Source organism: Cuculus canorus, chromosome 1, assembly GCF_017976375.1.
Source record: "Cuculus canorus isolate bCucCan1 chromosome 1, bCucCan1.pri, whole genome shotgun sequence".
Classification (NCBI taxonomy): domain Eukaryota; kingdom Metazoa; phylum Chordata; class Aves; order Cuculiformes; family Cuculidae; genus Cuculus; species Cuculus canorus.
In genome coordinates, this window is record NC_071401.1 from 88,598,253 (window position 1) to 88,661,935 (window position 63,683).

At 41.1% G+C, this 63,683-nt stretch overlaps 1 protein-coding gene across 1 annotated transcript; it reads left to right on the plus strand.

Annotated features, from left to right (window-relative positions):
• Window positions 1-291: 291 nt before the first annotated feature.
• OTC (ornithine transcarbamylase) lies at window positions 292-30,360 on the plus strand. Its single transcript, XM_009558612.2, has 10 exons — window positions 292-368; window positions 4,417-4,555; window positions 5,134-5,215; window positions 12,208-12,295; window positions 18,858-19,011; window positions 26,494-26,616; window positions 27,342-27,395; window positions 27,505-27,654; window positions 28,710-28,847; window positions 29,761-30,360. Exons 1-10 carry the CDS (start codon window positions 292-294, stop codon window positions 29,818-29,820), a joined length of 1,065 nt encoding a protein of 354 aa, XP_009556907.2. The 3' UTR covers window positions 29,821-30,360.
• Window positions 30,361-63,683: the final 33,323 nt, after the last annotated feature.

A 63,683-nucleotide genomic window follows, 5' to 3' on the forward strand; every position in this document is an offset into this window, starting at 1 on the left:
TACAGGATGGTATTGACACAAGTATAATGTGATGGACCCACAGAGAAGAGCACACACCATGAGTGGTGCAATGGGCCCTGAGAGAAATCTCTATCCGTAGAGTTTGACCAAGGAAAAGATTCCGTGTCACCCCCCTCCAGGCCCAGCCCCGGGTGGGACAAGGAAAGTAAAGACTTTGGTTCTTGGTTTTCCCTCATTTGCACAGCAGCGCAGCTCGCTACCTGCTTCATATACCTTTGTTTCTCTTAACTTTCTTTGTTGGGACTAAGAGAAGTATATCAGGAACAGAAGATGCTGTTTAACGTGAGGAACATCTTCAGTATTGCAAAACCAACAAGGACCAGCAAGGAGATGCTGCGACAGTTTTGGTAAGCTTATCCATTGGTTTTGTCTGCCATTCAGTGACATTAACAGAAAACTGGAGACGAAAGCAGCTGAATCCTGTGGAGGAGTGAGCGTTTCAGAGAAAGGAGTGCTTTTTTAAAAAATTTTTAATGCCTTTTTGCCTTCCAAGGCAGCAAGGTCTGCATCTTTGGGGACCTGAGGATTTTCCCTTTTAATGTTTGTGAAATAGTGTTAATACTTTATGTGGGATTTAGCTACAAAGTCAAGAAAGATTGTTTTTTCTTGAGGTCAGTATATACTGCAGGTACTGTAATCAATAAATAGCTGTCTGAATAAAGTACAGGAAACACATTTAGAAAATTATCATGGCCAATACCAGGGGAGAAATTCTCTCCTTGAAACTGCAAGGTGGAACTCTGCCTTGCTAGTTTTTTATCTCTGTATACACCGGAGGTTTGAAGGAAAAGTATGATATGATGCAAGGTTCAGCGTTAACCAGGTAAACCTGGCTGTGTGACCCAGCTTTAGTTTTTTTCTTCAACCACATAGATGTGCCTGCCCCTGTACCTTCAGAAAAGTACCTGTGTGATAGTGTTTCAGTAAGAAGCTTCTCATGCTTGTCACATATCCAGAATCAAGTTAAAGACTTGAAACTTAATTCCACACCTTCCTAGGTTTTCGTGTTGATGTCAATAAGAAAAGCAGAATAGCATTAACAGCATTTTGTAACAAATGATCAGTGCTGGAAAACAATGCATGGGAATTTTACATTCTCAGAAATCCTAATATGCAATAATTCATTTTTATTTGTCATTTCTACATTGCATCAGATGAAAGCACAAATGTTTTCCAAGTTCTCTAATTTATTTTCTGTGGTTTTAAAGTGGTCCTAAAGCCTGAGTGATAATGTTTTTTATGAATTGTGAATTTTCACTGCTGGCAATCAGCGAGAACTTGCTCTGGTTAACTAAGATGATAGACAAGCAATTTTGGAAAACAACTGCAGTAAAGCTGGCTTTCCAATAAAGTAATCCAATTTGTTAAGCTCCCCTTATAATGTTGTTTGTTATTTTTAGGTTTTTTAACATTATATCATAACATATGGCAGAAGATATCTTCACTGTCTGTGAGCATTACAAGTTAAACACACTATGGTTAATACTGCAGAGTAATCTAATATCTCATCAGTCTGTTCTAACAGTCCGAAGTAATTGCTGTCCCTCCTCAGAAAGGAATGAGCCAACTGCTTGACCTTGCAATTCTGCCTGTTACACTTTAACTTTGGCATGTTGTCTTATGCTCCTTCTCTGGAATTTATTTGCCCACTTCTGCCTTTCTTTCAAAGGATGTGGACAACTGGAAAGGGAATGCATTTCTTGAAGGTCATAGGAATAAAACAGAATCATTATGGGAATGTAAAGGTCAGGAACAGACCTCTAGTCCGGCTTTCTGCTTGTAGCCTGACAACAACATATGAGGTCAGCCATGTCTTTGTTTTGCCATATCTCAAAGATCTCCATGCATGGTAATTCCAAATCCTCTCTGGTAATCAATTTTAGTGCTTTGCTACCTACCAGTGCAGAAATTAGTGGTGGATATTTCTTAGTTCACTTCTCAGTCATGCCAAATGGTAAAACAAAACCAATGAACAGAAGTTCTCTAACTTCCTTGAAGGAATTTTAGGCTGCAATTAGAAACTCAGAATGCAGCACTAAAGCTGCTCTGGAAACAATGCAACAAAGGAGATTTTAAAACAAGACAAGTATTTTTTTTGTTTCCCCAAAGTGGATAGGGTAGCAAATTCCTGTTCTGAAAAACAATAATAATTAAAAACTGACAGCTATGAAACTGTTTTCCTTCAGAGCTTACACATTGAAGTTAAAGCAAATTCCTTGAATATTAACTAAGAGCCTTGGTATTCAAGGCTGGATATCAGTAGCTTACATTGGTAGGCTGTGTTTCATGCTATAGTGGAAGCTGCCTGACCCATCCCTTTCTTATACTGTCAGGTATATTCTATTCTGCAGCTATTGACTATAGAAATATAGGAAATTATTTTGATAGCTTTGTAATACCCTCTTCAAATTTAAAAAAACAGGGCATTGGGATGCTTCCTAACGGTTTCTAGGCTGTTTACCTCAGGTTGGAGACAAGCATACGGACAAAAGGAAAACACATAGCAAAATATGTAACTTTATTTCACTTGTTATTGTGAGGCTGTGAAGATTAGTCTTTATGGCTTGGAAACATGCATTATTATTTTAAATGGTGCTGCCAGAAATATGTAGTTTAAATTGTATTGCACTTAAGAATCAATTTTCAGAGACTCTCTAAGAAAATACATGGAAAATGTTACTCTAAATTTAGAAAACAAGAAATCAGCTCCTGTATCTGCATGGTGCTGTGGAAAAGCCTGGCCCTCCTGCAGTCTGGGCATCTGTGCAGAGACTGGACTCTTCATGGTGTGCATTAATGCGAATCTTTGTGGTGGATCCACTGGCAGTCTGCATGATTTCTGGAGCACATTGCCATGATACATGACAGTGAGTTCCAGCAATACTATTCTGCAGGGCATCTATATGGTCTGGTTCTTCATATATCTCTGTTTCTGCTACACATAATCCTTTTCATTGTGAAAAAAGTAATCTTAGTAACGGTGGTGGTATAATGTGTATCTAAAGTACATTTAAGGTGTCTAGAAGGAAAACACACAGTGTTTAGATATCTTCACTTAAAGAAAAAAATTCTGCTGTATAGTTTGATAGTCATGCAGTTTGTGCTGTGATGTCAAATGAACAGTAACAATGTGTGGTACCAGGCCCTTAAAAGCTTCCTCCAGTTTCAGTTGGAGCCTGTGCCACAAAATTCTGCAGAAAAAGTCTTTCCCTCCAGTTTTAACTAATACAACACCAAAATCTTTAGATGCCATAATAGGCCTGTCTACTACCACAGCTTTTATTTATTGGAATAAACAGAAGTATGAACAGAAATTCTATGGTTTTTCCCTTGAATTTTCCTAGCTGTGGGCTGCAGGACTTGGCAATTTTCAGGTACTGTAGCTGAGCTTAGCCTCAAAGGTGAGAGATAAAGGAAAGCCTACCTGGAAATATAAAAGCAGCAATGTCAAATCTGTCCATTTGTTTGCATTGCTTTGATCTTCATTCCAACAGATCAGTCTAAAAATGCTGCCTTTAATTAAAAAGACACATTTAGCCTCTCCCCTTCCAAATCTTAGCAAGAGTGTAGTATGGGCTGTGTTATGCTAAGGAGGGCTGTGGTTACAGTGCCAGAGAGGGCTAAGCTGCCACTCTCCACTATTAATCTTTAGCCCGTGGAAGCACAGGCTTAGGAGTGACTTTCGTTAAGACACCTAGTTTAAGCTAGAGGAAATTTGATCATGTGACTTCTGTGTGTGATTATAAACATCCAATTTCATGTGATTCTAAAGTCGTAAATCTGGCTGGATGTCAGAATACACTGAATAAATGCACTGCACATGCCTAGAATGTCTCCTGTGTGGTAGAAGAAGAACCAGAGCACATGAATGTTTTATTGGACTTTTTTCACATCTTCCTCGGTATAATCAAGATATTTCAGACACATTTATGGAAATGTCACCACTTGTATTGGTGGATGTGGAACATGGCAAGCGTATACTCATCCAGAAAGTGTGAAGGAGGGAGAAAGATCCATTCCTCGTATTCAGTGCAGTCTATGTGTAAGCTATTCCACCACGCCCTGAATGATTTTATGCATTTGCTTTAATAGGTTAGCCTGTATACAGTCAAATCTTGTTCATATCAGAAGCAAAATAAACTACATCTAATGTACGGTTTATAGTACAGTTTGAGATACTGTTAGGGTGGGGATCGATATAGTGCATAGTGGTGTGTTGTGTCTATCTGACAGTAAAAGTTATTTAGACTAATAAACACAATTCATCAAGATGATCCAGCTGGGTCAAATAAGGGGATTGGGAGGAATTTCAACTGTTTGATCACTGGCTTTAGCACAAGTACAATTTTTTGTCAAATGACAAAAGTTGTGTTATTTTTTGCTCTTTTGACACAGGTATGGGCAACCAGCTCAAATGAATGTTCACCTGAAAGGACGTGACCTCCTTACTTTACACAACTACACAGCAGATGAGCTGAAGTATTTGCTGTGGATGGCCTCAGATTTGAAACAAAGGATAAAACACAAAGGAGAGGTAAAATGCTTTAATTGTTATTAAAGTCACTCAGATGCTGAAATAAGTATTGTTCTGAAAAATATTACGAATGAGCCATTCAGCTGTCCTGTTCTAAACAACATCACCTGAGCTCCTAAATACTTTAAATTATGTGCTACAAATCAAAAAGCCTTCTTGTAAAGTGTTCAGAGATATTCTTTAAATACTTCAGAGGACTTCACAAGTAAAAAGGTTTTCTCAGCTAATTCCTTGTTGTTGGCTAACCCCATCCATTGACACGTGGTGTACACACAGCACTAAATGTAGGAAACTGAAGATGCTTCCATCCATGGGATTAAATTAGTATCAGAGTTCTCCTTAATGCTAGCTCAAATTGAGCGCCAAAACACAGTTGCTTTTTGCTCCTAGAATTACTTCTTCCCCTTTACCCTTTCCATTGCTAATAAATTCCTTGAAGGGCAGGAGAACAAAGCTACAGTTAAAAAAGAACCCTATGTAAATTTTCTAATGCTGAATTAAAATGTGAAAGAAGTATTTCACACTGTAAAATGTACGTTGACTATAAAATTGAAATGCCTTCAATTTTCATGTTCCAGTATTTGCCTTTGATGCAAGGAAAATCTTTGGCCATGATTTTTGAGAAGAGAAGCACAAGAACAAGATTATCTGCAGAAACAGGTAGGTTTGAACAATGCACAGTCAGATTCCATATGAAATAGTATACTGTCGGTAGATACTGCATAATTTTGTATTTAGCAGTTTCTACTCAAGAGAAACAAGATTTGAAAGCAAACATAGGAAAAGAAAGGCAGCTAGTTGTGTTTCATCTTGCATATTAATCTCACAAGCACATCACTTTTGTCACTGAAACTTCACCAGATCACTTCAAAACACGATCTATCAGAGTAAAATAACAGGCAGAAGTAAGCATTTCTAGTGTAACCTCCTAGTTGTACAGGCAAGATGCACATTTCTTAACATCTATTACAGTAAACATCACGAATTTAATCCTGTGCAAGCTTTAATAAATATTTTACTAATTATTATGCTTTGTCATTGTCACATTTCAGAGTATGTGTTTAGGCTAGGAATCATAGTAAAGCCTTGATATAAATCAGGGAAAAAAACTAATATGATTACCTACGGGGAACGATAACTTGCTGGAGACTCCAAGACATTAGCCTAATAAGATATTAGCCTAATAAGAGCATTATTCTTTTAGGATGAGGTCCTGCAAACACTGTAACACATACATATCTTTATCTACATGTCAGATGTTACGAAGTCAATGGGACTGCTGAAATAAGTCATTCATGTGCTTGCATGTTAGCAAGGAATAACTATGAATTAGCGATGCATCAAGGAAGGAGAAACTTGCCCGTCTCACATTTAAGTTGACCCGCTGTCCTTTAGACCTTTTCTCCCCAGTGAACAGACAGGGAACTTGTTGAGTGTTCACATTTCTTTACAAGGTGTAAGGGAGTAGGTAAAAATATGGAAGGAAAAGCCGATATGTTAACTGCAAGCATTTCTGAATTTGCCTTTGTATCCTCTAGCACAGCTGCCTGCTGATCCTACTCTTTATGTAGACTTGCCGCTGCTTTCTGTTTTCTCCAGATAAGCAAGATTTATGAATGGACTTTTATGCATTCCTTCCCTGTGAAGACCACCCACCTTTAATACTGAAGTTTTTAGTCCAGTTTCTAATTGACTGCTGTACTCCTACATGGGCATTGTGAATTCTCTGAATCTGTTTATCCTTCATGCTTATGCATTAAGAGGGAAGCACTATTTAGTCCATGACTTTTGCAGGCTTATGGAAAGGGGAAGCTCAGGAAAGTTCAAATGAATTCACTTAAGTATGGTAGTCAATGAATGCAAACTCATCCAAGAGCTGTTAAGCTCTGATGAAATAAAAGCAAGTTATTTCTGAGTGAGGGCTTCCACGAGGGAGTTTATGCAGTTTAACTTCTGTGCATTAACTTTACACCTTCAGTTAATTGGTCTTAAATCCCCTAAGCCTAAAGCTTTGTTTCAAAGGCAGATGCAAGGTTTTTTCTGTCCATGGAAACTCTATACATTTCAGCTGCCTTTTAACACATACAAATTCTCCCTTGGAATTTCTAACTGAAAACAAAGTGAGATTATGTATTCCTTTTAGCTAAATAAACTAATTTAATACTAATTTTCTAATGTCCAGTGAAAGTGGGCATTTGAGTGGATAGCAGTGTTTATTTATAACATATCTGAGTCATCTCAAATAGCATTTCCCAGGAGTTTCACCTTCAGTATCTTGAAAGAAGTCACTTATGAGACAGGTTCTAGTGATGAGATTAACCTAAATGACCTTTGCAACTCTCAGGAACAAATAGATGAACATCAATGGGTTTCATTATTAACAAATAGAGACTTGGAAAGCAGTCAAAATCTGCTCTGTGTAGTATCTAGGAGATTGTTGCCATATATTAACACCATGGAAGTCTTAAGAACTCCTGCTGTTCCTATGCCCATAAAGAATACCATTACTGAAAAAGAAATGGTTGACATTGGAAGGAACCTCTGGTGGTCATCTGGTCCAGGGTCATCTAGAGCCAGTTGCCCAGGACCATGTCCAAAAGGTTTTTTAATAGCTCCAAGGGTGGAGACTGCACAACCTTCTGGGGCAACTTATGAGAGTGCTCAATCACCCTTGCTTTTCCTGATGTTCAGAGGGAGCCTCCTGTGTTTCAGTTCATGCCTGCTATGGCACTGAGAATTACCTGGCTCCATCCTCCTTGCACCCAGCCTTCAGGTATTTATATCAGTCAATAAGGTTCCTTCTGAGCCTACTCTTCTCTTGACTACGCAGTCCCAGAGAGCTCTCTCAGCTTTTCCTCATATGAAAGAGATTCCAATTCCTTAGGCATCTTTGTGGCCTTTTGTTAACATGGACATACTGACTCTCTCCAGTATGTCCTTTTCTCTCTCATGCTCAGGAGCCCAGAACAGGGCACACTCAATATGGCCTCACCAGTGCCACCTGCTAGCAATATTTGCCTAGTGCAACCCAGGACACCATTCATCACCTTTGCTGGAAATGCGCATTGCTGGCTCATATTCAACTTGGTGCCCACCAAGACCTCTAGGTCCTTTCGTGCCAAGCTGCTTCCCACCTGGGTGGTCCCCATCACTTACTGGTATGTGGGGTTGTTATTCCTCACATGCAGGACTTCACACTTGCTGAACTTCTTGAGGTTCCTGTCAGCACATTTCTCCAGCCTGTAACAACCCTCCCCTCCCTCCCCCCCCAATCTGCATAAAGTCTTGCGTACTTTTTGAAAACAAAGGTATTCCACATGGTCATCTATTACTCGTAAAATAAACATCCTCAGGCATGGCACAAAGGTGAACACCCTGGTTTTGTTATAGCTTTGGTGGAAAATATTGATTGTCACCGTGCCTCTTAAAATATACAGCTGCAGTTACGTTTTAATGAACAAGTCATAAATAAATCCAAGCATTTCACAGACACTGAATGCAGACAATATATCACAGGGTAGAAATGCAGAGGAAATAATACAGACCCTAACCTTCTTTTGCCATGCACTGAAATATACAAGGTCTTAACAGCTTTACAGAGGTTCCCTGCCACTGGCTTCAGTGGAATTACTCCCAGCTCACTCCTCTTACACAGGAGAGGAAGGGGAACGTGATGTCCATGCTTAAAGACTACTACATACAGTCACAGCAATAATTGCATAATTTTGTGTATTCTAATGTAGTGGGAATGGTATTACATGGCAGGAATACAGGGTCTGTTTTTTGTTGGAATAGCTACTATTATTTAGCTTAGCCACATTACAGAGGGGGCAAGAGTACTCTTTTAGCTTACTCTCCACTTAGAGGAGTAGCTTTAAAAAACTCTTTATCAGCTTTCAGGCTTATTTTTTGGGAATGTTCCTGTGAATGCTGCCTAGAAGAGTTCTTTGTTATCAGTCTAAACTGAAAAATACTTCCTGGACTGTAAATCCTGGCAGGTAGTGAAGAAACGAACAAATACAAACCCAGAAGTCTGAAATATAAAAGAAATATCTTTCCTTTGAGCCTGAGGAGATGGCTATGTATGTCTCCTGGTGATGACAGGGCAGACCAATGACAGCGTATCTAATATATGATTTGCAGGATTCACTTTGGCCCACTTACTTACCCAGTGTGGCAGGGACAGGCTGGAATGGAGGTTTAACCTATATCTGTACAACCATTATCACTCACGTCCTATGTGAAAGAGTTTGTGTAAGTGGCTCAATAATGTGCTGCAGCCTGAGGCATAGAACTGTCCATTTTTGAAAACTAACAGAATTATGGACATGAAATAATCTATTCTGGCTCTGCAGTATGAACATTTAATACAGTTTGTTGAAGGTACCAAGATTCATATAAACACTTAGCATGTAGCTTTGGATATGGCCAGCTTGTGACAACAAAGAGGATTAGATCTTCCAGTTTAACTCAGCACTCCAGTCTGTGCCTATTTGCTGAACTGGTGCTTGTGTGTCTTAGAAAGTCAAATTTTTTTTTTTCTACTAGTAGTCTGGATGAAAGAATCTGAAGCAAAGATTCTGTCTCTGCAACTATATACAAAGCTAGAGCACAGAGATCCTCTATTTCCAGATGGAAAATTTTGGATGGAAATATGTTCCCAGGCCCTACACAGATGGCAAGTTCACAAACAGAAAGCCTAACACATTAGGACTCTGGTATATACACAGACTCAAGGTGGTAGCTCCAACTGGGCAGCCTGACATTTGACAATTCTGAATAAATGGCCAGTTTCCTCTTTTTCTACCTGGGTATCATTTACAGAAAACAGAACATGTCCGTGGGAACCTGTCTTGACTGTGAAACATCTACCAAGTATACGCATTTAGAAGCCTAAAACGCAGAGCTGTTGTATTGTGTGGAACTTGCAGGGATAAATCACTGGCATAATTGTATATGACTTCAAAAAAAAACCCACAAGAAGATGAACAGGAGAAGTTACTATAAATGACATCTCATTTGTGAGGTCTTGACTTAAAAGGTTGCTTTGGATAGATAGATTGTCATTCTAGGCAAAAGTTTGCTTACACATTCCTATAAATGCACTGTTTGTGTCTGAACTGCAGAGAGGAGGTGAAAGTGTTTGGGGAGAGTTAAACATTCTTCCTGCCTTAATACAAAAATGCTTCTGAATAACCAAAAAGGGAGAGCAAAACAACCAGAAAATGCATAGTGCTTTTCTAACAGCAAAAAGTAATAATAGAATAAATGATGTTTCGTTCTTAAAAGTTGACTGTGTATAACTCTAATCTTGTTGAGATTTGGAGCAATCCCTAATGATGACGAAGGGAAAGTAAACATCAGACCTATTCAATAGAATGAGTATACACTGGCTGGACAGAGCAGAGATTTATGCTTCAGCTGGGGTCTGGAACATTGTTATTTTTAATCTGACTTTTAAAGAAATTGAGGTAGTCAAAAGGCAATGATTTGCCAGTGGTATTTTTATTGATTGCATTTTAAAGTCTAGAGACTGGCTGAAAGGATGAAGAGTGGAAGACCTAACTTCAACCCTGCTGCCTGTGTGGGATGGAAATTAATAAGGGCTGCTCTGTGCTAGGGGTCCAACTGTGTGGCCCAGACCTGCTGCCTGAAACGGGTTGCTTGATTTTATTTGTGAAAGGTTTCAGTGTTCACTCCTGGTTTAATCCCTTTTTGAAGAGCAGCTGTGGAATCAACTTTTTAATCTTCGTCAGGCCTGTGCAAATATTATGTTGAAACTGCAGTCCTGCAATGTCTGCAGTGCCATCTAAGGGCTACAACCAGCGCAAGTATTTTAGCCTTTTTCCCTCCCCTCCCCTCCCCTCCCCTCCCCTCCCCTCCCCTCCCCTCCCCTCCCCTCCCCTCCCCTCCCCTCCCCTCCCCTCCCTTCCCCTTCCCTCTCCTCTCCTTCCTTCCCCTTCCCTTCCCTTCCCTTCCCTTCCCTTCCCTTCCCTTCCCTTCCCTTCCCTTCCCTTCCCTTCCCTTCCCTTCCCTTCCCTTCCCTTCCCTTCCCTTCCCTTCCCTTCCCTTCCCTTCCCTTCCTCTTTCTCTTTCTCTTTCTTTCTTTCTTTCTTTCTTTCTTTCTTTCTTTCTTTCTTTCTTTCTTTCTTTCTTTCTTTCTTTCTTTTTCTCTCTTTCTCTCTCTCTCTCTTTCACTCTCTTTTTTTTTATTCTGCTTTCCTTTCCTCCCTGCACCCTGCTTTACTTTCCCCTAACACCACAAAATTTGTTAGCACCTCCAAGAGATCACATTTTGGTAGAGAACGGGGGGCTCTTCTCTGTTTTATGCAGCCTTTCTCTTCCTGGCAATAAAAATAAGATGGCCTTCCTTCTAGAGTTTTGTCACAATAAAAGTCTCACTCCTCCGCAGCGTTGTCTTGACAAGGTTGGTTTGTCCACACCTAAACTGTCTGGAAATTTCCTTCACCATGGATATTATTGACAGGGCAAGAGCTCCCTGACAATTTATTTACTAGAAGGGAGTTTTTCTTATGCAGAAAATCTTGCCCAGTGCACAGAAAATACCTTACACAGCTACCTACAGCTCTGTTCAAATTCTTCATGTTGTATGTCTGCAGTTGTAGGACCTTATGTCCTGTGCGAGGCTTATGCAAAACCATTTGCAATAGTTCACAAAACAGCCCCCCTCAGGCCCCATGCTCCCAATATGTGGCCACAATGGACTTCACGCTGAGATTCAGTGAAGGGAGGCTTTAAGCTAAAACCAGGCAAATGCAATGAGATACAATTGTCGTCAAAAATACTCTATTTGCCTTCCTGTCAATGTCAGCTGTTTGCTTGAGTTAGCTTTCTAGTGGTGCTGCAACAGAAATAAGGCAGGACAGAACCTAAGAATTGCCCCTAGCATGTAGTTTGTGTTTATCCAAAATACTGCCCAGACAACTTTTAAGTTCTCCAAAGTGTTTTGTATTCTTAAATGATTATTTCTATGGTTTCCTGTTCAGGAACAGATTTCATTCTTCAGACTGAATTCATTCAGTTACTTGGCTCGACTTATAAATTCCTAATTATTGTGGAGTGGAGGAGTGCTGGCAGTGCCACAGATCATTCCTTCTCTCTCTGTCAGTGTGATTTTTAAGGCAGTTGGTCATTTGTGAACCAGCTCAAGTTTGTTATAGTGTATGATGAAACTTGATGTTTTCTAACTGAGTGACTATAGATGCAAGCCCCAAGAAAGCTTCTTGCAAGGATGTGGAATTACACCTAGTGACTCAGATAACCCTTCTAGGATGTTAAATCCCTTGAGACAGAAATTCAGCATGATGGATGGATTACCGAGCTCTTAACAGGGAGCCACTGTGATGCTTTTGGCCATATATAGCTTTGCAGCTTGAATGTCTGTTCTGTGGCCACAGATTAGAACTCATGCCTACAGATTTCATTAAAGGATCGCATTTGAGTGGTTTTATTCCATAATACATTTATTGGTGTTTTGTGTGTCAGACTTTAAGTGTTTGAAACATTTAGATGCCCTGATGAGTTTTACTTTTATTGTTGTAAGTATCTTTTACATGAAGAAGATTTTGAATCCTGGCTGTAAACATAAGGTGCTGGTGCTTAATTTCTCTTTTTATTTGTCCTCACTGTAGGTTTTGCTCTTCTTGGTGGGTATCCTTCCTTCCTTACAACTCAAGATATACATCTGGGCACTAATGAGAGTCTCACAGATACAGCAAGGTTGGTAAAATGTCACTTCATCAATCGCTAAGTATTTGGTAGTTGATTAGGCTGAAACCTGTATTAAAGAATTTTGAAAACTAATAACATGGCTAACTGTATCCTGGGCTGCATCAAAAGAAGTGTGGCCAGCAGGGAGGTGATTCTGCCCCTCTATTCCTCCTTCCTGAGACCTGATTTGGAGTATTGTGTCCAGTGCTGGAATCTTCATCGTAAGGAGGATATGAAACTTGGAACAGGCCCAGAGGAGGGCTACAAAGACGATCAGAGAGCTGGAGCACCTCCCGTATGAGGGCAGGCTGAAAGAGTTGGGGTTGTTCAGCCTGGAGAAGAGAAGGCTCCAAGGAGATCTTATAGCGACCTTTCAGCACCAGAAGGGGCTACAAGAAAGCTGGTGAGGAACTGTTTACAAAGACATGTAGTGATAGGACTAGGGGCAATGAGTATAAACTGGAGAGGAACAAATTTAGACTAGACATAAGGAAGAATTTCTTCACCATGAGAGCGGTGAGGTACTAGAACAGGAGGTGTCCCTGCCTATGGCAGGGGGATTGGAACTGCATGATCTTTAAGGTCCCTTCCAACCTTAATGATTCTATGATTCTATTTTCTTTCTGGAAAATGTCAGAAGGCACTCCAAATTTCTTAAATACAGATCAGAATTTCTTAAATACTCACAGAATCTGTAGTTCAGTACATCATCATTCCATGCACTCTAACTCGCCAAAGCATCTCACAATGAGAAATATTTTTATGAAATTTGGCATATAGACTGTTAACAAGAGTGACAGTCACACAATAGAACCAACTTATGAACCTCAGTTTTATAGCTCCACTGAAGACAGCACATCTATTCAAACAAGACTAGAACCTTCTGGTTCTGTTGCTCCTCCTGGAGTTGGAAGTGCGGCTGACTGGCAAATCAAAAAGCAAAATAAAAAAGACTTCCTTTATCCTTGTTAGGCCAGCTGCTGGTGAACCTTAGCCTGCAGGCAGTGACAGGGCAGCCCTGAAGGCCGCTCTGATCCCCTTATTTTAGGAGCACCAAACTTGACCAAGATTTTGCAGACAGTTTGTGATTTCATGTGCCTTTTTCCACAGCTGTACCCACTGTCAGGACTCCTGTGGAGGCTGGGCTATAGCATTGTTCTCGTACTGGCACCCTGGGAAGATCTTAATCATGCCCAATCCCACATGATTGCAGGGATGGGTAGCTACCAGCCTATCCCCACTGCCATAGCAGGGATGAACTGAGCTCAATATTTTTCTCAGTGGATTCCCTCAGATATTGCAGGAAGTGGGTAGAACATGGGGCTGTATTTTGCTGTTTTTCATAGTTCTGCATGTATTAAAGACTCATCCACCCTCAGTACTGTATTGCTTTCTAGGCAGCCGTTTTGCAGCCTGAGGTCAATTCAGTTAGACACAGCAGCAGGCAGGTTAGTAGTGACTGAAAGGTCCTTTTTGTTCTGGTGAAACGTATGCAGGGTCAAGCTCGACAGCCTCACTTTGAAGTATGCAGTCAACCAGCAGAGGTTCCATTGCCTCTGAAGAATTTCTTCACTATGAGAGTGGTGAGACACTGGCACAGGTTGCCCAGGGAGGTTGTGAATGCCCCATCCCTGGAGGTGTTCAAGGCCAGGTTGGATGGGGCCTTGGGCAGCCTGATTTAGTGGGAGGTATCCTTGCCCATGGCAGGGGGGCTGGAACAAGATGATCTTTAGGGTCCCTTCCAACCCTAACTATTCTATGATTCTATGCCTCTGCTGTATATTCACAGTCAGTGGGAGAGGTTATTTGAGAACTATGTCGTTGTTCTCTCTGTGATGAATCCAAGGAAACTGTAAAAATAATACTAAGCATTTGAACATTTAAAATTTTCTTTTCATGCTACACTACCAAAGTAGAAGACATGAGTGTTAATAGCGGAAACTAAAAGTTTCAGTCTCTTGAGGCTTGACAGTACTTAGCCCTCACTCCGTTACATGCTTGACTCTTCCAGTATCAAAGTAAGCTGAAAAGATAGTGTTCAAATGTTTCAACAAAAATGTGCCCCACTGCCTTGCTTCAGTAACTGTGAGTTCGAAAGATTAAAAAGTCGTGTGAAGTTGTGGGCCTCCAAAGGGAACAGATTAATCTGAGACTTAATAGGCAAGTCAAAGGTATATTAGGCACTGTGTCCAGTAACAACAGTGTCCAGGCCAGCAGAACTCGTACACTGCCATGGGATTCAAATACATCCCCTCAGAAGAAATTCTTTGTAGGCCTTGGGACATAGCCCCCATTTAAGCAGGACAGCTATAGCTTCCTCAAATGTGCCATTTTAATGCCTCAGAGCACATGCATCCCTGCTACAACTCTATAGGAACGAGAGGTGTAGGATTTTCCCAGTCAAAATTACATAGCTTGCTCTGTCATATTAAAGGTGAAATGTATAAAAGGTAAATCTCTCACATTGATGTAAATAAGTATTGTTCTCTAAGCATCTTGCCTTAGCATTGTAAGCAGAGAGCTCCTTGACTGAGAAGGGTGAGGAGGGGAGGGTGCTGACAGTGGGCTCAGTAGGAGGAAGATGTGAGGCCAATGATGAGAGACTGAGGCTGAAGAGACAGAACCTTATGTGATGAGCAGGGGTACTGACACACCAGGCTGGAAAAACGAAGATCAGCTGTTTACAATAGCTTAAAAGAACTGAAATTGAGAAGGGATGGGACACACCAGAGGAGTGGGGGATGAATGAAAAAGTGCAGAGGTGTTATATTTGGGAAGGAGTGACTTTAGGCTCCATGACAAAATTATGTGGAAGGATTGCATTTCCACCGAAGGTGGGAGGTGAAGCCAAAGGAAGGGTTGATTTACTAGGGCCAGTGTGAAATTGCACTGTGGCACTTGTGAATGGGAAGGGAAGTACAAATGGTGAGAGTCTTCAGAGCACTATGTCAGGGTGCCATGTAAACTGGTGGCTCCTTGGGGACTAGGGAGGCTCAGGTGCCAGGAGCTCCTCCTGGGTCAGGCAGGGCTGAGCCTTAACAGCTGGCAACTGTCTCCCTGCCCCAAGCCAGCACCCTCCTACAATAACCTCTTCAAACACCATCTCACCAGGTGTGCAGGACTGTCATCTGGAGGCTCTCTGCCATTTTCATGCCAACCCTGCAGGAAATCCAGATATATTCTGATACAAAAAGGGACATACTTTGTAAAGGCCAGTTTTCATTTTTTCTTCTTCGCAAATAGGACAATAAAGGGCCATTGACTACTTGGATCACAGTCTCTTGAATGACATTTGTTTGCACAAACAGAAGAGAAGAAGAAAGAGAGTAAGCTACAAGAAGTAAGGCAAAAAGTAGAAGCAAGCAAATCTTCTAGACATTTTGGAGTCCCCATTCTATGGAGATAGCTCCACAATACCCAATTCACATGCAAGCCTTCAGCCTCCCTTTCCCCTGTCACTGCCTGCTTTTATAGGTCAAGTCCCTGTTCGTGACCCTGACCTGAGGATTTTGCACCTCTGCTAAGTCACAGCACCTGCCTGCTACAGTGGAGTGAAGGCTTTCCCAAGTCCTTACAGAGCCCCATGTGCTCTGCTTCGCTCCTGCTCTCATGACTCAGCATTGACTTTGCATAATCAAAGCTGAGCAGTTTACCAAAAAGAACAACCTAAGTGTTAATTCCTTGGCATTTCTTGTGAAGGATAAGATGCCTCATTCAGTTAGTGTAATAATAAAATAAAAAGGAATGCCTGTAATAGACCCTGAGGTTAACTCAAATAATTACAGCCATATGTCTAGGGCTCCAAAAGCCTTAGAATTACTTGAGATTCAGACTTAAAGAAAAAGGGGCACAGATCTATGAAAGTACCAGATTTTCTTAGAATTGCTCCAGGTAAGGATTGAAAGCATTTCTGTTGTGAACATATCTTTAGTTCCTTATTACCTGCTCATAATACATTTCTTATATGCTTCACAAGACATTTACATTTACACCGACACAGTGGCAAAAAGTTACCACCCATTAAGGAGCTCTAAGCCTTTCAGTGCTGTTTAGCGTGTCTGATATATTAGATGAAATGAAATATAAGCACTGTATTTTCCACTGTAGAGCAGTTCCACTGTGCACCACTATAGCTCAGTGGGCATAAGCTTCAGTGACAGCACTGATGAACTCATAGGGTGATTTTACAGGTCCACTGGCATTATTAACATGAATCCCTGCATCTAGGGAGAATGGGTTTACTTTTCAGAGCTTGCTGAGAACACATTGGCCATATGACCCTGTTAAGACTATGAATGACAATGAAATAGTCTTCTCAGAAACTAAAACCTTTTGAAAGGCTATATACTTTCAGAAAAAAAACCATCCAAACCCCAAATTAGCTTGTATAGCAATGTCCTGCCCAAAATATTTGTAAATGCTCCATTTTCAAATTCAGAGATCAACCACACCAAAAAGGTATACTTTTATTTGTGTTCAATTTTGGGTTCCTCACAGGAGACACTTTGGTAAAAAATTTCCAGCTTTTCTCTGTAGAAATTAAAGTTATTTTAAAAAGAGAATTATGCAGCATTCCAATACAAACATATATTCCCAGGCTCTAGTATTTTGAAGCTTATAGGCTCACAGTCTTGCAAAAAGAACGTAAAAAGACCTTGTAGTTGGTGATAACATAGGAATCGTAAATGAAAAGTCACCTGATGAGCCTGTGGTTACTGCCCTCACCTTCCAAAACTTCAGCTTTACTAAAGACTCCTATCTAGCTGGGTCTTTTTTCCTATGCAATCCCAGCCTTGCATGGTATCTTTTAAATCAATTTGATTACAAGAGAATTCATCTCCTCAGATGAGATCTATTTTTTTTCCCCGAGTTCGATTTGTATTTTTATTTCACAAAGAATAAGCCAAATTTCCACCTGGGTTTCCTACTATAAGACATGACATCTAAAAATGCTGGCAGAAGGAATTTCTAATATCTTGCTGGCAAGTATCTAATAAGTCTAATAGCTACTTTCAACATACTAAGGAAGAAACTCCAGGAGTTTTCACTATCTAGTAATTGATTATAACTGAAATGCCTCTAATGGCTTATCCTGTAAAGGAACCACTTTCTTTAAATTCTTTATCAGTTGTGTCAAGTAGGATCAGCTGTCCTGATATCCTAAAAAGTCTAAGAAAAATGGGCAAATTCCCAGTGTTACTGCCTCGTTTACTTGACTGGTGGGACTGGCTATGTGTTGTTTACAGTGGACACCTGTTGGATGGCAAACAAAAGGGACTGTGCATCCCATCCCTCGTTCAAAACAGAACAGGTTTTCCACAGTCACGTGCTTCAAGCTAGAATAAACCTGCACAAATTAAAAGAAACTCATGAGCTAAGAAGAGATAATGGCGCAAATAGCAGCTGTTCCAATCATTTGCAATCAGTAAATACCTTATTCAGCTCCCCCTTTTCGCTTGTAGCTGCCATCGACAGTCCTATTTTCCACAGAGTGCCCTACGTGGAATTTTGTAACATTTTTTAAGAGTTTTGCTTGTGTGAGGAATGTCTGGTGGCAGTAGAAAATATTTGTTACTGACTTCATCAGGAGATTTGTCTATGTAAAGGCTATGCTATTAACAGCCATATTTCCACAAGAGGAGATACCAGAACTCTTCATGGCTAATTGGGAAGACAGATACAGCAAGGATTTTTCATATTCTTCTATTCAGTCTCTTTCTTGCTTTCTTTAAGGCCCTATCAGAGATAACATGAAAACATGAAAAATGCTACTTCAAAGCCAGGCTTCAGGGGCTGATTAAAACACAGAAATGCAGAGAAATGCAGAGCTCCAACCCATATTTAATCTAAATAATTCAGAGCATAACAAGTATACTATGCTAATCCACTATGCTAATCTCTCAGTCTTTCACACTTTGGCAAATGAGGTTAAGGCCAGAGCGGTACAGTGACTCCTGCGCGCCCCTATCCTTTGGGCAATACTTTAATACTGATACCGTGTGTAGAAAAGCGTGTAGGTAGGAAAAAGAAAAGGCTGGTGGTGTTGGCCTCCTGTGCTCAGTAAGATCGGTAAATAATTGTGGTAATCTAAGACAGATCTGCATTCCCATTCCTCACTAAGGTCAGGCTACCATACAGAGACACTGTAATAGTCAATGCTGTGTTTGTTCCTTGCTAAAAGACTGAAGAAATCTTATACCTTCTCTCTTCTGAAGTTAATAACTTCTTCAAATGTTACAGTGTCACACAATCTTTTATCTTAGTTCAGATATCATAGCATTTATTGATGTTACATCTGTAGCTACAATCAAATGCTGAAGAGGAAACATGAAATTGAGAAGCAGTTTTCATTTACTTACCACAGCTTGTTAATAAGTAAAACTGCTTACTTATTAGCAGCTCGTTAAATGTCTGCATTTAAGTGTGTTATGCAAGCATGATAAATTATTCAGATAGTTGAAAAAAATTGATTCATTACCACTTCTCATTAATATTTACATGTTGCATACTGAAGAGTGCAACAGGGATATATTTGTTATGTTTGATTTGAGTATTTTCTACCATCCTCTAGGGTGCTGTCCTGCATGACAAATGCAATCTTGGCTCGAGTTTATAAGCATAACGATCTGGACCTAATGACGAAAGAAGCCACGATCCCAATAATCAATGGATTGTCCGATTTATACCATCCTCTCCAGATTTTAGCAGATTACCTAACTCTTCAGGTAACAATAGAATCCCCATCTAATAATAATTTTATTTTCATTAAGTCTTGGTCTTGCTAAGTATTTGCGGAAGTCAGGTGCAATATCATTTATTCCTATGTTTTTCTAAGTGGGAATTACATGGTACTTCCTATTTAAGGAGATCTTCATCCAGCAATATAATTAAGGACCTGTTTAATTTAATACAATTACCTATCAGCTGTAGTGGGACTGAAGTTAAGCATAAAATTAAGTACTTCATTGGAATTAGATTGCAATTCAAAAAACGTGAAGGGGTCTTTAAAGATAAAGATGAAGATAAAGAAGATAAAGAAAGATGAGACATTGGCTCAACCAAAGCCAGTGGAAGTTTTTCCACTGACTTAAAAAGCCTTCCATAGTTCACTCTTGACTCTTCCCTAACCTATGAACGGTTTAAAAGGAATCGCTATCCATATTAGGAAATCAGTTGAATAAATTTGTTTTGAAAAGCCAGTTAATGCTACTAATGCAAATGTCTAGGGTTCAGGCACTTAAAACTATTTACACTTTGCTCACATCAAAGAATAGTTAAAAAAAGATCATAGTTTGTAGTTTATTCTAATGAAATAGTTGATTTCACAGCAGGATAATGTTTTACACATAGAATACCAGATGTTTATCTGCAAACAGAAGGACTATACTATTTTACAATCAATTGAGTAACTGGCTTATAAAAGAGCTTATTATACTGCAGTACAGCTTGACAACTATGATGAACTCCTATGACCTTGTTTACTTTCTGAATTAATACAAATCACATTGCTTGAAAAAGGGAGAGCTGAATAATTTCTTGATTCATCCAGCTGTATTTCTCAGCTGTCAAAAACTTTGGTATGGAACTTTCAGTATGTGGAAAAGGACTGGTAAGAGTAATATTAAATTATTCATTCCTTAATTTTTAAATACTGAAAGATTCATATATTTAGTGAAAACTGCTTTTTCCTTACTTTGATTAGTATGTTTTGTAAAATTTTCAATACTTGAAATGAAGAGACCAGCAAAACTTGGTGAACTTGAGATGAAAATGCTTCACATACCTCAGGATAAGGTGCATTTGTGATATCCCATAGCAGCCTCAAAGAGCCTAAGTTACATAAGACAGTAAGTTGTCATGAGAATGTCATTAATCATTAAATGTCATAATTTCATTAAACTCTGTGTGCAATTGTAAACTGGGTGAATCTTATCGCTCTTTCTTGTGGGGGTTCTGTATTGCAAGCACTTCAGTTATTAGCGTTTTATCACTCGTGAATAACAGGCTTCAGGAATAATCTTTGACACGTAGTTTACACGACTATTGATATCTCTGCCCCTAACCCTAGTTTTATCCAGGTCACTAACTACTGAAGTTCAGAGTCCTGTTGCCCTGTACTCTATCTCCAAGTCAATGAAGAGACTGCTGAGCATCTCAATCACCCTCTAGAGTTGCATGTCTTTCTTTGCTGATCTTAGGGGGAAACCTATAGAGATCTGCAGAATGAGTAGACGCTCTGTTGATCATCCTCTGCTCCTCCTCCATATGTCCTTGTATAATGCAGCCATGGAGGAGTTTTAGGGGAACATGAGCCCAGAGGCTGAACTTTTCCTTCGTTTGCATACCTAGGGCAGCAGCAACAGCAGGTGGGTGCTGTTGTATATAGCACTGCGCAGGACATCTTTGGAAAGGGTGTCCCTGTACATCTTACATGATGAGGAAAAAGGACCATAACGGTGCTCAAACGAAAGAAACATTTGAAATGGAGAGGTATCATGACAAAGTGAGGACTTTAACAGAGATCTTAAAGAATGAGACTTTCTAGCACGTACTGTAGCCCAGAGTTTGTCAGGAGTTCTTTTGAGGGCAGCTGGGTAGCCGTCCCACTTCGCCAAGGATGTGCTGCACCACTGGTTTCTGACTAGCTTCCCATTCTTGCTTTAGTAACCCAGGGGAGAAGCAGGCAGGGGGCAACTCTCAGCAGCATGCTGAAGGTGTTGGTACTGCCTCCTTTTTCCCTTTCTGACCTGCCCTTCTGCTGCCTTTTTTCCTCTCTGTGCTGTACACTGAGGTGAAGACTGGCCTTAGAGCCGGCAGCGTGTAATAAAACAGCATTTTAATCATATAATGAAACTGCACCGGGTCACATGAGTAGGATTAACACCTGAAGAAATGTGAGCCACAGGGCCTAGTTGTTACTTACCACAATCAAACTTATGGGATTTCCAGCAGGGTAAAAAAATGTTATCTGAGTACTGCCTGCAAGAATACTAATACAGGAATGTTGAATAGTACCACTGATTCTTTAAATAAGTTAAAAGTTCATATATAACATTTAGACTGCTTTCTTACAATGCAAAGGCAATTTATTTGATTTATACATCCATGCAAACTACTATAGTGGTACAGACTGCTAGCCTTATATATAAATGTAACTAAAGATTTTGTGAAGCTTATTTCTCTTTAAAAAAGTCTCTTCCTTATCTCTGTAAATATTTTTCTGCCTGGAACTTCTCCTCCCTGCTGTCAGTGCGTAGCCAAAATATAATTTTTTTTTTTCCCTCTTGTTTTTTCTCTTACCGTATTTGCCATTGGAGCACGACATGCACTCTGGCCCTCTTCATACTTAGCTCATTTTTATTCTTCCATTTCCTAAATCCTATTATTTTTTTCACGTGCCTTCTTGAATGCTCTTTGAGTACTTTGTCTTCGGTCTGGAACTGCCTAATTTCCTGGGTTTTGTCAGAACATCTTCTTGCTCATGGCTTCTGATTCCCTTTTCACAGGTGCATTTTAGTGTGCTTATCTTAGTATAGTCTGTTGCATTCCCCAAACAATGTGCCTGGTTTATTTTCAGGGCTGTCAGTTCCTGTTCTGTATTCAGGGTGTTCTTGTCAGATCACAAAGTGTTCTCCTGTCGTGAATTCTGGGGTGAGATTCTTCAGGTTGAACATCCTCTTGCCCGGTGTTTTCTTCTTGAGCAACCTGGAGCCTCTCCTATGTTTGACGTCTACATTGGCTCTACACTTTAATACTGTGGTCAGGATTGATGCCCTCTATTATACCAAGAGGGATATTTTTCTTAGCGTATGTGCTGCCCTCTTTCTAAAAATTTGGGTTGAGCTGAGTTTGCTCTTGTGTTACAACACACCAGAAAAGGTTGTAAACATTATGCAACCTGATTTTGAGGGTTTGGGATTTGGTCTTTAATGACTATGAGTTTGTGTGCTCCTACCGTGCGTATACAGAGCCACTTTTCTTCTCTGTCTGTGCTGAAGGCATGTAACAGCCACTTGCTGAGTCCACCCAGTGCCTCTCAGTTTCTTGGGCAGAAAATGTGGCTCACAATTTCTGCTCTGTGAAGCTTGGCTGGAGGGCAGAACCACACAATTTGTATTCCAGGGATGAACTGTGTATTGACATCGATTCAATTGATATTAATGTCACTGGCAAATCAGCTAACTTGTAGCTGACTGCAGGATGGCCAGACTGGTAATTAGAGTGGATCCATATGCCACTATGTTTTTATGTCACTGGTCTGAAGGGAAATTTCTTTTTCAGAAAGAAATGGTTGGCATAAGAAATCCATCAGTGATTCCTTTTTAAATAGTATAACAAATTACAGAGTTGCCCAACTTGAAGAAGGCTGCCATATATTCTCAACTTCTCTTTCATGTGTGACCCAGAGAGCTCAGATTATTATAGGCATCAAATTCTTCACCATCATAAACATCATCATTATACTAGCAATTAGAAATCCCAGGTAAGATCTGGACTGATCCTCTAGAATATACTATTTCAATAATCATGACTAAAACCAGTGTGGGAGTAAGAAAGATAACTGGTCCAGCATCTGCCTTCAGCTCAGCTTGAAAGCTGATAGATCCAGGTTTGGCCCATTTATTGTTTACTGGATTGCACTGTCTCCCAAAGGGCTAGAGCTTTGACTACTCACCTGCTTTTCATTTTCATTTTTGACAGATTATTGATTCATTAATCAAAAGCTTGTTTTAATTGAAGGCTGTTATGACTCTGTGGTCAAACATTTCCGAGGTAATCTATAATGGTGTCAGAGTTTCAGCCCTGTTGGAAGCAAGTCCAGGCAGAGGCAGACACAAATGTCCCCAATTAGTTAAACCACTGTCGTCTAAACATGCAACAGTGCTACATCACTGAGCATGCTCACTTTTCCCCAGGATTTGATAGTGATACATTGCAACTATGGATAAGGACAGAATGAAGCATTGTAAAGGCAGCATGAGGATGAGAAAGTTGACTGTAAAGTTTACATTAAGTATTTATCAGGGAATTATTATGGGAATAGCAAAGCCAAGTTCTGTGGCACTACAGCCACAATCACTAGTCTGCCAGAGAGGCATTCTTCAGGGAGGAGAGCTCTAGACTTCCTAAATATGTTATTTTTCATATGGCTTTACTACATGTATAAATATTTTGAAGTAGCCTTTCAAATGTAAAGAGAAACTGTGGAATATCCAAGCAGATAAAAAGCCTGCATCAATATGAGCCCCCAGACACAAAAAAACCCAAGACTAACTCTTTAGTTTGGGAACCTAGAGTGGGAGTGGAGAGACAGAGAGATGGTAATAGAAGATATTCTAAGCTTCACAGTGAGACAAGTCTCAACATGATAGCTTCACTTAGTACAAGTGGACACATGTTCAAACATAGACCTTTTCTTACCCATAGTCAGAAAATGTCAGAGTGCAAGAATGAACAGTGAGTTAACATCAAGTTTCTTGTGGAACTGAGGAAATCCACGATAGTAACTTTTCTGCTATTGAATGAGGCTTATGATGAAGAATAAATGTCTCATGCATGCGTTTTTGAATCTGTACTCAAAGGAACCCAGTATTCATCGATATGAAAGCAAAAACAACAGAGTTCCTCAAGAGTCTTTCAGAAAATGATCTGTGAAAACGCCTTGAACGTTGGCAGCATCATATGGAGCTGTGTGCCAGCTCAGAAGGGAATTATTTTTGAGATAATCATTGTTGATTTTCTTAATTTCTGAAATAGAGAGTTAAAGGCAGAGTCTCAGAGTTTTTTTGTGCCAGACCTCATACAACAGTGTTTGGAAAAATTGGGGTGGGATGTAAGGGCAAAAATATCTTCAAATGCTCAAGTGATCAGTATGTACTGTAAAGGTTCTGATTTAACTTAGAGTGTTACCATCATGGCAAAACCCTTGTAGCAGGGTTTTCTCTGTGCAGTTTTATAAGCAGACACTATAAAATAGGAAAATAATAAAAAAGTTTGTTTCATATACAGTAGCTTTCATATTGCCTCAAAGCTTTCTTGTTCTGACCCACACAATCATCTCTCGGAAGCTGAGGCTGTATGCATATAAACAGTACAGTCACAGTCATAGTGGACTGGCTTTAGATGAAGGGGTTTGATTTACAGGAGCAGTGGCAGTGCAAAGCTTATATAAAATAGGCTCCACTAGCATACACACAGCTTGATACTGCCTTGTCTACAACTTCTTCTATTAGCTAAACATCTCCAGTAAGATTAACTCTGCTACATCCACTCCATACAGTAGTTGCTGCAGATGTGGCTTTGCGATTTGCAGTGCATATTGAAGGTCATTATACAGACATCTCTGGTGTTCCGTATTTTATCTGTAACAGCTAGTAGCTCGGGAAAACAGAGGAAAGCATTTAGTATGCACTGTGCTTCTTTCAATGCAGAGTAGCAGCTGGTAATAAGGTGGAAGATATTTAACATAGCGGCGTATTTGTGACTCACTACCCAGTCCTTTGAGCATTATAGGCTATGATGCCTATTTTTACAGAGCAAGATCTAAAGAACTCAAGGCTGTCTCATTTGCTCCTGGCTGGGGGTTCATGTCTCAGCTACCACTAAGCCCTAGCTGGAAACAACCCCTTAATACATGCTTTAGTTTGGCCTTCTCCTCGGAACACCATTGCTAGGAGATGTGGAAGGACTTTGAAAGATCTTTAGAGACACACAGAGCTGTTACACTGAAATAAATTCCATGTCCACTAAGCCCTGATTTGCTCTCCTGTAAATGCCCTTGCATCAAACCTCTGCCAATAAACCTGCTGCTAATAAACTTCAACTGAAAAAGCGATAGTTTTACAATACCGTAGTTTTAGCCCTTAAACTGTAGGCAGCCTAGGACTCTATTAGGTTTAAATTTCAATGGCATTTTAATGTCATTCTGTATTTCAAGTGCTACTATTTTCTGACTCAAAATTGTGGTCACTGGCAGAAATGCCAATAACTTTATTCTGGAACACCATCACAACTATTTCTTTAGGAGAAGCTGCTGCCAGGAGAGGAGGGGGTAGTCCCAGCCCTTTTCCTGTTCAGTCTTTTGACATCTTTGCTGCGACTGCCTCCAAGGTTGCCAGTTAGTAAAGCTCTACAATGTGGCTACTCATCCTCTCCGACAAGCATTGAATCATGTCACACAAGTGAAAACGTGTTGAAACACTGCCTGGCTTCTAGCTACTACAATGCAATTGTAGCATGGCCCAGTTTTGAACTAAGATGAAAAGGATCTCCGTTGTGTCTTTAATCTTTCGAGTCATGAGGTGGAGTTGTACAGAGCAGGCATATCGATGTATTTGGTTATGTCTTCATAAACTTTGTAGTATCAACTTAAGTACCTATAAACATGCAAATTTAAAGCATGGCTTGCTAAAGGGTCTCAAATTGTCCTGCTCTGGAAATATGAAACTCCTGTTCCTCCTTATCTGTTGGTGGCTAAGGGCCAGAGTAGCTACACATGTACAGGCTGCAAGTGTCACCAGACAAAGCTACAGCTGATGCTGTATGCTGTTTCAAGTTGGGGTAATCCACACTTTAAAAAAACCACTGCATTCTTCAGTACAGAGAGCAAACCCTGCAGACCGTGAGTGGCAAAGCTGCTTTCAAAGTATTGCTCTTTGCTGTCCTATACAGCTGTGCCAGTTAGAATGCACTCTAAGGGTATGGTCACTGCCATGGCCATAGGGAATGCTGTGCAGAGACAACCAAGCCAGACCAAACCTGAATAGGGGTGTTTTCACGGTTTGGAGGAAAACTGGAAGGAGTGCTATCCTAGACATTAGGACTACCTCTAAACTAAGAATTTCTACCATTCACTGGTATTTATAAGCAACAGCCCATGGCTGTATGGCTTTGGTGCTAAAGTTACTGTGTGTCTGGTGCTGTGTCTCTCAGCCTGGGCCTCACTATATGGCATTCATGTCAATGTGTCCGTCACTGGAGAAAGCTGCAGCACTTGGTTCTTCATGTAAGACATGGAGGGGCTGTCCCTCACAGACCGTTTGTAGCTGCAGAAAGTTCAATTAAAGGTAGGGTTCCAGACATCTGGCATTTGAAGGTAGCCAGCCTTCTTTGCAGAAGTCCCATCTAATCAATCCCCACTACCCAGGGCATCAGCTTGCTCAGCTCACCTGGAACATAACCCCAGGGCTGTCTGATTCATTTGGCAGGAGCACTATGGTGGACTAAACGGGCTCACTATCACCTGGATTGGAGATGGAAACAATGTCCTCCACTCCATCATGACAAGTGCTGCAAAGCTGGGCATGCACCTGTGTATTGCAACTCCTAAGGTAAGAAAGCCATACACATGGAATAAGGAAGGCTAACTTTGCCTACTCTTGTCTCAACCACTTGAATACTTTCCAAGGGCCTCACCTAGTCGTGCTTGCATGTATCTTGAATGCCAGCTTTCAGAACCAAGATTCAAAATCCTGATTAAGTTATTTCAATGTAAAGCAGGAGTAATGTAAAGCAATGTAAAGCAGGAGTACTCAGTCCAGCTTCAGGAGGTCTGAGGGGAATTTATGACTGCAGTGTAAATCACAGAAGGTGATAATTCCATCTGAGAAAATGTTATGAAGTCATCCAGTGCCTTCTTCCCCTACAAAAAAAACCTGAAAGTTGTTTCAGATTGGCAGAGGTGTTGCATCATGGTTAGTTCAGATTGGCAATGCAGCTTTTCGGAAAACTGAATTGCAATACAACATAAAACATAAAACATAAAACATAAAACATAAAACATAAAACAAAGAATCAGTTCAGAACAAAATATTAAATCGTGTAGACATTTCATTCTGTAACTGTTGAAATAAATCTTTCTTACATATCAGAACACTTTACACCAGTTTATATCCAAACTAAACTTTTGAGAAGATTAATGTAATTTCCTCAAGTTTTACTGTTCTGAAAGACATTCTTCTTCCCATGGCAAATGCTTCCATTATTAGTTTTCTAATCAATGTTTATAGTCAGCAAAGATCTTCTATGGCATGTTACCTATAATTTCTTTTGGCAGGGCTTTGAACCAGACCTGAGAATAACTGAAATAAGTGAACAATACTCCAAAGAGGTAGGACCCTAAGAAATAGCCTAATAGAGTAGGTTGGAAAGAGTTTATTTATTTATAATGAAGTTGAAGTTCCTTGTCTTCCTGATATTCCTTATTTTGTTCACATTAGTATGGTACCAAGTTACTTCTCACAACAGATCCTTTGGAAGCTGCAGCTGGTGCCAATGTCTTAATTACGGATACATGGATAAGTATGGGACAAGAAGAGGAAAAGAAAGAAAGACTAAAGGCATTTCAAGGTTATCAGATTACAATGCAGGTAAAAACTGAGATTTTGGGGGTTTGTTGATGCTCTTACAGTTTGCTTTATAAGAATCAACTTCAAAAAAGCATGGGTTTGCTACTTTTTTGAGTAGGGCCATGGAATAATCACATGCAAACCTCCCTCTCTCCCGCTTGAAAAATCAGAACAGTAACAAAGTTTGCGTTATCTTATATACTTCACATAGTCTGGCATCTTTCAGAGCTTTCCAATGAGATCTAACTCCAAAACATCTGTAGGAAAGCTAACTCTTTACTTTATGACTTAGAAACTATTTCTAACTTTGCGTTTCCTCTTTGCTACCAGAAATTATCCTTTATATTTTATTCAGAAAGAGCAGCTCACAGATTAACTCTTCAATGCCTGGGCAGCGTTTGGGGCAATTTTGTGTATATCTGTCAATGTATATATATGACTTTAAAACCATCCAGTTGAAGTGCTTATCGGCACAAAATCAGTTAGAGAAAATGTAAAGCCATAAACTGTTATTTGTCCAGGATAAAAAGCACATTTTCCTTGCTCATAGAACCACTGGTTTATTTGAATGTATTGTAACAAAAGGTCACAAAATACTGCTGGGTATGCCTCTGGATTGGCCTAAAATACCATGATTCATTGTTCCTTGATATTAGATCAATATATTATGAATGACAATATCAAAAGAAAAAAAATAGCCTTTAAAATCATTGTTTAGCGTGTTCTTGTTACAATTATCAATAGCATTGTATTACTATATGGCATTCAAATAAAGATTGCACTTCATTGATCCACTAAGTCACTGGAGTTTTTACTCCCCTGCTAAAGTTAGACAAATAGGAGTAAATATTTGACTTTTGTGAAGTCAGCACTGAACTCTTACTGATTTATATGGGGATATTCTCATCTTATTTACAGATGAGGCATTCTTTTGAAGTCAGTGGAATTCTTCTGAATAACTAAAGTGAGAGCTATAATATAAATATAACAATATAAAAATTGTTAACCTTTTTACTAGTTAAAGGCTTTATGGTCCTCACATATTTATTTATTTTTATATGTCTTTTGATCTACAGACTGCAAAATCTGCTGCTTCCAACTGGACGTTTTTACATTGTTTACCTAGAAAACATGAAGAAGTTGATGATGAAGTATTTTATTCCCCACAATCCTTGGTTTTCCAGGAGGCTGAAAACAGAAAATGGACAATTATGGTAAAAATAGAAGATAACAATAGTTAGAGGCTTGAGACAGCTTCTGTTCTTACTTACACTACAGACTTGGATTCAGCTTCATTCCTCAATAAATAGTAACTGTCAATCCATATGTTTCAAATGGACCCCACAGCACATCACAATTCTGACTATAGGCAATGTATATATGTAGCACATGTACTTTTGGACACAAATATGACCTATTTTGATGATAGTCTGCTATTGCTTGGCCCAGTTTTTATGACTAAGTGAAATCTATAATATAAACCGTAATTTTTTTGTATTTAAATGACTGAGTTTATTCTAATGATCAACCCAGCTGCTCAGTTTTAAAACATGTTAAATCCTGAGGTCCCAGGGACCAGTCTCAGAAACTGCAATTTCCAAAACACTTAAGCTAGAGAGAGATTTTGCAGTTTTCTCTGAGAAAAAACTGTCAGTGTCACCAATGGGAACGTTCCATAGGAAAGTGCTGGAAGAGCAAAGCTTTGAAGGACCCTGGAATTTTATAGCATGGGTAATACTGTGTGTTCCATGGGGATCAAGAGAGGATACTTGTCATTTAACATAATCCATAATTGCCCTCTCAACATTCCTAGGATTTCAGGAAATTACTGCCAGATTTCAATAGACAAAAGGCTTTGTCTGAATTTCTCTTACGCTGTCCCTTAATATATATTGTCCATACTGAGAAAACCCATCAGTTACAAGAGAGAACATCCTAACTGATTTTCAGCTCTTTCCTGGTTCATCATCAGAAATTCTAGCAAATAAATCTAAGTATGCAGTTTTTGTCAGGGCAACAATTTTCCACACAAGACTTTGCACTGGAAATTACATCCCTCTGTATTTATTTTTTGCGGAGTATCTGTTTTCAGTGTGATTGGATTTTTTTCTTCTCTTCTTCCCCTAGGCTGTCATGGTTTCCCTGCTGACAGATTACTCACCACAGCTACAAAAGCCTACATTTTGATGCTTGGATTCCTGCCAAGAGAAAAATGTCCCTCATCGGCAGAATATTCTGGTCCACAAATACATAGATCTTCAGAAATGAACAAAGCAATGAATGATTCTTCAATAAAACTGCATAGTTAGCTGTATAATATTGCATTACATTCGTGAATATGTTCAAGACAATAAGCACCACTGCAAAAGCTATTTTTCATCTTGATGCTCCAAGTTGTCTATCTTTTCTAGGGATCAGCATCACGGAAAATGTTCTAAGGTTGTACTTTAACATACAATTAATGTGTAGACTATGCTATGCCTTTACCAGTACCATAGGCATAGCATAGTCCACACATAGCTGTGTTGGAACTCAGATAATGTAATATGACAGACATAAACTTCTAACTAAACGTGTCCATTTACGCACAGAGAAGGAAGTATGCACAGAGAAGCAGTACTTTAGTTTGCCATGAATGCCTGCACCTCCTGGACAGCCTGGCTCCAGCCAGCCTCCAAATGCCGTTTCTGTTTGACACTGAAAATATATAGACCTTGTGAGCATTATCTTCTTCCCTGACATTCCTGTGGGCTGGCACAGGGTGGTATGACTGTGGAACTGAAAGAGAGCAGCTTCCAAGGAGTTGCATGCTGCAAAGAGAGACGGCTGGAAAGAACCAGTTCATTCTTTGTCCACTTCACTCCCTTAACAGAATTTCAGCTGAAGAAGCAAGGGTTTTTTTTCTATTTTTTCTAAACGAACATGAGGGGCACCATATGATGGAACTGTATGTTGCATCTTTCCAGAAAGAATTTGCTAGATTTTGTCTGGCACTGTAACATGGTCTATGTTCCAGCTAGTCCTTCTCAGTACTAAACAGATTCGTGACATCTGTAGTTTTTATGATGGATGGATGTACACCTTTAACATTTCAGGTAAAGCTTTGAGTACTATTAAATCCACCTTCTTTGTTGTTTCTAATTAGTTTCAAGAATCTGTTGATTTTTTTCCCCTCGCTATAATACTGGAACAATGTCTATGATTTTTTAAAAATTCATCAGTTGGGTTTCCGTTTTCTGAGTAGTTGGAAAACATGATTTAATTCCTTTGAAAATTGGAGTTCACTGCTGGACAACACAGATATTGAAATGAAAATAAAAATATATTTCTTTATCTACCCACTTATGATTGATTCATTGTTTTTGTAGGCATTTGTTTGTCTCTTGTTAAAATTAACTTTAACATTACAACGTTTTCAATAGTTCACTGATCATTTACACCTCAGCAGAGATCTGTCTGAGTCAATGATGGAAGACTAGGATGCGTGCTAGAAGTGAATGTTTTACTTCTGGATTTAGTATGTGGAGGAAAATGTATGCAATACAGTATATTTCTGGTTGCATTATGTCCTGCTTTGTGAATTAGATTCCAGTTCAGAGAAATGCTTAAAAGTACGGTGGGTCCTCTTGGAGCAGGTGAGTTGTTCCAGTGCTCAGACCTGTAGATACTCTTACTAACCTGATTTTAGTGCTATCTGAGAGTAAGAGAACTCATTTAATTTAAAAAAATGCATTAATATCAGTTTTATTTTGTTGATTAATATACTATCATTGAAGTTAGGCAGATTTCTAGTAACAAAGCTGTTAGATATCTCACAGTGAACAGATTAACAGTTACCTGCTACTCTCTTGCTTCTGTGTGCTCTGATTAGAGCTAACATGCATTTAAGTTATTGCAATCCGTTTTTGTACTTAGGAATATAAGCAGGATGCCAGGCATCTGAATTCCCTTGACATATTTTAAACACATGCATAGATCTGCTGCATAGCACGTGAGTCATGGAGTCCAACATTTCCAGGGGGGTAATTTCATGTGGTTCTAGTCCTCTGTGAACATATACAGTAAAGGATGATAGCCCTTGCTCTGTCTTGCACAAACTGTTCACACCATTAGCTCTTCTGATGCTTTTTAGATGTACTGGGTAGACTTGACGCACATATGCTGAATGACTGACCATTGTGTAGAAGGTTGAATGTACTGCACATTTCTGCACGTGCAATATCCGCTTTATGCATTGTGTGCTGGGAGCCAGACACACCCCAGCGGGTCAGTTTTACTGAACTTGTGTAGGCTGTCTGCATGGTGCATGCAGAGCAGATCTGACAGCTCCTAGAGGCGTTAGATTGCTACAAAATAGACATGTACATTTCCGCCCCTGGGACCCAGAAGTATTGTGCCCTGAAGGGTTTCTGCTCAGCCTAAAGGGACATTCACTGCCTTCCCACTTAGTAGAACAGCAGTGAGGGGCTTAATCTGCTTGCTCAGGTTAAGCATTCTGGGACTGCCTTGCAGTAGCTGTCGTAGTGTGCAAGATAGTAGTATTATGAGTCCAGAGGCTTCATGAGTTCATTACTTGAATTTACAAGTGATCTGGGCTGCATCGAAGTGTGGCCAGCAGGTCGAGGGAGGTGATTCTGCCTCTCTATTCCTTTTTTTGTGAGACCTCATCTGGAATACTGTGTCCAGTTCTGGAATCATCAGCATAAGAAGGATATGGAGATGTTGGAACGGGTCCAGAGGTGGGCCACAAAGATGATCAGAGGGCTGGAGAACCTTCCCTACGAGGACAGGCTGAGAGAGTTGGACTTCTTCAGCCTGGAGAAGAGAAGGCTCAGAGGACATCTTATAGCGACCTTCCAGTATCTGAAGGGGACCTACAGGAAAGCTGGAGAGGAGCTATTTGTAAAGGCTTATGGTGATAGGAAGAGGGGAATGGGTATAAACTGGAGAGGGGCAGATTTAGACTGGACATTAGGAAGAATTTCTTCACAATGAGCGTGGTGAGGCACTGGCACAGGTTGCCCAGGGAGGTTGTGGATGCCCCATCCCTCGAGGTGTTCAAGGCCAGGTTGGATGGGCCTTGGGCTGCCTGATCTAGTGGGAGATGCCCCTGCCCATGGCAGGGGAGTTGGAACTAGATGATATTTAAGGTCTCTTCCAACCCAAGCTACACTACTACTACTACTACTACTACTATCATGACTGCATACAGTGAGTAAAGGAAACGGCAATAATGTAGAAAAAGAATTCATGGTGAGGGTCAGGAATAGTTATCAGCATCCAAAGATTTTAAAATGAATGCATAACAGGTAGCAGTCACTAGTAGCTTACAGTGTTTTTCATTACTTTTATTATGCTTTAATCAGTAGAAGTGCGGTTTTCATTGCTGAGTGCACTTGAAGGAAGGAGCTGCACAAAGGCTTGAGAGATGCACCGTGTTGATTGTTGGTTTGGGGAGAGCCTTCACAAGCGAGTTGAAGTACATTGAGCTTAGTTTTGTTTTCCAGGAATGTGTAATACCAGTGGGAAGTCTGAAAACCAGACTGCACACAAGGGGAAAGGTTTCATCTTTCTTCTGGTTCTTCCATTACTCAGTTAATCACTTGGTTAATGTATTGAGCAAATAAACAATGCTTTTTTGATTATTTTGCCATGGTTGTTCAACCAGCTGCCTTTCAAAAGCAAAGCCCAGAATTTCTGGGTCTTGCCCAAGGTTATGTGTACAGAGACACTTCATAAGCCACAATAAACATTTGATTCAGACCAGCATTTGCTGTCATGACTAATGGGATACAGCTATTTGCAAGGCTATTTGATTCTTACACAATCTTGTTACCAGCTCTTTGAAGAAATCCCAAACCTTTGTGGCCTCCGTAAATGCTGATGATCCTTTCCATGTGTATACCCGCAGAGGATTTTTCTCCAGGGGCAAGCAATCTGAGGTGACTCTATTCAGAGAAAGATCTTTCACAACCACAGTCAAAGCATTGCCTGACCCTGCCAAATCCCTTGGAAAGCTCCTTGTGGTCTGTGTTAAATGACTATTGAATTCTGCTGCTCTCTGTTTTAAGTGGATTGGCAGCCATGCAAAATAGGCTCCAACACCAGTGTAATATGTCTAGAAAGAGGGACAAGCATCAAAATCGTAAACTCAGCTGATCAAAGTTACTTGGTTTAGCCAAGACTCAAGTCCAACTGCAAGGAATGACTGTAATAGCTGGAGAAGAGTGCTGAAGAGTGGGCAGGGCAGATGCAGGTCACACTTTGTGATTTAAGCACAAAATAATGTTCATTGGAGGGAGAAAAATAAACTACTCACACAGGTTATGGAACTTCACAGATCCCTCTCTAGCTCATAGCCAGCAAGTTCAACAGTGTCTCACCTGACTGAGTTCTGTCCTCTCCAGCATCCTGTATTGAAACACTAATCCGCTGTCTGAATGTGAGGTGAATGTTCTCTGTGGGCCACGTCACGGTCTCAGTCCCGGACAATTTAGACTAGTCGACATGGAGAAGCACACCATGGCTCCCTTGCTGTTTACGTGCTTCAATTCCCTGCTGGTGCAGAGCAGGCTATACAGAGTAGGGTGTGCAATTGGTTTGTTGTCCCAGCCCTGGGAGATGGGAAACTTCCCATACTCCAGGCAGAGCACACAAGATCCACAACCCCTTTGCATGCCCCAGTGTGGGGCACTCATTTCTGAAGGTAATGACCAGGCTGATCACAGTAACACCAACTCAGTGATGTTGAGACACCTGTTTTGGTGCGGTCCACACAGCATAGAAAGCCATCTGGAAGAAACCAGATTCTATTTGTGACATGAAGCAGAGGCCATAGCCTCATAGCCTTTTCCATCTTGCTTACCATGCTGTGCCCCAGCTGAATTTGGCCTGGGTGTTTACTGTGCTAAAGGTTTATGTTTGACAAACTGCTAGCCACTACTCCTTGGATTTTCTGCCAGAGCTAGTGCTCAGGGCCAGTTGTTGCTCTTACTTGGGTAATGAAGGCAGAAAACATGTGAGAACCTGAAACAAGAGACACTAGAGTGCACACAGAAATATAACTCTACTGGGTCCAAGTACAGGCAGCCTCACAAAAACCTCTGCTTAGGTGCCCCCCCAGGACTGTAGAGGAAATAGGTTAATAATGCAGGTGCGAGTGTGCTCCCCTTGAGTATCACCCCCTGCCAAAGCAGCTTGCTGTGGGGTAAGGGTGGGCTCTGCATCCCTGTGATTGCCCAGGAGGCTCTCCTGCATGCCTTGGGCATGCTCGCCCCGTGGGTGGGCTTCAGCTGCAGCAAAACCTTTGCTGTTTCCCACAAAACGCTCTGCTCAAGAGCAGCTCATGCTGTCCATGGACGGAATGACCCACACCCTGCACCTTGTTGCATTGCTCACTGCTGGGGGGACCCTGTCCCGCTCTGCAGCCTCAGCAGGGGGAGGTTTGCACCCGTCTTGCAAGCCTGCAAGGGGTGGGCACCCCAAGGATGGTGCTCCACAGATGGTACATTGCACTTCCTCCAGGCAGACTAGAGTATTTCATAATTGATATCATTTGAAGGATATTTGCTTACTTTGGGAATTTAATTAATTGAAATAAATGTCTCCCAGAGCCACAAAATGCCTGCATGAGACACCAGCAGGCTTTCAAGCCCCACTTGACGCAGCTCGGATTTCTGACTTAAAATCCTAGAGCAGTTTTGGGGGGATTTCTGAGTACCAGACACTATAGAATGAATGACTCATGCACTCTCTGGAGGGTTTCCCTTGCGGCAAGGCAGCCCTGCAGGCTCCTCCAGGGCACAGCCATCTCCAAAGGGAGCAGGGGCAGGAACCATGCAGGGGTTTCAAAGCACTTTAAACTCAGAACAACTTCAAGCAGTAAAATGTCTTAATCCCCACCCAGCAATTACACAACACACCTCATGTTGTGATCTAAACATATGCCTTATAGGCATTTAACACTGTAATGCAGAGTTACTGATAATATGATCTACAAAAGAAGAACAGAGAGCTTTCAGATCCCCATCTCTTACTCTTCTGTGCTGTGACACAACTGGGTCTTTCTTAAGTCCGTTTGTAGCTCTGAATTTCCTGTGTTTTGTGTAATTGCCATGACCCATGTTTTGCTTTAAATTACTTACACATTCATGCCATAGGAGAAATTTTCAAACATGCAGCCAAGTAATTTGATTTTGAGAAGCACTCTGGAGAAGACAAGGATAGAGACATACAATTTGTCTCCTACCAGCTTTATGAGTCCCCCTCTCTCAGGAGAGGTAACAACTCCATCCAGAAATAATTCCATTAGACGTGAAATATCAGAGCTATGCATTGCTGGGCATTTCAGAGCATCACTTCACAGCAGGAGAGCATCTGAAAACTGCATCAGAGACAGGGGTTTAATTCTTATTGTAGCACTAGGGAGTAGAATACAATCAAAAACAGCTATAGGAAGTTACAGCGCAGCAGAACTATATATTTTACTAGACGCCTTCCCAGGAAAAGGAAACCAGGAGATTATAGTTATTCTGCCAGCAATACTGTTGATTTGTTCAGGGTAGTAACTAGGATTCACAAGACTACAATTAAGGACTCAGGAAAACATGTTAAATAAACTACTCTGAAAGGCTGTATTGTAGTGACCACACACACATTGCTTTTAGGTATCCACATAGCAGGATAATAACAGGTTCTACCAAGAAAAAGCTTTTCTGATGTTCTGGGAGGTCAGTGAGACCAATCTGAATCAGATGTATGTAAGGACTCTGAATGGATTCTGAACTGTGGGGTAGTCAATTATTGCCAGCGTGAAGTTTTTAGCTCTGACTACATCAGAAAGTAACCTGTTCCTCATTCCTGTCTCTGCATATAGATGTAACAACATTGTTTTAAAGAAAATGGCTGTGGGATCTTCCCTCACACACAGTTGTTGCTGTGAGATCATCACTAGTTAGCCAGGGCAGTTGCTTCACCTGTGACACTTAGAACCTGTCTCATTTTGCAGTCGGATAAAGCTATTTCCCAGTGCTGTGCCTATTGTTAATGCTTAAAACCACAGTGGGTTTTCTTACTCTTCCCCATTGCTGACATGGACAGAAGAAGGAGACCAAACATGTTTATTCTGAACATAATACATCACAAGTGACATAAGCCCCGCTGAGCTGCCAGGCTGATTTATAGGCATGGGATGTGAGAGACAGGTGTAGAGAAGAGAACCTGGAGACAGTAGGGAGAAGGCTCTGTAAAGGCACTTGCACAAGAGTCAGGACAGAGAATAATTACCTGAAATAAACTCACAGAAATTGCATGGACCATAAGCACCCAGAATCTCTGAAAGCTAACACACACAACCTGTCTCCAGATCACCGCTCTCTGTGTAAAACAGATGTCAAAGGCATAAAAAATAAATAAGGATCTTGTAGCTGGCAAAGTGTCAGGGTTGTTATGCCAAAGTCTAGGCAGCTACGGAAGGTAGTCTGCAGAGCCTTGGCCTTACATTGCTAAACTTGATTAGCCCTTATGTCCTACATGTCTGGACTGTCTTCAATAGAGATAACAAGCACCTTACCTTGAAGCAGTCCTCTTTTTCGACTAGTAGACAGAAAGCCATTATTCACAGAGATACCTGGTTGCCTAATACCACAGTAAGGACAGTCAATGTGTATTACAGTGGCAGGCTGCAGAAGCAAACAGGAGACGTGTTTAAGCAAGTGATTAAACAGGAGGACTTGCTTAACTGCAAAACCTCTAGAAAACCTCTTCCCTGGTGACCAGAAGAAGGGTAACCTTGTGCCCATTTTTAAAAAGAGTAGAAAAAATGACCCTGAGATCTACCGAGCTGTCAGACTCACCTCTGTGCCTGGGAAAAGTATGGAACAGATCCTCCTAGAAGCTATGCTAAAGCACATGGAGGATAGGGAGGTGATTATTGGCAGCCAGCACGGCTTCACCAGGGGCAAATCCTGTATGACCAACTTAATGGCTTTCTATGATGGGGTAACCACAGCAGTGGACATGGGTAAACCGCATGTGATCCATCTAGACTTCTGTAAAGCCTTTGATGTGTTCCTCCACATCATCCTTCTCTCTAATTTGGAAAGATATGGATTCAATGGGTGGATGGTACAGTGGATAAGAAGTTGTTTGGATGGTTGTATTCAGAGAGTAGTGGTCAATGGCTCAAAGTCCAGATGGAAAACCATGACAAGTGGTGTCCCTCAGGGGTCCGTACTGGGACCGGTGCTGTTTAATATCTTCATCAATGATATTGACAGTGAGATTGAGTGCACCCTCAGCAAGTTTGCAGATAACACCAAACTGAGTGGTACAGTTGCCACATCAGAGGGACGGGATGTCATCCAGAGGGACCTGGACAGACTGGAGAAGTGGTCCTCTGAGCACCTCATGAGGTTCAACAAGGCCAAGTGCAAGGTCCTATACCTGGGTGAGGGCAATCCCTGTTTTCAGTACACAAAAGGGGATGATGTGATTGAGAGCAGCCCTGCAGAGAAGGACTTGGGGGTGCTGCTCGATGAGAAGCTCGACATGAGCTGGGAATGTGCACTCGCAGCCCAGAAGGCCAACTGTGTTGTGGGCTCCATCAAAAGAAGCGCAGCCAGCAGGTTGAAAGAGGTGATTCTGTTCCTCTTTTCGTCCCTTGTGAGACCTCATCTGGAATACTGTGTCCAGTTCTGGAATCATCAACACAAGAAGGACATGGAGATGTTGGAACGGGTCTAGAGGAGGGCCACAAAGATGATCAGAGGGCTGGAGAACCTTCCCTACGAGGACAGGCTGAGAGAGTTGGGCTTGTTCAGCCTGGAGAACAGAAGGCTCAGAGGACATCTTATAGTGACCTTCCAGTACCTGAAAGGGGCCTACAGAAAAGCTGGAGAGGGGCTATTTGTAAAGGCTTGTGGTGATAGGAAGAGGGGGAACGGGTATAAACTGGAGGGGGGCAGATTTAGACTAGACTTTAGGAAGAATTTCTTCACAATTAGCGTGGTGAGACACTGGCACAGGTTGCCCAGGATGGCTGTGGCTGCCCCATCCCTCGAGGTGTTCAAGGCCAGGTTGGATGGGGCCTTGGGCAGCCTCATCTAGTGGGATGTCCCTGCCCATGATGATGGGCAGAACTAGATGATCTTTAAGGTCCCTTCCAATCCTAGCTATTCTATTACTCCATGATTCTAAATTTGTGGCCATTTTTTCAGCGACAGTTGTTACTCTCAGTATCAAAGCACTTTGCCAAGTCAATATATCATGGCAGTGCTCAGTCTTTAGTCACTATTTTACTTTGCTCTGAGTTTTTTTCAGCAGGCTGCTGAAGAGAATATGTGTCCCAGGTGTTTACCTGGTGAGATTTTCATCTCAGCACAGCCAGAATTACCAAAATAATCTGTGAAATGGACTGACTATTACTCCTCTGCTCATTCCCATCTCTCAATCCCAGCATCCTAGTGCATCTCTCAGCTTCTCAGGACCTGGGAGTATAATACAGTGTGAAACAAATGCCTCAAACGAGATATTTTTTAAGGAAAAAAACTTAAACTTTTAAATAATGAATGAAATGTGTTCCTCCATTTATGTCCTATATTGTCTGTGGCTGCAAAAATGAGAGAAGTGATCCTATATTTTTCCAAGATGGAAAATTCTGGAACAGAAAGAATCCTGCCGGAGATATTTGAGTCTAGAGCAATATGTCTGCACAGCAAAAAGGTAGATGTCCAGTTTGGCAGAAAACTTTGCTAAAATTAGAGAATGGTTTGGATTGGAAGGGACCTTAAAAATGGTTTACTTCTAGTCCTCCTGCTATGGGCTGGGACACCTTCCACTAGATTGAGTTGCTCATAGCCTCATCCAGCCTGACCTTGAACACCACCAGGGATGGGGCATTCATGACGTATTTCTGGCATCTACCTTGAACCATCTGGAGGCTTCCAGTGTGTCCTTTTTAATTTTCCACCCTTTTTTTTCTCTTACGCTTCAGTCTCTGCATCAGCATTGGCATTCTGCTCTCAGATAAAATCCAAGAGGGGTGCCCTCCTAGTCTCTAAGTGCCGTTTTACATTCAAGTGGTTGGTGGTCATCAGCAAGTGACATAAGATACTCAAAACATTTAATTAAACATTCCTGTGGACTAATCCACACAAAGTTATAAACAGTGTGATCTAGCATGTCTGTGCATATGCATAGGAAAAAAAAGGACAGTCTTGAGGATCGCTCTCTAAGTGCTGAGATGATGTATGTCTTTGCTAGAAATGTATTGAGTTTGTAAAGGTTGGGCAAAAATAAATAAGAGGGGGGAAAGTTCTGGCTTCCACTTGCCTCTTAACCAATAAATCACAAAGGCTCTCCGTGCTTCTCTTAAGACACCTATTTGCTCTGCTCTCCCCCCAGCCACAACTGAAAGGGGCTTTTCTTCCACTTGAATTGACCTTTAGCAAGCATTTCCCTTTCAATTAAGATCTGAAATATCCTTGTGGACTACTGTAGCTGGCGAGAGCAGGGAGAAGGCTCTCTAAAGCATTCACACGTGGGTCAGGACAAAGAATAATTACCTGAATTCATAAGGTTAATTCCAGTCTAGACGAAGGCAGAGAGAAGTCATCTAGAGGTCTCCATCAGAGAATAATATGTTTGTCACTTTGGACTCTCTGGTCTCCCTGTGCTGGCTGCTTACTATACACTGTGAATATTTCTCTCATGAACTGTTGAGCAATTACTGTGCCTGAGCACTAGGCTTGCCGTCCTCATGTCATTATCAGTTTTATTGCCCAGTGTGAGCTGCTCAGAAATGAGGCTTTGACTGTGGCTTGACCTGGCTCACTAGAGAAAACAGAGAGTCTGCAGACGTCAGGCTGGGTGTGGGTGTTTGGCACTGGGGAAGTTGCTGCCTGAGTGAACAAAAGAAAATTTATTAGAAATATACATAAAAAACTTGCTGCATGCAAAATTAAAGCTGAAGTCTAGAGTGAATTAATATATAGTCTCAAAAAAAAGCCACAATAAGTAGAAGAGGTGAAGAAAAAACACCAGGTTAACAACTGCAAGAACTTCCAAGTGTTGCATTGGGCAGGACAGATGGATGCAATGTTCCTGTCCAGCCTAAATTCTCCAAAAGTTTTTGTGAATTAGTGCTAAGGGGCCAATATTGCAGGCCTTTTTTCTCTATCCACACTTCCTTTAAAACAGACTAGCCTATGTGCACATCCTTGTGCCCAGAGTGTCCTTGGCCAGCCTTGTGTTCAGTAAAACCAGACTACAGCAGGCAAATTATTGGCTGGATACTGGCTAGGTGACTTGCTGTGGTGAAATGCTCAGGTTTTCACAGTATGATTATTTGAATTTCATGGCAATGTCGTGTCAAGTCAGCTGTATTAATGACATTTAGGGTGTTTAAGGATACAATATAAGTTTGCGGAGAGAAATGATATTGTCCAAAACAGTGCTCTCACCACGTAACTGAAATTCTCTCATCTAGTAAATGAAGTGGAAAACACAGTGGCCCACTGCTTGTGGATTTCTTGGTGGGTGGCATGCTTGATGCCATCATTTTCTCAACTATCAGCCCAGGTCTTCCTTAGGTCCTAAGCCTCTTAACTGGCCTTGGTGTCGTCAATTTTACATCCTTGCTGAAATATTTTCTTTCTTTGACTTTGGCATTTTTGCCCTTCTCAAGATCTCTTTCTTCTTGTCAGCAGCTTCCTCTGTTCTTCTTTTATCTTCTTTTGGAAAGAGACTATCGTAGTACGTTGGCTTCTTCTCTGCATCCCAACTACATACTTTTACATGCTTGTAAGAGTGACTCATAAACCTGGAAGCCATCTTATTAGGCTAAAACTTCAATATCCTTTGCATTTTACTCCCCTTCCCTTAGCTGGCATCGGTCATTGACCATTCTCCTTGTCTTTCAGGTCCACTCCAAGGTGAATTCCCACAGCCTACGTTACTTGCTGTGCTCAGCACAGTGTTCATAATGGTCTACTCTGATGGAAATCTGAGAATCCTTCCTCTTCTTGGACTTCCTACTATCCAAATGTCTTAAATCTAATGCAGGTGCACTGATAAAGTGATTTCCTTCCCTGTTTTATCCCTTTCTGCTGATGTCTTCCTTTTAACTACATCAAGCGCAAATACCCTCTGCTCCCTTTCCAGGCTTCTATTTGTTTATTTACTTTAATATCTTCTTGATCTGCATCCTCTGCTATGCCAGAAATTCTAGCCTCATTTGCCTGGATATCTAGTTTGCCACTGAGTGTATGCATGTTTTCTTCATTGTGGATGGAAGGCCTCTCTGATACAAGTCTTTGAAAACGGCATCTGATTATTTTGCTGGGCATTTTTATTGCATTGTTTTCATTATGTTGCCCACAAAATGGTGACAGCTAAGCATGATCGTGCAGGCAGCCAAGGGAATAAAAAAGCCTATTCTGTGGGCTTTTTTGCCCACATGTTTACATGTATGTGACTGAACTATTTATAGATATTGCGTGGTCTATTTAAAAAGTAGAAAAGTATGTGAGGACAAGGCAGTATGAGTAGGTGCATGTATAGCTGGACTATGACTTCAAAATGCAGCTTTGATGCCAGCTCTGTCAATGCTTTGACATGTTCTGAGAAGTCACCTAGTTCTGCTTCAGTTTCCCCATCTTTGAAACAAGAATAATTTTGCTTACACTGTTTACCAAGTGCTTTAAGACCTAGTGATAACATACATTATGTAATTAACATACAGTGTTGTTTTCCCTGTCTTATTCTTTCTCACTATGTGCCACACCAACTGGTTTCGTCTGCTGCTAAATTAGACCACAAGCATCTGAAGGAATCCTACGTTTTTCACAGTATGGAGGCGGAGGCACTGCAGTGGCCCCTAACTTTCAGGTACTAATGCAGCACAAACAGCAATTACATTAAAAGTACCTCTCCTGGAGCTTTGGACGGTGCTGAAAAGGGGGGTGCTAAGTGTCTGCGCTATATAATGGGGATCCAAAGCAATTCCTCATGACATTTCATAGTCTGACTGTTGCCTGAAAGAGACCCTACATAGGATGTAAATTGCATGTATTGCTGCCATATGCTTGAGGAAGCAAGATTCATTTGTTCTTTAGAATAGAGAAGCCTGATGAATTCAAACCAGAAATAAGATACACATCATGTTCATCCCAGCTTGTGTTAGGGCTGTAGGAGTTCTTCATTCTTTTGCTTTTGAGTGCTGCATAAAGCTCTTTTTGGTGTATCTGAGCTTCTATCACATGGAATTTGTGAGGTTTTTTTTTGAAGGGATGTATCAGATCCTATTTGAAAGCTGCATTTTCTCTCCTAGGAAAAATGTAAGAGCAACTTCTTATATCATATGAAGCCAAATATAGGCATATGCCTGACTTCATGAATTTCCTGACTTCATGAGTCTTTCAGTCACTTACGTGAGGGCTGAATTTAGCTTAGTGAGCATGTTAGAAGACTGGATTGCTATTTGAAATCTAGGAAGTTTCTATTTAATCTTTTCAAGAGTTTTACCCCTCTCCAGTAATTCACGGGAAAGATAAATAGAATGGGTAGAGACTGTCATCTGAGTTCTCCATATTCTCTGTTTCTCTGTTCTGACACCTTATAATTTTTCAGGGATTTTTCTTCCTTACTCGAGATCTGTAGCAGTTTTATTGCTATGCATAAATATGAGACATAACAACTGGGGAGGCACTGAAACTGCCAGGCTGAACTGCTCCATTAATAAAGTGCACAAGACGCTGATCTTACCTGACCTCTACCGTAGTTCTAAAAAACAAGACAATTTTTTGCTTAAGCAGTTGTATTCTGAAAGGAACAGCACAATAGTTTAGGCTTTTAACAGTATCTGGGATTTCCTAATAGTATTTTTCTTACTTTATCCTCTTTTGTTCATTCCTGAGACTTAGGAATAATGAAGCAGAAACAGTGCGATCCTGAGAGGATATTTTCCCTCAGGAAGAAAAAATACCAGGCTGTTAGGTTTAAAATTTTTGCAAGATTCACATACTAAACAAAAGAAAAATATTTTGCCTCCAAAATATCTGTTATGTGAGTGTCATCTGAGGTTAAAGGGGCTAGAAACCACCCAGCAGCTGCATTAGAGAAGATGCTGTGGGGCAGATGCCTCTCACCTAAATTCAGACATCTGTGCTGTTGATACTTGGGCATGAGTTAGCTGTGTTGTCTCTCGCTGTAGCCTGGGGATAGAAACAGGCACTTCTGAGAGAGAGAGAATCATTTCGTCCTGATGTGGCTATCCAAAGCAGTTCAGAGGTAACATGTCTTAGACCCAGCTGTTGCTTTCTCCTAGCCAGAAATGGGGTATACATGACCACTCCACATACAGACATCTCCAGTGAGAAGAATCTCTCTAGTGGTGTTTCAATTTGAGATCTGAAGTCAATGACTGCTTTCAGAATCTATGTGGATGACTTTCCTTGGGTCAAAAAGTATGTTTGTAACACAACCCAGGTTAAAGGTTAAGGAAGCTCAGTTTATACACTAGTCATATCCCTGTCCCTGACTCTCTACCGTGTCCCCGTCTTTTTCATTGTTATTATTCAATAATGTGACCAAAGGAACATCTTATCTGCGAACACTTGAAAACCACTTATTGTTTTTCATTTACATACTGATAAAAGTTATAAACCATGAAATAAGCTAGTCTTACATCATTCATTTTTCCACCTTCCTGCAGGGATTCAAATATGTCTCCCGTGAGGAAACTTTAGGCAGTTTACCCTCCTCTAGGCAAGGGCAAATCATTCCTCCTTGTTCTCTAACCTACACATGGACTACCAGCAGAGAACATTACACTCACCAGCGCATTTAAGAGACAGGAAAGAGAAAGCGTGCCAGACTGTGAAAGAAGTCACTAGAAGAGAAAAACACACACACACCACAAACACACACCAATAAATTAGAAAAGAAAAATCGACTAGAATGGGTGAAAAGGGAGTTTTCCAAGGACACTGCCGAGTAGAACTTTTGTGGCACTAGGATGCCATGGTACAGGGCAGAGACCTTGGGCCATGTCGTGTGCTGCACCCCTTCAGGCCATTTCTGTGGCATGATCAGTATTGCTGTCCATCTTACAACAGCATCAAAAGGAGGGGCAGTCAGAAACCAGACATCCAATCCTCTGGAAAACTCCAGGGCTTCAAAATTTGGTTTCGTTCAGAATCATAAATAAAAGTGAGTGCCACAGATTTTTTTCATGGAAGGAAATGTTCAAACATTAAGAACAAATTGCTTCCTTTGAACTTACTCAATTATACTTAATTTTGTATTTATGTAAAACAGCAGGGTATCCTAGTTGCTGTAGCAAAAAAAAAAAAAAAAAGGTAAGAAGAGAATATTTTAACACCTTTTGCATGAATTTTAATGAAATCCGTATGTACCGGCAAAAAATTTCAGGTTTGACAACAAGGATTTTCCACTGGAAAAAAAAGATTCAGATTGTTTCCAAAAAGTTGATGCTTTCTACAACTAAATTGCTCAAAATCCTGCTAAAAAACTCTCAGTCTTGCCTTCCCAATACATTCACCTCGTAGTTAAAATTAGATATTAACTAGTCAAAAATATGTATTTGTCATGTTCCTCCTTCAATTTCCTTTCTGGAAGAAAGAAGGTTGTCTAGTGTTTTATGGAGTCCTGTGAAGACCAATAGACTTTTTTTTCCGATGGAGATTAGCGTGGAGCTTTTTCATCTTTGTGTCACAGCAAGATTCAGGCTTCTGAGGCAAAATGGAAAGTTGGTAGGAGAATGAGCTGGGAGGGACTGTAAAACAGCCACGCTGGATGATGGCAGATTGAATGAAATTTGAATTCCCTAATCAAAAAAGGCCAAGCTGAACTTCAAGTACTTGTATGAAATCATCACTTGTCATTACCCCCTTATCATTATGTTGTGGGGCATGAGGGCCAGGCATCCATCGCATTCACCTGAAAGAAGCAGCACCATACACAGCAAGCAAGTAAAATGACACACCATTCAGGAAAGTAAATATTCCTCTGTCCTATGGGTCATTTCTTCTCTCATCAGTGTTCTGTCTAGTAATAGGTTAGTATAGTAGAGTAATGTATGTGGCTGAGCATTTATGAAACTCTAATAACTCCTTGCTTAGGTCAGAAAACGAGCTTGTGCATTGTTTGATAATCCAGCGATTACTACTCATCATGTTAGTTTCCTTCGGGAAGAAACAATTATTACAGGGAAGTCCAAGCACACTACGTTAACAAAGCATTCAAAATGCTTTTACGAAGTAGATAATATTTTACAAGTAGTTCTGTGAATATATCCCTGGGCATTGAGATTCAAATCAAGACTTAATCCAGGAAACACCTCCTTTCATTAAAAAAATATGTTCCTGAGAACAGCTGGAGCCATTTGCTGAGATAAATCAGATGCTACTCTCAACTTTTATGGGTTGCTAAACCCATGAAATATATGGTATGTCCAGGATTTGTTGGCTGCATTCTTGTGCTATGAACACAGATTCTGTATTTTGCTAACAAAGAAGAATGGTGCACCCAGCAAGCTATCGCAAAACCATATCTTCTTTTCTCATTCTTACTGATTAGTGCTGAGAGAAAACTGCTCTGGTGAAACATCTCGAGCCTCCTGATTTTTCCCATATTAGGCACGAGCTGAACACAGCCTGGTTCTCCTATTGTCCCTTTTACCACTAGGAAGGAAGTAAAGAAAATGGCATCATGTTTGTTTGTTTGTTTTTAAGGTAGAGTGGATTCACTAAGTGTTACCAAGACCTGCAAAGAATAATGAAATTTTAGGAATGCTGCCTCAAAAAATAGTCTTAGGGATCACTAAGTCCCTCATGTCTCTAGCATCTCCAGGTTTATGATAAATGCATCTCCTTTTCTGGACATTTGCCAGTTTATCTAAAGGAAAAGAAAAAGATCACTTCTCTTAAATATGATCAACAAGATACAAAAGCAACAAAAGAGGAAATGTATTGTATTAGCTTTCCTCTCTTCCTTCCTCCCATGCAGGATAGAGCATCTCTACGAAAAAAAATTCTCACAAACTGTTGTAACTGAAGAGTTTTGGCCAGGAGGCCACAGGAACAAGAATCATATCATCCAATGGTGAACTTACTTTGCATGCTGGAGGTAGAGAAGATCAAGGATAAGGATGATGTAAGCAAAAAAAAATAATCATAAATTAAAAGTACAGAAGACACATCTCAAAATACAGAAGAGGGATAGCAAATGTATAATGAGGCGGCATCAAAAAAGGATAATAAAATGCATTGCTGCTTTGCAAAGTAAGTTCAGAGCTCACAGAAAGCTCCAATTCCAAGCATCACTAGAAAAGATAGGATGTAAATGGTCTTCCCAGTTCACATCTTGTTGCACCTTCCTGAAGCTTGTATTTCTTGGGTATGGTGGCTGCAAAGGTAAGGAGCAGTCTGTGATGCTCACAGGACTCAACTGATTGCCAGTGAGATGCACAGTGTTTACTTACGGAGATCTTGTATTTTCTCCTTCTGTTGTTTTGCTTAGTCTGTGTTACTATGTATGTCATAGTAGTTCTGCTAAAGTCTAAATTCTCCCAGTTGAATTATCAGCCAAAATTCAAAGTGTTGCTTTTGTTGGCAGCTAGGAGGGGAATCACAATATTGCATTATACAAAAGCACTTAGCCTTCTATTCTCAATCCCTCTTTTTTTTCTCCCCCTTTCTTTGGCCTGGATCGAAAGCAATGGCAAATATGTTCTTAACACTCATGGGAACAATATTTCCATTGTGAAGTCTCAAGCAGATACTCTATTCAATTTGTGATTTAAATTCTGAACTTTTAGACTAAGTCTCTTAGCAATTCCTCTAACTTAGGCTCAGGAGGAAGGGAATTGTTCTGAAAAGTTTTTCAGAAGCCATTTTCGCTGGACAAACTATTGCACATGTTTAAAAAGAAAGCTATTTATAGACACACATGTGTGTGCGCACACACATTTTGTTTCAGTTGTAACAACTATGCAGCCATTTGCTACGTGGAAACTAATGTAATGGAAAGTACCACTGGTGAGCTTCAACTTACATGCAGTGAGAATATGTCTGTGTCTACTTTTTCGCCAGACACAGAAAATTCCCACATTAAACTAATGACATTATGAAAAAAATAATATTGCTTAGACCAGTCAGAATTTACATTGGATCCGGTTTTAAAAAGGAATTTGTATTAAGCTAGAGAAAAATCACCCAGTTACAGAAACAAGCTATCCATTTGTTAGCTTGAGTTGAAGTCGTTAGCATAATTAAAATTTCCGGAGAACCTTTTGAGTGCTAATGGTAATGTATAGGGTAAATGTGAACCTGCCTGCCCTTGTGGAGGTCAAGAAACAGAGTGTACTAAATACAGGAAACAGCTTGAAGAAGATAAATCCATACACCTATATTCATACCACTTCTTTCTCTCACCTACTTCGCCACACTTTCACAGACCAACACACAAGTATAGTCTTCCAACCTTTTACATATTGCACTTTGACTTAAAGTTGTGGCTAAGAAAAGCAAGTGGTTCAAAACATCAGAGAAGCGGTATATTTTTCCTCTCTGTTGGAATAACTCATAAAACACTATAACAATCCATACTAGGAATAACAAAGAGTGCTAACAATAGACTGCATTCTCTAAAGAAAGACCAGGGCAAGGGATATGTTTTGAAGCCTTTGTAGGAGGGAAGAAGACCATTTTGTAAATCAGATAATCTCTGTGTTGTGATCATTACAAAAAAGATATATTTTCAAAACTCTCAGAAACCAAGAAAGGAGAGATCTCCATATTGTTCCCACAGTTCATCCTTCTAGACTGGAAAGAAAGCAACACTTGACATGTTTCTGAGGATGAGCTGTGTGCAGTTGTTCTCATGCAGCCCCAGTGATTGCACCAAAAAGCCCAAAGCAGATGGCGGGTGCGTGGGTGGAGAGTGGATTGCTGAGATTCCAGGAAGAACAAAAAGAGAGTCTCTGGTTATTGGGAGAACTGCAAATGTGCACGGGCACAGCTTCACATGTGTTTAGCCACTCCTTGCTGCACAAGCACATGGAACACGAACACTCTGGAGGGGTATCAGCTAGCGGGAGGAATGTGTTGGGACAATAATACTCTGAGATGACTAATAGGAACATGGTGAGAATTTCTGTTTATATCTAGTTATTCTTCCCCCTTGTATTATGAATCATCTGATGATCCAGAAACTGAGAACAAATTGTAGCAGAGTAGGAAGGGCTCATGACTGGGTACTGCTAAGGTAGCATAAACCATTTTGGCACTGTGGTGAGCCCTGCAGACTTGCTCTCCTCTTCTTTCAATTAGAAGATCATGAAAAGTGTGTCACTGCTCTCTCTAGCTGGCTTATACAGGCTTTTGGAATTTAGGATGAGGAGGCAGAAGGCTGGCTTGTATCCAAGTCATGACTCAGCCACGGGTCTGGAAGCAGGAATAAGGCACACGCAGATCCGGAAGCTGTGAAATACCCATTGGTCCCACAGTAAAGACATGGATCTGAAACTTAAATTAGTAGATGGATAGATAATGGAATCATAGAATCATAGAATCATAGAATCATAGAATGGTTAGAGTTGGAAGACACCTTAAAGATCATCCAGTTGACCCCTCCTGCCATGGGCAGGGACACGTCCCACTAGATCAGGCTACCTAAAGCCCCATCCAACCTGGCCTTGAACACCTCCAGGGATGGGGCATCCACAACTTCCCTGGGCAACCTGTGCCAGTGTCTCACCACCCTCATTGTGAAGAATTTCCTCCTTATGTCTAGTTTAAATCTATCCCTCACCAGTTTATAGCCATTCCGCCTAGTCCTATTACTACAAGCCTTTGTAAACAGTGCCTCCCCAGCTTTCTTGTAGTCCACTTCAGGTACTGGAAGGTCTCTATAAGATCTCCCCAGAGCCTTCTCTTCTCAACCCAACTCCAACTCTCTCAGCCTGTCCTCGTAAGGAAGGTGCTCCAGCCCTCTGACCATCTTTGTAGCCCTCCTCTGGACCCGTTCCAACATCTCCATATCCTTCTGATGTTTGAGGATTCCAGAACTGGACACGGTATTCCAGATGAGGTCTCACAAGAGAGGAATAGAGGGGCAGAATCACCTCCCTCGACCTGCTGGCCACGCTTCTTTTGATGCAGCCCAGGATCTGGTTGGCCTTCTGGTCAGCGAGCACACATTGCTGGCTCATGTCAAACTTCTCATTAATCAGCACCCCTAAGTCCTTCTCCAGGGGGCTGCTCTCAATCACATCATCTCCCATCCAGTACTGAAACTGTGGATTGCCTCAACCTGGGTGTAGGACCTTGCACTTGGCCTTGTTGAACCTCATGATATTCACACAGACCCATTTTTCCAGCTTGTAGATAAACCAGTAGTTCAAGCTGTTTTCTGAAAGACTCCCCTCGCACTCCTTCCAGTCTATTTTTCCACCAGTACCTTCATCAGAAACCTGTAGCACAAAGCAGCTTGGCATGCTGTACAGCGCGCTGGAAAAGATGCATTTGGGGCAAAAAAAGTAGCCTTAATCCAGTCCAGCAAGAGGGAGAGGAAGTCATGTCACTCTTTGTTTTTACATCCCTGTTGTCATGATGTTTATGCATGAGCATAAAAGAATATCATAAGAAAAAGGTTATGTTAAATGTAAAGTTCAGGTGGAACAACTGAATTGAGGATTCTATTCTATTCTATTCTATTCTATTCTATTCTATTCTATTCTATTCTATTCCATTCCATTCCATTCCATTCCATTCCATTCCCTCTTTTCACTGTCCTCAATGCCTAAATTTTCCTCTGCAGGGTCCTAGGTAATGTCAGAGCTGTCCTCTGTGACCAGAGACAGCAGAAGGTTCTTACACACAAAGATCCAAAGATTAGGATCACAGCTTTGCATATAAGAATAATTATCATGTGCACACACCCATGCTCAGAGATCTACCCCCGAAAATGAAGTCATTGCGAAGAAGATTAATCTGAGCATGCACCAGCTTGCAATGACAGCAGGATCTCTGATGCAAGGCACTGGCCTTGCAGGCTGGTGGGCTCAGGGTGGGCTAACCTTACACTGAAGCCCAGCATCACATTCTGTGATAAGAAATGTTTCTTTTTACTTGCAGCATTTTTGCTGGAGGAACTCCCACTCAATACTGTAAATCCCTAATGCCAGGAATTTGTCTGTCATCAGGTATTTGAGGAAGGTATGTCTGAATCCCCACAAGCAGACTGTTTCTGATGGTGCTATTTCAGAAGGTCCAGAGATATGGACAATATACAGAATATTATTCCAAGAATGTCAACCAGCACCAGGGCCAAGAGGCCTCCTGAAACCACTTAGAACAAGATAAAGACAATCACTCATTTTGTCTCAGTGCTCATACCTAGTTGATGAAACTTGTCTTGGTCATTATTATGTTTGTCTTTCCATCATATCCCTCTACCAGATGGTTCATCTTGTGTTAATTTTATTCATAAGATTTCTGAGATAGATAACGTATCTTGCTGTGCTTGCAGTGCATACATCTGGCATTTCCTAACTTTCAAGTGCTTGACTATGTAACCTAAATAAATATAGCTTTTGTATAACAATACTTGTAACATATTTGTATTGCTATATTTATATTAATAATGTATCATTAAACATTGGAAGAAAGTAATTTGAAATGCAAAATGAAGGGAAGTGGATATTAAAAAATGATAATGCTATAAAATCTAGAAAATTGCAATATATTCACAAAATGACTGATTTTAGTGTTGCAGCACTTTTAATTTTCCAAATGTCTGACTTCACAACTTGAATCTTGTTTCTTCAAATACAATTTTAACTTCCTTTTAAAAAAAATGCACATCCTAGATTTTTTTTTCCCATATAGTGGTAATTGATAAAGAACAAGTTATATGTAACTAGGACAATCTACTGCCATGGTGTGAAGGATTTGAACCCCAAGCACAGACACAGAGGGTGGGACTTCGCTCCAGACCTTGACACCTAGATTTAGGTGGTTTTAGAACAGCGGTCTACAAGTGAGCCACTTACCTATCCTGCCACTGTAGTCAATGGAGTCTAGAGGGCTTCCCTTAAAAAGGCACATTTGATGCACCCACAGCTTCACAGGTTTTACTGAGTTGTACTAACTGGTTCTCCTGAGAGCGTAATAGGAGCTGAGATAAATACTACATCTGCAGATAACCCTGCTGCAGACAACTACAATGAAATGTCTGGAAATGAAGATGAATAGAAGGGTTTGACTCTGTTCTCTAAATGTAGACATCTAGTGCTGAATTAAATACTCTATTTATTTATCCCATTCACTCTCCAGCTGACTCTCTAGAAGGCCTCCTGCTTTCCCTTCAGCTCTAAAATATTTGCAAGAGAGAGGAGGAGAACTAAAATACCACAAGACAGTTATGGTTCGACAACTGAATTGAACCTCTAGTATCCCCTTCAGGTTGAGGAAAGGACATATTCAGGACCACCATGCTCAGACTGCTCCTTTCGTACTTTCTGGAGACAGTCTCCCTCACATGCACCAGGAGTGAGGAGCTGAAGGTAGGAGTGAGCATAATGCTGTGTAATATAGTACCTCAGAAGAGAAGATGCTCTGCTCATATGTACTGGGCTCAGAAAAATGTATGACTGAGGGAGAGGGAAGGCCCCTGGCCTGTTTCTTTTCTCATCACAGATTGCTTCAGCAGAGTTGCTGGGGCATCCCAAGAAGAGTGAGATGAGCAGTTTTATTAGAGCCACAGCCCATCCTCAGAAACATGATGCTGGCAATGAAGCAAGTTTTCCAAAAGATGAAAAGTAAGGGTGTTTTGGGGGGGGGGGGGGCAATATACTTTTCTTTCACAATTAATCAGCCAAAATCTAAAAAGAATTCCACTTTTCCAGCCAAAGGGCGTTGTTGCTGCTGAAAAAAACAACCCCTTCTAAAAGACTGAATAGATGAAAGATTTTTATGAAATGTCACGATGGTCTCCGTTAATGGAAAGCATTAAGCAATGTAAAATGACAGGGCAGTTATCCACTCCTCTTGAAGTAATCAGTGATTCACATAGGCTTTTAAGACAGGATAATGAGGATAGAGTTGCTTATCACAGACATGATGCCATTTAAATGGAAGTCTGACATGCAAATCATCTTGAAATTTGTGAGTACTTCTGTGCCCAGCCCTTGCATTGGCTTGTATGTTGCTCACTGAGTCTGGAATGCAAAATCAGCTGCTCTGATGGAAACCGCAACTCTGTGAGCTATTTTCAGAAGGCATTAATGAGATTTAGCGTTGGGATTATCAGTACAAAACGGGAAATCCAAGGAGGATAGAAGGGACAATTGCTCTCTAGCAAAACCATAACCATATCTACACAAAACAGAAGTTCAGGTTTACCAAGAATAAAAAATGGGTTAAAAATTTATTTAAAAGCAGCACCACCTGACTTGATACAAATCTGGTCTGGTGTTGAATTAGAAGTGTATGGGCTTTGTATATGGATAGCCCTTCTCAGTCATGTTACAGGCAGTCTGTCTATAGTGCTGAACAGTTTGATGTTGTGTCATATATCTTCCCGGCTGATGAAGGCTATGTGCCATGTTCCCAAAATGTCCATAGCTGACAGGAGGTCATTTTCATGACTATGTCATCCAGAAACATATCCTGACACACAGTCATGCTTGTATCTTGTTTTACCGTAGATGACAAGGTCACCTGCTTGTGTTCAGCCCAGAGGTGTGACTTCAGTGAGATGTCATCCTGTCTCTATTTAAGGCATACTTGGCCACATGTCACCACAGAAGCTGAATGCCTCTGTGACTTGTTCAGAATTGGGAAGTTAGTACACACATTTTGATTTCTACTGGGGTGCAAGGACTCTATCCTAACTTCCTGCAATCAAGGGGTTTGTATTTTCCTATGCTGCTTCCATACCAATATGTTTAAGAGATACTGTGTTTATGAGAAATGAGGTCTGGGAGGTGGAACTCTGCTAGAGCAGTGGCAGAGCAGCCTGAGTCAGAAGGCACCTCCTCCAAGCACACCAGGTACAAATAGCTTTAGTTTAATTCACCTGTAGCCTCTACGCACTCAGGGCTGGAAAACAGTTCAGAGGTGTCTGGGAGGTGTGCTGAACAGTGTGCCTTGGCTGTAGCAACCCTTGAATCTGTCTCTGCATGACACTGAACCTAGGCTGGGGTTGAGGTCAAATAGTGAATGAGCCCACTCGGGCACCGGGACGAGGATCAATGTTGGTGATTAAATTAACTGCTCTTGTAAGTCCTTTCTCCAGGCTCATCTAATGTCCAAATGTCCTAGTTCAGATTTTTATATAGCCTCATCTGAGATCACATCAACTATCTCATTGGACATTTTTGCTCGTTTGTATTCTGAAGTAATATGCACTACACGTTTCTGCCACTGTTGCAATTAATTCATGTCTGACTTCTCAGGAAGCCTCTGAGAAAGTCCCTGATGTTGTCTCTATTTCTACCTGCCAAGTTTCAAACTTTAGAAGCTGAGGCCAAGTTATAATGGAGCAACTTGTTATACTGTCTATTACCGAAAGGCCACTGTGACCCCTGAAGAAACTCATTGGAGTGCTATAAAAAATTCAATAATCTTCATCATAAAATATGAGTGGGTAAAAAAAACCCTACAGTTCTTTGTTTAAATATTGTGTTTTGGGCAGAGCACAGAGCTGCCCATAGAGAGCTATTAAAATATAGTTCAGCATAATATTACATACTACTGGAAAACCATGACAGCAATAACAGAAGAGCTGTGGTATGGAACCAAATCAAACCAAGTACTTTGTAAAAACTCAAATGCACCCTGACTCCAACTGATTACTAAATTACTGCTGTAGCTGCTGCAGGGACATGTTAGGAATACACGAAGAGTCATTCTGACTGTTACCCAACACCTTTCCTTCATGGAATGACAATTTCCCATTTCTCAGATTCTGGTATTCCTTCAAATGTGCTTCACTATTTAGATATGTTCAGTTACTTGTATTACTGTAACACAAGCAACCGTCAAAACAATATATCATTGAAGACACCCTTTTCTGAATCGGTTATCTCTTCTTTTTCCAGTGGAAAGCCCTTTTTGTCAGTTTTATTCCCCAGCAAGATGCAAGCTTTGCTTTATTAAAGTATTGTTTCTTTTCTGTAGCTACTGGGCACAGCTACCCAGCTATTTCTGTATCCTATTTGGTTCTGCCCTTTAAGTGCATTTCTCTTTACAAGCACTGAGTTGTGTCGTCTGCTATCTGTTCTTCATGTTTTTCTCCTAAACTGTCACTATTCATCTAATATGAGGGTCTTGCACCTTCCATCTCATGTTAAATATGTAGATATCAAGAATTATAAGGCAGGGCTCCCATTTATGGGCTCCCATTCACAGGTGCCTCAATGAGTTTCTAAGCCTCATCTTTCCTCATGTGGTTACCTCTTTCTGTCACTGACTCGTCTTTCACTTGTTGCTCCTTTAGTAGGAGCCTTGTTTGCTGACCTTTGTTCACCACCCTCCAGTGATCCTTCTTCAGACACAGTCGTCCTCAGCGCAACCACTTAAGTTTTATGAAACACACCAGTAGGTCTGTACATGCACACACAAATCCACATTCTGCTTCTCCAGTAGAGAAGCCAAGGCTTCTACAGCCAAGGCACCCTTTTCAGCACCGGTTTGCCCATGCACATGCATACACTGCTGTTATTACACAAGAAATTACCTTCCACTTACTCAAGTCCCTATTGAGTATTAATTTCCTTTAGCACAAGACTGAGCTCATGTCTTTCCCCGGAGTCTCCATTTCAATGTCCCTTTGTGTCCAGAAGGGCCTCAGTAAATCCACCAAGCTTGCCTAGAAAAAGCTGCATATGGAGTATTTCAAACCAGTATCACCCATCTATTGCAGGCTTTTCCTTTCCCACAACCTTGTCATTCTCAGCCTGCTCAGAGCCATCCTATGGTAGAGAGAAGAAACTCCTTTCCAGGTCTTTTGGCTTTTCTAGGACAAAACCTAACATACAGCTCCATTATTTTTCCAGAAAAATAATTGATTTTTGGCTTTGTGAATGAATCGAGACAAGGTGATGCCCATTTATCTTAGTCTGCCTTTGTGGCCTCATCTTCAGGTACTAGGCCAGAAGGACTAGTTCATGTCTCTGTATTGCTTCATAACTTTCTATATTTGTGCTTTCTTCCTCCTGCTGTTCTGTCAAAAGTTGCTCCCTGAGGCAACAAAGCATCCTGAACCATGCCTCAGGCAAGGCAGGGTGATCTCCAGGGCAACTGTTAAGTTAGAAGACAGTCTGAAAATCTGCTAGCCCTATTTCTGCTCCACTTTAACATCCTGGTCCCCCTCTCCCTAAGTTCATTTGCAGCAGCTGTGCTCTTTGTATAGCAGGGGATGGTCACTGAGTCTTTTAGATTTTATCCAGTACCCTCAGAAGAGTTACTGAGAGTGCACAGATTTTAGCATGAGAAAGTATGAGAATTTCTTGAGTTAGTCTCCGTAAACTCACCCAAATGGTCTGTAGAAGAGAAATATCCAGTAGAGAAACTTATTATCTTTTGTTGTCTGAACATTGATTCTATCTAGCCATAAAGACGAGTGGCTGAGCATTCAACTTTCATCCATTTCCTTAAATCCTCACTATGGCTTTGGAGCATGATTTTTTTTAGCTGGCTACAAATATTAGAACCCTGTTCTCCCTGACTGCTACAGACAAAGGGAAGGAGGTCCTTGTAGATGCCCCATAGACCAGGAGTCACTCCTCTCTGGAGCGTGAAAACAATCCAGCATATCTCAGACAGAAGAGGCATAATAATGGCAATAGCTACTCAATAACTAAGCACAGTACCCTTAGTGGTGGTCCACACAGTCCCCACAGCACAGACACTGCTTTTTCTCAAGGTTCCTGCAGAGGCAAGTCAACTCTCTGTTTCCAAGAGGACACACGCACACGCAAACACAATCCATGCCATGAGTCAGTGAAGACAGCCAGAGACCAAGCAACATCCATTCAGCCAAACCGTGACTGACTCATATCTGATGTCAGAGAAACTCTTTATCTGAGCCATGTATAAGGAGTTCAGCCAAACCCTCAGTGGTTTTAAATCATAAATTGTGAAGAAACAGATTTAGTCTAAAACTTGAAAACATACGGATAGATTAGCATGAGAACAGAAGACAGAAATGAAATGAGTTTTGAAAATAAGATTTGAGACAGGTTAATCTTAAGACCAAACTGTTTCCAGATAGGGAGAACTGCCAGGAAGGTTTAATATAGCAATACGTGGGAAAATCATGTTGTGCAATGCCAGGAAAGGAATGGAGGTGACAGAAAATAAAGAAAGTGCACTCATAGGTATAGGAGATAGTGCAAATATAAAAAAGGCAACAGAAGGGATGGACAACTGAGATGCAAAACATGGGGGTCAATTTGCTGGGAAAGAATGATTTCTTTATGTGATGAGCTGAGACCCAAGAAAACAGGACCTTAGGAATTACAGGCATCTACAGAGTCTCACATTTCTGTACCAGCCAGCTTAAAGGCACGTATACTTTCTGCCATTAACACAATCTTCTGCAGACTGAAAGAAATAACTGTGTATTCTGTACAGACCAAGAAATGAGACCTAAAAATAGCCTGTAGAGTCAAATAATTCTGAATATTGAATAATTAAATTACACTTAGCATTTGCACAATGCATTAATTTCCAGAGCAGTGCATGAACAGTAATTAATAGGCATCACATCAGCCAAGAGAGTGTATAAATATTATCCCTTATTTATAAATATGACAAAAAGGGGAGGGACAATAAGTGAAATGCCCAAAGCTACTGAGGAGTTATTAGGAGTGGCAAGAGGAGAAAGTGAGTATCTGTGGACTTCATCCTCCACAGGTCAGCAAAATGGGTTGTTCTTCACACCACTGAAAAGTGAGCACAGATTATCACTGATGAAGAATGTGGGAGCGTTACACATACTGCTGGCTGCTTTAAACAGCTGCACAAGTGGTAGGCAATGACACATTGGGTTCTTTGTTGCTCGGTCCCAGGTTCAGATAATAATGTCACCATAGTCTTCTGCAAAGGAGCGGCTGAGAGAGCTGGGGTTGTTTAGCCTGGAGAAGAGGAGGCTGAGGGGAGACCTTATTACTCTCTACAACTACCTGAAAGGAGGTTGTGGAGAGGAGGGAGCTGACCTCTTCTCCCAAGTGACAGGGGACAGGACAAGAGGGAATGGCCTGAAGCTCTGCCAGGGGAGGTTCAGGTTGGATATCAGAAAAAAATTCTTCACAGTAAGAGTCATTGGGTACTGGAACAGGCTGCCCAGGGAGGTGGTCGAGTCACCTTCCCTGGAGGTGTTTAAGGAACGGGTGGATGATGTGCTGAGGGACATGGTTTAGGGAGTGTTAGGAATGGTTGGACTCGATGATCCAATGGGTCCTTTCCAACCTTGTGATTCTGTGTGATTCTGTGTGTGTATGGTTCAGTTACCAGGACCCAGGGCAGAACTGGAAGCAATCAGCTCTAACTTCAAAGTGGAAAAAAAACCCCCTATGTTAAACTGGGAAGTAATTTAACTATTACACAACAGGAGGATGCGGTATAAAAGGACTTTATATATACGGGCAAATTTGTGCACATCAAGTAAATTCTATGCTCCACTGAAGTCAGTAGGATGAAGATTTTACCTTCTTGGCTTTAATGACTTTCATTTGTCCATGGGTTCTTGGTCTGAAAATTGTAAAGGATACCATATGGTTCACCACTCTCGCTGTTAAATACGGACAAAGAAAAGGATGGAGGACTTTCATGTCCTAGGATAATTAGTAATAATACGATATCTCCACAGCCCTTCAAAGAGCTGACATGAGTGTTTCAACAGCCATCCCTGCTAATCCACATTTTTCCTTCAACATTGTTCTCAGAACTACTTGACAATATTTATACTCACCTAGAATTACCTTGCTATAAGGAAAAAATGTTTATACAAGCAGACAATAGAGCAGCTACACCTAACAGTGAGCTCCTCTTCCTCAAGTGCACCCTCAGGATTTTGTTTTCAGAGGCTGCTGAGGGGCATCGCTGGCAGATTTCTGCACTTACATGAACGTACTGGTGGCTTCAACTATCAAAGCTGAGAGCTGTGCAGAGAGAGTCTGGCCATCATTTTGCTTTCTAATTTTACAGCTGCACTACATTACCACTAGTCGGATTCTACAGGGCGCTGAAATTGATCTCAGCAGTAAAGCTGCACCCACAGATGCTGCCTGTATGGCCCTGTTTAAACCGGAGCACTGCAGAAAAGACCAACTATTGTGATTGCTTTTATTCCAGTCCTTACAACAGATGTTTTCCAGCCTGATGTGTTGATAGAAGGGAGAAGAATAAACCTTGACAGTCTTAGCTGTGTCAGCAGGAGCCTCTGGTGCAGATCCAGCTATACTGGCAAGAGTTCATGTTTGCTGGGATAGCTTGGATTGCTCATAAAATACAGCTTTGCTTTCTTTAGGAGCACAAAGAGCAGAAATGGTGATACAGCTACACACCCAAGTGTGAACTATTTTGTTTAAAGCATTGTACCTACATAACTATATAAGTAAAGTCCCTCTAGGTCCAGCGCAGCTTATGACTGCCAGACATGAACTTCGGGAAACTTGAGCTTCTGCTTTAATATGCGACCAGCTTCAGCTGTCACTCACTTTCAGCTGCAAAGGTTATCACCCCCTTAGCAATGTGAAAAGAAGGAAATGCCACCTTTTCCTTGGTTGCTCCAAATTATGGTCCACAGCATTAGTAGAAGGCCTCAATGTGCCAGACTGTGAATGTATATCCCCTTCCGCTGACTCTTAGAATGTCATAACTTTGAACAGGGGGACAGAGTGGGCAGCAGGAGGCAACACCTTAAACTGCTGCAGCAAGTGTTAGTCTGGTAAAGCCCTTTGTAATGAAATGGTATAAGCAGAACTGAGAAATATAAATGTCAATAACATATCAGCTGCTAAAGCCCCAAGAAAAACAGGTAATATGTGTAAACATCTTTTGTGTGCAAGCCTTGAGCCAGGATTTCTGTGTCTGAAACCAGGATCCAAACTTGATGTTTTCCCTTTTGACTCAGACTCTAGCAAGAGAGGGGTGATGTTTTCCGAACTTTCCCATGCTTGCTGGTAAGGACGTCTGCAGACTGGACATTTCTGGTGCCTGCATGTGTAGGCAGGAAACAGTACACCCCTGGGATCTCTGCTGATAGATACCCAAACACATGAAGAAACTCTCTGCTCACTTTGACTTCTCCTCTGACTGGAAGGTGAGGGTAATTGAGCCAGAAGGTGAGGCAAGAGGAAAATGGCTCCAGCTAGAGTTCAAGAAGAGGCAGTTATCATTTTCTGCCAAAATAACCTGAATCTTACTTGGTGACCACTTGTATTATTACTGACATATTGCAAGGAGCAGAAGCTTCTGCCACTTCTGAGATGAGACTCACTTCCTCTTGTTAAGTTTCCTGCTGAGCCCCTTGAAGCTTGGGAGCTAAGCCCCAGTAATGATTGCAGAGATGTCTCTCATCAACAGGAGAGACAGAGGATGCCTCATGCTCCTCCCTGACTCCCCTCCATGCTGAGGTTGGCTTACTCTCATAGCAGACAAAACCAGATCTTCTTAGGCTGAGAAATATATGAAGCCAAGGCTGCTCACAATCAGGTCATATTTTCCACCTCCTAGTTTTATTACATCGTGAGATGGCAGAGAGAGGCAGATGAAGAAAAAGATGTGCTATAGCTGCTGCCTTTTCTTTAAAAAGCTGCTGATCCTCCTCAGAAAAGCCGTACCTCTGGTGGAATGAATCATCCAGCATTTCCTACTCATTTCTTAAATTGTCAATGTAGAGAGAGAGACATAGATGCTCAATCAAATATGCTGAATTTGTATCTGGAATTTTCTAGGCACATCTCTTTTCCTGTCTTAATCGTACAGAGAGTTTACTTTAGGAAGGCTGGAACAAGTGTTTCTATACCATGGGCTTAAGGCTGACCTAAATTAGATGGTTTTGGGGGCTTCTTTGTGCTTGGACAACACTAAGTCAGGAGACACACCACAGTAACCCATCTATGGTACTCCAGCCACTGACTGCGCTTCAGCTCATAGGATGGGTCCAGAGTGAGACTCAAGTAAAATCCCTGAAATTTGAGTTGTAAGGATGATGGATCTTTGTTGTCAGAAGACCATCCCTCACCCTCCAAGGTCTGCCTCTGTTCCTTCTCCTCACTGGCTGATGTCAGTAGTACTGGAGCTGCGGTGGCATTTATCAGGCAGTATGCTCCCTTCCCTTGTGTCTCATCCTGCTGCTCTTATCTCTCCTCTTTTACAACTGTTTTCCTGCGTGCTCTTCCATCCTGCTCCCACTCAGCAAGCTTGTCTCCCAAGGACAGTTTTGCCCTCCAGGTCAGAGCTGCTACTAGTAACTGCTTTATTTCTTATTAGTGTTTGAGGAGTTCCCTCTTCTCTTCCTAGGTCTGTCTGCAATGGCTGTAATGACACATCTATAAAATATCTGTACCTCCAGTCTAATGACACAAACTAGATTTTAAGACTATTGAACTAACAGGGTATCTTAGCAACAAATATTTATTTTAATAACAGTATTCCTAGCCATGTTAAACAAGCACCTACTGCAATAGTCAGAGTGCCTTTAAAGCATTTCATCCTGTCCCACAACCCATTTTCTTTTGATTCATCCTTGCTTAAATGGGTTACTAAAGTGATTGTCATTGTCCCAGGGAGTTTGTTGTCAGCATGCCCTCAGCTTTTTAGAACAATATCAGAAGAGAGGCCGACCACTGTGCTCCTGCTAGCCACCTGCACAGACTCGCTGTGGGGGTTTTCCTCTCACCACCCACTAGAAATTTCTGGTTGTTGCTTATGTTGATCTGCTTAAAGGAGTGACATTGAAGTGCTTTCTTGCATTGCCTATTACTGAATATTCGGAGTCTGTAACACTCCCCTTATTTCCCAGCAATGACAGCCAGCTTGATGTCTGCTCTCTTCAGAGTCAATCCTTGAGTGACATCCTCTCCCTGAAGTTGCGAGGAAGAAACAATTGACATCTCAGCTGACTTTTGTGCTACCTCTCATTCATGCTACTCACCCAACTCACCATGAGGTTCATCATCCATTTCCTGCGGCCCTTATTAGAACTGTAGGAAGGATTTTTCTTTAAAAGAAATTTTCCTCTTGAAATTTAGATATAGTGGAATCATTCACACATCAGGGATAATTGCTAACATAACCACCTAGCTTTGCTGGTTTACTGTCATTGTACATTTTGCAATTACCTTTTTCTCTCCCCTACTGACAAAACCTTGAGACTTCCTGTGAGATCAAACCATAATTTGCATAGTCACCGTTATAAATTTGTGAAAGCGAGTAATAGTTTGTCTTATAGAATAAAATAACACAGCATGAAATTATAGTAACTTATCTTTATATTCCTTGGGTAGCACACTGTTGCTCTCTGATGGGTTGAAAGCTCTTTCTTTTGATAAAGCCTACTAGTATCTGCCTTTAAACTCTTCTGGTGAGACTCTTTAATGAGAGAAATACCCAGAGACTTTAATTTCAGCGCATATCTAAGAAGGATAAATCCAGTCCTTCTTTCCCCTGGCACTCACTGGGGTTCAGCTTTGTTTCAGGAAGGGAGCATTACAGTCATCAAAACTCACAGCTTCACCGAGCTTATATTTTCCTGGGGACTGTTGAAAAGTACATTTTCCATCCCTTCTTAGCTTTCCTCAAATTGCCTCCCAATAATTTTTGCATCACTGGTACTGAATCAAGTGGTTCCTGAGAAGCTTTTCTCCAGGAGCTCAGCCTGGTGCAGCCTAGGCCAGCAGGCACTTGCCTGTCTCCTGGGCATCATCCAGCCCTGGTCAGTAGGCACTTGTCTGGCTTGCAGATTCAACCACTGGCTCCTCACTAAATCATTATTCGGCCAGGTTGACTTAAGTCTAATTATGTTCTCTCTTCCTCCCTCCACCCTCCTCTCTAGGTTACGAACGAGTATTTGTGTACAGCTCAGGGAGAAAAACCTTCCATAGTTTCATAAAAATAAATATCAGCCTTCCAATGAGAGGAGAGCCTTCCAGGAGAGTCTGACGAGGTCAAAAGCTGTTCTAAAGATGCCATCATAAAGTATTTACTGATCCTGCCTGTGCTAAGCAGGTAGATCTGCTAACCTACAAACCGTGTGTATGAGCAGCGGAACTGGTAATGATATCCACCACCCTGAAAGAGCCACAGGACTGTAAGAAGCATTATGTGAAGAGTTATTGTTTGTACCTGGATAACTGCACACAACTTAGGTTGAAAGAGGAATATCATTCACCTCTGTCATTGTTGCTTGGTAAGGGTCTAAGTCCAAACCAAACATGTGGTGTGACCTGTGGTCCCCCAGCTAACTGAAAGGAGTGTTTCGGGTAGGATGCTGAATACTTTTGTTCTGAAAGCAAATAACTCTTCCTCTGACTCACTCAGCACAACTTCATTAGTGACAAGAACTGAGAGTGAAAGTGGCAGCCTCATAATTTAAATTGATTGCTTATTGTGTTCATTTGGTATGGAAGCACTTCGAATCTATTAATCCATTGATTCATTCTTACTTGAGAACATAATTTGATTACTGTGTTTTTTGAATTTTTATTAGTTTTGTAAATAAGGAGCATGCTTACTTCAGCTTATGTTTACTCTATTATTCATTTTGATAGATTCTATAAAAAGGTCACTGGTTTATTCTTTTAGACCACACCAAAGGCCACCTGCCTAATACGGCAAAAGCAAGCTTAGCCATGTGGGTCTTCTTTTACACTATCCATATACAGTGTATACAACAGTACTCTGTGTCCAGCAGCCCTACTCACTTGCCTGGGGTACTTTATTTATAAAGCACAACTGGCTACTCCAGATGCATCACAGACCTTTTTGCTTATTTACGAGCCACAGTTTTTTGCAGTT

What these genes read in the sequence shown, in the direction of transcription:
- OTC (XM_009558612.2), top strand. Translation starts at nt 292, where the DNA reads ATGCTGTTTAACGTGAGGAACATCTTCAGTATTGCAAAACCAACAAGG. An exon ending in GAGATGCTGCGACAGTTTTG is followed by an intron (nt 369 to 4,416) that starts GTAAGCTTATCC and finishes CTTTTGACACAG; the next exon opens with GTATGGGCAACCAGCTCAAA. An exon ending in GGATAAAACACAAAGGAGAG is followed by an intron (nt 4,556 to 5,133) that starts GTAAAATGCTTT and finishes TTCATGTTCCAG; the next exon opens with TATTTGCCTTTGATGCAAGG.